Source organism: Henckelia pumila, chromosome 2, assembly GCF_033568475.1.
Source record: "Henckelia pumila isolate YLH828 chromosome 2, ASM3356847v2, whole genome shotgun sequence".
NCBI lineage: Eukaryota > Viridiplantae > Streptophyta > Magnoliopsida > Lamiales > Gesneriaceae > Henckelia > Henckelia pumila.
This window is the reverse complement of record NC_133121.1, coordinates 110,530,927-110,603,015: the sequence shown is the minus strand read 5'-3', so window position 1 is coordinate 110,603,015 and position 72,089 is coordinate 110,530,927. Positions and strand designations below refer to the sequence as shown.

Genomic DNA, 72,089 nt, shown 5'->3' with positions numbered 1-72,089 from the left:
TCCTGCCCTCCCTGTTGCCAAGTACACATACAAAACAAAGCAATAGCCGGATAAACCGGTGAGAATGATAATCCCAGTAAAAGCAACATATCAAGTAATACAACAATAAACATGCTTTCAAGATAACAACACAATCAATAACAACGTAATGAAATGCATGTCTTTAAACCGAGATATCAAATCTGATAAACGAAGGATTGCTGCTGTGCTTTTGGGATCCCGAGGATGAGATCATGGGATGACTCACCGACTCTTCCGATCGAGGTGGTGCCACATATCTCACTCCTCTAGACTTTGAGCAACCATAATGAGTATGCTAGCACTAGGCGATACGACTACGACCTAGGCCACTCAATCATAGTTCCCAAACGTCCAAACAAAAAGGGCGGTTCTGCCCGCTGAATCAACGTAGGCTCAAGATGAATGCATAACAGAAACATAAAACATAAGTCACATAGTCAAAAGTAAAATCAATCAACAAGACACAAGTTCCTCATGCTAGAACAAGTGTAGATGCAATATGTGATTTGAAAGAGAAACTCGAGAACCAACTGTCCCGAGTATGCTATCCAGCTACGATGACTGCTTTTACCTTTCAATGTCGTAGATTTAACTCCGGACAAGCTACAACAAAAGATTGTATCAACAACTATACAACCTAAACAACAAACAACGGTTCAAGGAAAACTCTTTACCGTTCTTTGTCCAACTCTCGACGAACAATGCTGCTAACACAGGGCTCGACAAACTCCAACGAATCTGTACGAATACAAGAGTTGATTAACAACCATGATCACTCACAAGCCAAAGCTTCAATCAATACAAAAATGGTTCGAAATCTCCAAAACTCAAACCGACGGCATAACGGCTATAAACTGAACAAACCGGAAATGCAGATAGCAGTTCAATACCGATATAACCTCATATCAATACCCAAAACAACAATAACAAAGCAAACCCATCAATTTCAAAATCCACATTTTCGAAAATGGCTTTCAAAAATCATAACAAATCCGAACGTCGCTCTAATTCAAAATCGACAGATAATAAACGATCAGAACTCTATCAAGAATAACATACTCGAATCTAGAACGATTCTAACAACATCCAAAAACTAGAATGTATCCGATCATAGAAAAACTTACGATATAACGGAGCTCTTGCTGCAGTGATCGCTAATCTGCCTTCAGAAATAATTTCCACCGGACGGATCGATCGGAAATCAAAATCACAAAGCTTGGAAGATGTTTTGGGCGCCTACAATGGAGGGTCTCGGTTTGGAAGGGATGAAGGGAGTGAAGAATGACTAAGTCAATCATTTCCATGATTAGATAATATATATAATCCAATATTTGCATTTTAGTCCCTGAAAAATTCATTTTTTGCAAAAAGGACCCTGATCAAAATCAAGTCGGCTCGTGAACTCTGTAATCTCCGATTAACTCAAATAAACTCATTTAAGATAAAAACGGGGCGTTACAATTCTCCCCCACTAAGAAGAGATTTCGTCCTCGAAATCAACGAGAACCACAACTCATAAGATAGAATAAAGAACTAACGACAGTAAGAAGAACTCACGTCATCCGAATAACTTCGGAAATCGCTGTTTCATGTCAGATTCTGTCTCCCAAGTCGCTTCCTCGACTCCGTGACGGCTCCACTGCACTTTCACCAACGGGATCGACTTGGTTCTGAGTTGTTTCTCCTTCCGATCAAGGATCTGAATCGGTCGCTCAAAGTAGCTCAGAGTCTCGTCTAACTCGGCTTCGTCAGGTTGAAGAATATGAGAAGGATCTGGATGATACTTCCGCAGCATAGAGACGTGAAAAATGTCGTGAATACCAGATAAAGACGGAGGAAGTGCAAGTCTGTAGGCAAGATCACCTATCTTCTCGAGAATCTCGTACGGCCCGATGAATCTCGGAGATAACTTCCCTCTCTTACCGAATCTGACAGTGCCTCTGAAAGGTGAAATCTTCAGAAAGACTCGGTCTCCCTGATCAAAACTCAGAGGTCTACGCCTGACATTCGCATACTTCACCTGTCTATCTTGAGCTGACTTCATTCTGGTCTGAATGATCTTAACCTGCTCTGCCATATCTCTAAGCATCTCCGGTCCCAAATCTGGTGGCTCGGACAATTCATCCCAAAACAACGGAGATCGGCACATTCTACCATACAAATCCTCAAAAGGCGCCATACCAATACTCGCTTGGAAGCTGTTGTTGTAAGAAAACTCGACTAGAGGCAAAGAATCCTGCCAACTAGTGTCAAAGTCTAGCACTACCGCTCGCAGCATATCCTCTAACGTCTGGATAGTCCGCTCTGACTGTCCATCAGTCTGAGGATTATAATATGTACTCAGATGCAATCGAGTACCAAGTGCCCCCTGAAGACTGTGCCAGAAGTGAGAAGTGAATCTAGGATCTCTGTCTGAAACGATCGACTTCGGCACACCATGCAATCTCACAACATTGCTAACATACAACTCAGTCATCTGATCATGACGATACGTCATCCTGTACGGAATAAAACACGCAGACTTCGTCAATCGGTCGATCACTACCCAAATGGCATCGCATCCTCGAATGGATCGTGGTAGCTTCGTGACGAAATCCATGGAAATGTGATCCCACTTCCATTCAGGAACAGATAGACTGTGCAACAAACCTCCTGGTCGCTTCCGTTCTGCTTTTACTTGCTGACAGTTCAAACACCGAGATACAAACCTCGCAACGTCGCTCTTCATTCTCTTCCACCAGAACTGGTTCTTCAGGTCATTGTACATCTTACGACCTCCAGAATGAATACTAAACCGACTGCAATGAGCCTCTCGGAGAATACATTGCCTCAACTCCGAAATATCAGGCACAACAATACGGTTATTCACAAACAGTACATCATCTCTAACCTGGAATTCAGACTGATGCCCAGATCTGAATTTCTCTACTGAAACCTGAATGCTCGGCTCAGACTTCTGTGCTTCTCTGATTGCAACAAACAACTCCGGTTCGGCTTGAATAGCAAACACTCTGATAGTCTCCCTATCTGTTTCAAACTCTAAACCAGAAGTGCAACAATCATCGATCAACTGAGAAACACCAATAGTAGAAAGAGACAAAGAACAAAGCTTTCGGCTCAAGGAATCTGCAACTGCATTCGACTTTTCCGGATAATACTTGATTTCACAGTCGAAATCCTTCAACAGGTCTAACCATCTTCTCTGTCTCATATTCAGCTCTGCCTGTGAAAACAAGTACTTAAGGCTCTTATGGTCAAAAAAGATCTCGAAAGACTTACCATACAGATAGTGATGCCAGATCTTCAAAGCAAAGACGATCGCAGCTAGATCAAGATCATGAACCGGATAACGAGTCTCGTGCGGTTTCAGCTGCCTCGATGCATGCGCCACCACATGCTTATGCTGCATGAAAACACAACCCAAGCCTCGGTTAGACGCATCACAATAGACTGTGAAACCTCCAGTACCCTTCGGAATAGAAAGAATCGGAGCACTGTTCAATCTCCTCTTCAGATCAACAAAGCTAGCCTCACAATCTGCAGTCCAGAAAAAAGGTGCATTCTTCTGAGTCAGCTGGGTAATAGGCTTGGCAATAGACGAGAAACCCTCGATTAATCGGCGATAATAACCAGCTAAACCCATGAAGCTTCGGATCTCAGGTACTGATGTTGGTCTAGGCCAATTCATAACTGCTTCAATCTTACTAGGATCGACAGAAATCCCATCTCCAGAAATGATATGACCGAGAAAGAAAACTCGATCCAACCAGAATTCACACTTAGACAACTTGGCAAACAACTGCTCAACTCGCAAAATCTGCAGTATGGTCCTCAAGTGCTCTGCATGGTCAGTACGGTTCTTCGAGTAGATAAGAATATCATCGATAAAGATAATGACGAACTCATCTAAATAACGCTGAAAGATACGGTTCATCAAACCCATAAAAACCGCTGGAGCATTAGTCAAACCGAACGACATGACTATAAACTCAAAGTGACCATACCTCATTTTGAATGCGGTCTTAGGAACATCTTCCTCTCGCAGTCTCAACTGGTGATAGCCTGACCTCAGATCAATCTTCGAATAGACAGAAGAACCCTGCAGCTGATCAAAAAGGTCATTTATTCGGGGTAAAGGATACATGTTCTTAACTGTAGCCTGATTCAACTGACGGTAGTCGATACAAAGCCGCATAGAACCATCCTTCTTCCGAACAAACAGAACAGGAGCACCCCAAGGCGATACACTAGGTCTGATGTATCCCTTGGCAATCAAATCTTCAAGTTGCTCCTTAAACTCTCTCAGTTCAATAGGTGCCATACGATAAGGAGCTTTGGAAATAGGTTGAGTACCTGGCACCAAATCGATGCTGAATTCGATCTCTCGAATGGGTGGCAATCCAGGAACATCTTCCGAAAACACATCAGCAAAATCTCTAACCACTGGTAAGTCAACCAAAGCTGGGCTAGATTTCAGTACATCAACTACATAAACCAAAAATCCTTCTGCACCTCTCTGTAACAAACGAGTCATAGATAACAATGAAATCAAAGGAATTCTAGATCGAGAACCCTTATCAAAGAATTTTCACTCGTCTGCCATTTCAGGTCTGAACCTGACAACCTTCAGAAAACAATCAACTGTTGCCTTGTACTTGGTCAAAGCATCTATACCAACAATACAATCAAAATCTGACAATCCAGGCACAATACAGTCGAATTCTAACAAATTCCCCTCAAAATAAAGTTCACAGTTCCTGACTAGTCTGACAGAAACAATTCCTCCACCCAACGGTGAAGTAACAGCTACTAAAGTAGGCAACAACTCAGTAGGCAAGGCATGCAATAACACAAATTTCTTAGAGATAAAGGAATGGGAAGCACCTGTATCTATCAAAACATGAGCAGAATAACCGAAAATCAAACAGTTACCTGCTATAACATCATCAGGTATTGCCTGAGCCTGATCCTCTGTCAAAGCAAAGACTCGTGCCTGCTGTCTCGGAGGCTGTTCGCACTAGAGTTACCTCCCTTCTGTTATGCTGCTGAGGCTGGAAAGAGTGCACTGCAGAAGACTGCCTCTCGGGTTGAGCTGCCAGTCGAGATGAACTTCCGCTCTGAGCTCTATCTCTGTTACGCTGAGGGCACACCTTAGAGAAGTGTCCTGGTTGCTGACAGGTGTTACAATTACCAAAGACTCCCACACACTGATCCGATGAGTGTCTTCCCCCATACTTGCTGCAGTACATGGCTGAAGATCCAGAACTCTGTCCTGAACCGAATTGCTTGGAACCACTGGAACTAGAAGAACTGTTCCCCTGCCTCTTGAACTGTTTACCTTTTGCTTTGTACTGATCCTTTCTGTTTCCCCCACTGTTTCCACCTTCATACCTTTTCTGCTAGTTCTGATGCTGAGGTGGCTGATTCTGATACTGAGATGGTGGGTTCTGATACTGCCTCTGTTGCTGAGGTGCTACCTGGTTACCTCTTTGCCTCCACAAGCCTGCTTCTGCTCCCTTTGCGTGATTCATGGCATCCGCAAAGTTGTTAGGCCTGTTGGTATTTACCAACGTGAAGACGTCGGGGTTCAAACCATTGATGAACTGATCTGCCTTAGCTTCTTCATCTCCGACAATTAGCGGTGCAAAACGCAACAGACTATCAAACTTAGCCACATACTCTTCAATGTTCAGATTCCCTTGCCTCAGGTTGGCAAACTCTGCTCCCTTATCTTTGCGATACGAGATAGGGAAAAACCGCTTATAAAATTCAGATTTAAAAAGAGTCCAAGTAACTTCCGTACCTCTACTCTCCATTGCTTTCTTTGTCATGATCCACCAGCTCTTAGCAACCCCACATAGCTGATGAATGACTAACCTGATTCTGCGATCATTTGTGTAATCAATGGAATCGAACAGCTGATCGATATCATCCAACCAACTCTCACAGTCGACTGTATTTTCTGAACCCATCAATAACGGCGGATTGAACGACTGAAACCTCTTCAGCAAGGTTTCCATAGGCGTTGCTAAAGCATCCAACTGATCAAATTCAGTGCTAGCTTGCTCAGTCGCAGGGATAACTGGCGGTGTGTTTCTGTTTATCACTCGACGAGGATCCATCTGAATAACAAAGGTTAGGGCACAAGATATCTCAATCGCTACAACCGATGCCCCTTTACAACCGCTCAGAAAAATCGGATATCTGTCGATAACATAAGCAGTTATATCTCAAGTAGATCATGCTTTATAAAAAGTAAATCACATAACCATGTAATTCAAATAATTCTCAACAATAAAGCATTCTCGCATGGAATTAAGTATACAATTAAATAATTCAACACATGCGAGGAGCCAATACACGCAGACTCGATCTACCCGCTCACTCTAGTTCAACCAAGAATCTTATCTCTCTGATACCACTTAATGTGAGACCTCGTTTCTAATCAACTAATATCGGACAACAATCGATAAGTAAACAAGAAACCAAGATTAGAAGCAACCAATTATATATATATTTTTTTTAAAGCTCGCGCGCCCGCGCTGACATCAGCGCGCCCGCGCCTAAACTTCGCTAAAACCAACGCACCCGCGCCGATGCTGCGCAAAAACCAGCACGCCCGCTCTCTAAGTAAGAGCGCCCGTGCCCTTACCTCGCAAAGAGGCCGCGCGCCCGCGCCGTCCTCTCGCCCAGAAAAGTTAAGGCACCGAAATAAACTCAACAAAACCTAAACACTTGCATTAAAAGTATTTGACATGCCAATAACAATACAAGTAAGGTTTAGGGAAGAGAAACATTCAATTCGGTAGTACATACATCGTTTCTTTCTTACAAAATAAATACGAGAAGTTCGAATAACTAAACAAGTTCGCAAAACATAACTAGGTTGACATGCTGATTCGACTTCTAACGAGTCTCACTTCTATTCCTTGCTCTTGTCGCTAACCAGGTCTATGCTGACTTGATCCTGCCCTCCCTGTTGCCAAGTACACATACAAAACAAAGGAACAGCCGGATAAACCAGTGAGAATAATAATCCCAGTAAAAGCAACATATCAAGTAATACAACAATAAACATGCTTTCAAGATAAATACACAATCAATAACAATGTAATGAAATGCATGCCTTTAAACCGGGATATCAAATCTGATAAACGAAGGATTGCTGCTGTGCTTTTGGGATCCCGAGGATGAGATCATGGGACGACTCACCGACTCTCCCGATCGAGGTGGTGCCACATATCTCACTCCTCTAGACTTTGAATAACTATAATGAGTATGCTAGCACTAGGCGATACGACTACGACCTAGGCCACTCAATCATAGTTCCCAAACGTCCAAACAAAAAGGGCGGTTCTGCCCGCTGAATCAACGTAGGCTCAAGATGAATGCATAACAGAAACATAAAACATAAGCCACATAGTCAAAAGTAAAATCAATCAACAAGACACAAGTTCCTCATGCTAGAACAAGTGTAGATGCAATATGTGATTTGAAAGGGAAACTCGAGAACCAACTGTCCCGAGTATGCTATCCCGCTACGATGACTGCTTTTACCTTTCAATGTCGTAGATCCAACTTCGGACAAGCTACAACAAAAGATTGTATCAACAACTATACAACCTAAACAACAAACAACGGTTCAAGAAAAACTCTTTACCATTCTTCGTCCAACTCTCGACGAACAATGCTGCTAACACAGGGCTCGACAAACTCCAACGAATCTGTACGAATACAAGAGTTGATCAACAACCATGATCACTCACAAGCCAAAGCTTCAATCAATACAAAAATGGTTCGAAATCTCCAAAACTCAAACCGACGGCATAACGATTATAAACTGAACAAACCGAAAATGCAGACAGCAGTTCAATACCGATATAACCTCATATCAATGCCCAAAACAACAATAACAAAGCAAACCCATCAATCTCAAAATCCACATTTTCAAAAATGGCTTCCAAAAATCATAACAAATCCGAACGTCGCTCTAATTCAAAACCGACAGATAATAAAAGATCAAAACTCTGTCAAGAATAACATACTCGAATCTAGAATGATTCTAACAACATCCAAAAACTAGAATGTATCCGATCGTAGAAAAACTTACGATATAACGGAACTCTCGCTGCAGTGATCGCTAATCTGCCTTCAGAAATAATTTCCAACGGACGGATCGATCGGAAATCAAAATCACAAAGCTTGGAAGATGTTTTGGGCGCCTACAATGGAGGGTCTCGGTTTGGAAGGGATGAAGGGAGTGAAGAATGACTAATTCAATAATTTCCATGAGTAGATAATATATAAAATCCAATATTTGTATTTTAGTCCCTGAAAAATCCAATTTTTGCAAAAAGGACCCTGATCAAAATCAAGTCGGCTCGTGAACTCTGTAATCTCCGATTAACTCAAATAAACTCATTTAAGATAAAAACGGGGCGTTACAAACACCTTCCTTCCAATACTTGCGAGTGTGGGGGTGTTTGGCCAAGGTAGCAATACCCATTCCAAAGAAAGTAAAGATAGGACCAAAAATTATTGATTGCATTTTCATTAGATATGCACAAAATAGTAGCTCTTATCGTTTCCTTGTGCATGAATCTCAAATACCTGATATTCACAAGAATGCGATAATGGAATCAAGAAATGCTTCGTTCTTCGAACATTTATTTCCTTGCAAATCTAAGGAATAATCAAGTTCATCCAAAATATCACATGAAACAATGGAAAAATAACAAGGGGTAGACCATGAGGTTGAACCTAGATGTAGTAAGAGAGCTAGGACAGAGAAATCCTTTGTTCTGGATTTCATAACTTTCATGATGGAAAGTGAACATCAAATCTTCAAAGAAGCATTTAATTCATCTGATGGACCTCAATGGAAAGAAGCTATTAATTCCGAAATGGAATCCTTTTTACATAACCATACATGAGAATTAGTGGATCTTTCTTCGGGAAGAAAAGCACTAGGTTGTAAATAGATTTTTAAACGGAAAATGAAATCTGATGGAACGATAGATAAGTATAAATCCAGATTGGTATTCAAGGGTTACCGTCAACGAGAAGGGCTTGATTACTTTGATACTTATTCTCCGGTAACGAGAATAACCTCAATCCGAGTGATACTTGCGATTGCCGCCTTGCGGAATCTTGAAGTACACCAAATGGTTGTAAAGACGACCTTTCTAAACGGAGATTTAGAAGAAGAGATTTATGTGGAACAACATGAAGGGTTTTCTGCACTTGGGCAAGAAAACAAAGTTTGTAAATTGGTGAAGTCTTTGTATGGCTTGAAGCTAGCACCAAAGAAATGACACAAAAAATTCGATAAAGCCATGTTGAAAAGTGGATTTATAATCAATGAATGTGATAAATGTGTGTACGTTAAAGACACTGAAAAATGGTTATGTCATTTTATGTCTTTACGTAGATGACATGCTTATCATTGGTAGCAATGATAAGATGATTAAATCCACTAAGAAATTGTTGAACTCAAGATTCGACATGAAGATTTGGGTTTAGCGATGTGATCCTTGGAATTAAAATTCATAGAATTTCCGAAGGGCTAGTTCTAAATCAGTCACATTATGTGGACAAAATCCTTGAGAAATTCAATAAGGATGATTTTGCATTGGCTAGAACTCCGATAGATATGAGTCAACATCTATCAAAGAATCAAGGTGAGAGTATTTCTCAATTAGAATACTCTCGAGTCATTGGAAGTCTGATGCACTTGATGAGTTGTACGAGACCAGACATTGCTTATACAGTAAGCAAATTAAGCAGATTCACGAGCTGAACACTAGAAAGTGATTATTAGATTGCTAAGTTACTTGAGGTACACTCGTGACTATGGGCTGCACTATACCAGATATTTCGCTGTTATAGAAGGATATAGTGATGCAAACTGGATATATGATATGAAAGACACTAAATCTACAAGTGGATTTGTTTTCACTTTAGGAGGTGCAACAATTGCGTGAAAATCTTTTAAAGAAACCGCAATAGCCAGATCCACGATGGAATATGAGTTTATAGCCCTTGACAAATGTGCCGAAGAGGCCGAATGGATGCGTAAATTCTTAGAAGATGTTCCAGGATGGGTGAAACCTGTTTCGGCTATATGTATACATTGTGATAGTCAATCTGTGATTGGAAGGTCACAAAGTAACATGTACAATGGTAAGTCTAGACACATACATCGTAGACACAATACCATTAGAAAACTACTCTCAACTGGAGTTATCTCTATTGACTATGTAACGTCAAAGGATAATATAGCGGATCCGTTAACCAAAGGGTTAAACAGAGAGTTAGGAGCGAAATCATCGAGGGGAATGGGCTTGAAGCCTAAAGAATAAATTGGTGCAAAGGAAAACTCAACCTATGCTGACTGGAGATCCCAAGAACTAGGTTTAACGAGACAACCTAATTGCACTAATTTGGTAGATCACTGTGGGGGTTATCCCTTGTCCATTCCTATGATGTAACAGTGAATGTTGAGGATAAGCATAAGGCTTTTAATGATTTCGAAGAGAATCAATAAAGAATCACCTATGTGAGAGAGAAGTGGGGCCGCTTCAAAGAAATTGCAAGGCTCAATTCTAAACCCTCTCGCGGAACCAAGCGGATGTTCATGGCCAAAACGAACACAATCATGAGAACTGAATAGTATCAGGAGAGTCCCGTGTGAAGTTTATCTTAATTAACACAAATTGCAGAACAGTTCAAGGACATCATGTCTACTGGTCAGCTAGTAAAGCAAATATATTTCACAAGGGAAGGTTCAAAGGGTAACACCTAGATATCCTATGCAGGATTCAACTGTAGAGCTTTATCACCAAGATTTGTATCAATTTTTCATTCATGCGGGGGATTGTTGAAAATTTTAATTAAAAATGTTTGAATGAAAAATTATGGCTCATGAATGTGGGAGTGTCTTTTGGCTCTCCACATTCTTGAGTTAATTGAAGACTTTTGGCTCTCCATATTCTTGAGTTTATTGCAAGATTAATTGAGTCAATTAAACTTGTATGACTCTTGGTATGCTTTTTGAAGCTTATAAATAGTGTGTCTACCTCCTCAATCCACACAATTTTGAAAAACAATTTCTGCACACAATTTTTGACAACTCTCAAGAATTCCCTTGCATTTCATGTTGATAAGCTTTTCGTTTGGCCTCCGTTGAGTTTTGGTGATAAATTAAAGGTACGATTTTAGTTCGTCGGTGTAGTATCTTTGTGCTTAAGTTACTGCAGGTTTGTCCGTTGTATCTTGGGAAATAGACGCCCATTTTTATCCTCGAAGCACATACCAGAGGGGGCGAATCTGTTTTAAGGAAACTATATTTCATACAGACCTCGGTTTGTTTTACTTGTTCATGTCGTATAATATGCATGATTGATATATTATCTACTGTATTTCGCATATTGCATGTTCGTTGCTCCAGCACTTGTTGCAACAAGCACTGTGACAAGACATTATCTTATGTATTTTGCATACTGCCTACTCCCTGTTCTAACATATGTTGCGACAAGCACTGTGACAAGGCACAACTAGACTAGTTCTCTGTTTCGTTTAGTGCTCAATCTGCCTTCTACATGTTTTGATGCTTTTTGCGACAAGAACTGAGACAAGCTTCATTTGAGTTCGCATTGGTTAATGGTTTGTCTGCTTACTAGTTGTTCATCGTGTGCTACACTGTTGTGTTCTTCATAATTTGTTGTGACAAGTAGCTAGATTTGTTTACTGTTTCTGCCTGCTCCTTGTTCTACAGCTTGTTACGACAAGTTATGAGACAAGACTCATGCAGTTTACGTTTTTCGTCTTGTGATCAATCAGATTTATTTGATATTGCATCTTGTTTATTATTCAGTCATTAATGTAGTCATAGTCTGGATTTTAGCATTTTGGCTAACAATCTTAAAACAGGGTTGGTATACTCTAACAATATGTTATGATACGATGCTAATGGCTACAAAATCGGTGAACACTCACGTTTCTCAAGTGGAAGCTCTGCTCCATCCGGCTTGCACTAATCGACAAAACAAAGCTGGGAAGACGCCATGGATGGTATTCAGAGAGGAACACATGGAGATGAAAGTGGCCGGAGAGAAATGGTTGAAAGACAGTTCGAGTTCCTACACGATCGTGCCCACACTGATCACCACAGTAACATTTGCTGCAGCAATCACGTACAGTGCCAGGGGGAACCAATGACACCAGCAAAGGCTTTCCTGTTTTCTCTAAAGAAGTCGGGTTCTTCATCTTTGCCGTATCGGATATAATATCGATGTGCTTCTCGGTCACCTCGCTGGTCACCTCGCTTCTAATTTTCTTGGTGATATCGACCACAAAGCATACCTACGAAGCCTTTCTGATATTTTTTTATCCATATCTGATGAATGGGGGTATTGGATCCCTTCTGGTTTCAATAGCCACCATGATGGTCGTGTTGGTCCCAGGTGCGGCATTACGAGATAAAAACTATGGAAATTGAAGAATAAATAGACACCAAGATTTACGTGGAAAACCTCCAAATAATTATTAGGGTAAAAACCACGGGCAAGATCAAAAGATTTCACTATAATATTTGGAGAATTACAACCTCTCTCTGTATTTCCAAAGAGATACTCACTCTCTTATACAGGAGAAAACATATCTCACAAATATATATAATAATAATAATTAAGGAAAGAGGAGAACTCAAGAATCAGAGAAATGAACTTGAGATAGGATACATCTTCTGAAGGAGGGGAGTTCTATTTATAGAGCCCCCTCCGCGCACAAACGTCAGAAGGAAAATTCACAATTGAATTTTCCTTCAATATTTATCGCACACATGTCTTCAATATTTGCTTTTGAATTGCCACCTACTGCCTTATTAATTATGTAGGCTCATGTGTTTCCGACATTTCTCCCACTTGGAGATTTGATTGAGAATCAAACACATCTCTACACATCCTTTCAATCTTTTCATTCCCGCTGCTTACGTTTCTGCTAGGCCACTTGAGGATATACACCATTCAAACTTTTCTGTACTCACTGGCTTGGTCAGAAAATCAGCTATGTTATCCTTTGTATGGATCTTCTGCATATCCACACTTCCTTCCTCTACTACTTCTCGTACAAAGTGAAATTGAACTCCAATGTGTTTAGTCCTGGAATGAAAGGCTAGATTCCTTGCAATGTGCAAGGCACTCTGACTGTCACAAAACAGAGGAATATTTTCTTGTTTGTGCCCAAGCTCCTCCAATAACCTTTTAATCCATATTGCCTCCTTGCAAGCTAGAGTAGCTGCCATGTATTCTGCTTCTGTTGTAGATAATGCCACAACTGTTTGCAGTTTTGAAACTCAGCTGACTGCACCTCCTGCAATTGTAAACACATAACCAGTAGTAAATTTTTTTTTATCTGGATCACCTGCGTAATCTGAATCCACATAGCCCCTGAGTGTAAAATCTGATCCTCCAAAACATAATGCAGCTTCCGAGGTACCCTTAATGTATCTAAGGATCCTCTTAACCATGCTTCAATGCTCTTGTCCAGGATTCACCATATACCGACTGACTGCTCCCACTGCTTGTGCAATGTTTGGTCTTGTACAGATCATAGCGAACATTAAACTTCCCACTGCTGATGCATACGGTACTCGAAACATATCCATCCTCTCTGCTTCACTGCTAGGACACATCTCAGAAGATAACTTGAAGTTAATAGGAAGAGGGGTTGAAACTGGCTTACTATCTTGTATGTTGAAGCGTTGCAAGACTTTCTTCAAATAATTTTTTTGGAAAAGCCAAATCTTCTTGTTGCTTCTGTCTCGATGAACTTGCATCCCTATAATCTTGTTTGCTGGTCCCAAGTCCTTCATATCAAATTCCCTAGCCAACTGTGCCTTCAATTCTTGGACCCGATCTTTGTTGGGGCATGCTACCAACATGTCGTCCACATACAACAGCAAAATGATATAATCATCATCATCAGACCTCCTGAAATACGTACAAGGATCTGCACTGAGTCTGTTGTACCCAAGGCTCATGATATAGGAATCAAATCTCTTGTACCAACACCTCGGCGCCTGTTTGAGACCGTACAGAGATTTGTTCAACCTGCAAACCAAGTTCTCTTTGCATTTTTCTGCAAAACCTTCTGGCTGGAGCATATAGATTTTTTCTTCAAGATCGCCATGAAGAAATGCCGTTTTCACATCTAACTATTCTAGATGTAGGTCAAACACCGCACACAATGCCAATACTACCCTGACTGTTGAAAGTCGAACCACAGGAGAAAATATTTCATTGAAGTCAATACCTTCTTTCTGAGCGTACCCTTTGACAACCAATCTTGCACGATACCGCTCCACTTGGTTATTGCCATCATACTTGATCTTATAGACCCATCTGTTACCGATAGCTTTCCTCCCTCGTGGTAGTGTAACAAGATCCCAAGTTTTGTTCATGTCCAATGCTTTCAATTCTTCATGCATCGCTGTCATCCACAGGGATACATCCGAGCTTTGAGTAGCCTCATGGAAACTCGAAGGCTCGCCATACTCTGTTAATAGACAATATGCAATGTTGCTTTCAGTGACATAATCTGAAAGCCAACCTGGTGGTCTTCTCTCTCGAGTTGACTGCCTCACTTTGGAAACTTCTGACTCAACTGGTTCTTGTACCTCGTACTCTGGTACTGCTTCACAAGAAACTTGATCTTCGTCTGTCTTATTTTCTACCTGAATGATAGTAGTTTCTGAATTCAGTGTGTCTTTGTCTCCCTTCACTTTATCTTCCTTGAAGATAACATCTCTGCTAATGATAAGCTTGTGGACAGTAGGATCCCACAAGCGAAACCCCTTTACTCCATCAGCATAGCCCAAGAAGATGCATTTTCTGGATTTGGAATCCAACTTTGATCTTTCTTGTTCATTGTACATAACGTACACCGGACTTCCAAATGTATGTAACCGAGAATAATCAGTTGGCTTGCCAGTCCACACCTCCATCGGAGTCTTCAAATCAATCGCCACTGAAGGAGAACGATTGATTATGTAAGAAGCGGTTTTGACTGCTTCTACCCAAAATGGCTTTGGTAGACCCGCAGTACTCAACATGGCCCTTGTTCTGTCCAACAAAGTTTTGTTCATCCGCTCCGCCACTCCATTTTGCTGAGGTGTGTAAGCCGTCGTGAACTATCTTTTGATGCCCTCATGTTGACAAATGCATCAAATTCATCACTGGTATATTCTCTTCCATTGTCAGTCCTCAAACACTTGATTTTCTTATCAGAATCAAGTTCAACTCGTGCTTTGAAAACTTTGAAGACTTCGAAAACATCTGACTTCTTCTTGATTGGATACACCCAACATCTCCTAGAGAAATCATCAATAAACGAGACAAAGTATCTCGCTCCTCCTAGGGATACCATCGGTGCTTGCCAAACATCAGAATGAATCAGCTCCAATATGCCTTTGCTTTTGGCAGTAGATGTGCCAAACTTTAATCTGTGTTGTTTACTGGTAACACAATGCTCACAAAAGGGTAGAGTCACTTTTGTAAGCCCCGGCAACAGCTTCCGTTCTGAGAGAATATTCATTCCTCGTTCTGACATATGCCCAAGCTTTCTATGCCACAACACTGTTGATTCTTCTCCCGAACCAATTGATGCAACAGCTAGTTCCGCCTCTTTGTGTGTTTCCCCCAACAATACATACAGATTTGCAGCAACCTTTTTCGCCTTCATAACCACAAGCGCGCCTTTCATAATCTTCATGATCCCTTTCTCAACACAGGTTTTGCACCCAATATCATCCAGTTGCCCCAAAGACAAAAGATTTTTGGTCAGGCCCTTCACATGTCGTACCTCCTGTATGGTGTGAATAGTACCATCAAATATTTTGATTTTAATGATACCGACCCCAGCAATTTCCAAGGCATGATCATTTCCCATTAATACAGATCCTCCTGAGACTGGTTCATACTGATCGAACCATTCTATCCTTGACGTCATGTGCCACGTCGCTCCTGAATTCATAATCCATGCATCACAAAATTTGTGTCTGCCTTCCGCAACCGTTGCTGCTTCGCTGAATAATATTTCACCACTGCCTGAAGTATTGGCCACATTTCCTTGAGATCCCTTATCGATGCTCTTCGTACACTTTCTCTTGAAGTGCCCTTTACCGCCACATTTAAAGCAGTAAATATTCTTCTTCTTACTTCTGATCTTGAGTTTTTCATCTCCCGTGTATTTCTATTTTATGCCCCATAGAGGTGAGCCGGGAAAATAGAGTATTTAGTGTGTTGATATGGTCGGTCATCGATGAGGATTCTGCCATCCGAAGAGTATAAAGCTTTCTCTTTAGGAAAATTTTGTTGTGTAGTGACTTGACCTCATACAGTTTTACCAGAGTATCCCAAATAACTTTTGCGCTTTTTATTTCAGAGATACTTGACAAAACTTCATCCGCTATAGCCAAGTGTAAATTGGCAACAGCATTGTGATTCATCTCGTTCCACTTTTGATCGTCCGTGACATCCGCCGATCTATCTCCAATAGCTGCCAAGCAACGCTCCTTTGTTAGAATTGCTTACACCTTCAATTTCCACAGCAAAAAATTGCTCCCATTGAACTTTTCTATCTCGTATTTTGTCGTCATCTTGACTACAATAATCCTGCCTTATAAAATCTCAAAAAATCTTTTCTGATGTGGAAGATCAGTCACAGCTGCAACCACAGAGCATACTCAGAATTTTAAAAAATTTTATGTCAAGGCTCTGATACCACTTGTTGGTCCCAGGTGCGGCATTACGAGATAGAAACTATGGAAATTGAAGAATAAATAGACACCAAGATTTACGTGGAAAATCCCCAAATAATTATTAGGGTAAAAACCACGGGCAAGATCAAAAGATTCCACTATAATATTTGGAGAATTACAACATCTCTCTGTGTTTCCAAAGAGACACTCACTCTTTTATACAGGAAAAAACATATCTCACAAATATATATAATAATAATTAAGGAAAGAGGAGAACTCAAGAATCAGAAAAATGAACTTGAGATGGGATACATCTTCTAAAAGCCCCCTCAGCCTTCAATATTTATCGAACACATGTCTTCAATATTTGCTTTTGAATTGGCACCTACTGCCTTATTAATTATGTAGGCTCATGTGTTTCCGACAAATCGCTTTTGCCGCGGCCACTTATCTCGTGTTTCGGAGACACAGCACACGGGTTCCAATTCTCGCCGCTTGTTTCGCAGCTTACCCAGTCCTATTATGTTCAGTGTCGCGCCGTCAACTTCTCCTCTTTATGAAGTACCGACATTTTCAGTGACCATCCATCAATACCTTTCAACACATTTGGGCCTTTAAAAGTCCTCTGTATTATAAGTGATTGGTTTTCGTAATTTTAGTTGTGTTTTGCAGGAGAGAATTATTCTTCTTGTAAAAAAAATGCAACAATTAAATGTCCAAAATAAATAAATAACAAGATGGCTCGATTTTCTTATGCATTCTACTGATGCAAAGCTGGATTGATGATGATGTTTTTTGGAGTCCAAATCGATCACACAAAAAATGAATTAAATGATATTTTATTAAATATTTGTAATTAATAAAATCCCGATCCTATTTGGGGCTAGGATGATGGTTTGAATCCAATCCAACACGTTTCAAAAAAATAAAAATCCAATGGATAAGAAACATGCATTTTAGTTGAAAACTGTCACCGAGAAACTATGACATACCAAAAACAGAGAAGTTTATATTCAGTTGACGAGGGGAGTTCATGAAAAAGTGTGCATGGAATCCGAATCTTGTAATAATATCTAATTTCTCTGTATCGATTGAGCTGTGGATATCATCTGAGCCACGATTGTTGCATATTGAACAGCCGTATGTTGCGATGTGTACTGGTCTGAGAGACCAAACTCCGAAAAATTTGGTTCAATATGCACGAAATGGCCTGGTAGGGAGCTTTTCGATAGAGCTTCCTGCCACAGATAAAAGAATTCACCCATTATTTGATGTGATTTTTCCCATGATGAAATGGGTAGATACTCCATCTGCAAAAAATGAGAGCAAACCCCTTCAGTTTGCAGTTCGCTGAACAAGAAACAATCATTCTTCAACGTGTAAAAATATATCTGGCGAATTTTAAATAATAGAAATATGATGAATAGAGAATAAACACAACACATAAATTTCGTCGTACGACCATATGATAACCTACACGAACGAAATACAAGACATTAATGCCAAGAGAATGAAAACTCCGATTAATCTCTTTTAGTTTAGAGTACAAGCATTTCTTTGTAGAGGTAAAAATGTCTTGACCCAATATGGAAGGAAGGCATCAATATCACAAGCATCATAAAATAACTTTAAAATGTAGTGTGATCTCTGATTCTAAGCTATACTCCTTGGTTTCAAACAAAATAAAATTTTGATAAGTTTTGCAAGGCAATGAATGCATCAGCTTAAAGTAATGGAAGTGAAGGTTCACGGTGACTCCAGTGGTATATTTCATGTTGATACATCAAGCATTGGCATACTGCACGAATTTTTCAAGGGTACCACACTGGTTAAATATATCACACAAAGTTAGGGAGGAGCTAGTAGTATTGGTGCATCTAAATCAAAAAAGTTTGGCAATGGCCATGACCATGAAACCAACTAAGCCTTGTTCACTCCGCTGGATTTGTCCCAGGATTACCCACTATTCCCACCAACACTGTTAAGCAGCCATAGATATAAAAGATATGCATGAATCGGGAGAAAAAATATCAGTGTTGTATGCTTATTCGACATAAATATTTGGAAGTACTAAAACATGTTATCTAAATGCAGGTCAAGATACAACCAAATGAAATTCCCCAAACCGAAAAAATAACCAACAGAATTTCAATTTACTCAGACTTTAGAAGAGAATGGTAGGATTGAGATCCACTAAGTTTTCAATGAGTCAATGTTATGAAGTGCAAGTGTGCAACAAATTAGTACATCCTTCATTCAGTAGTAGCAGTTGCTGTATGAATTGTTCAACAAAATCAAGCATGCAGCAGTCAGGCAATAATGAATCTCAAATATTCAGTCACCCAGAGGTACAGAAACTAGCAAAGAAATTTTCAGAGAGAGAAGTACTTTCCATGTCTACTGTCTAGCAGCAGTCACAGAATATTAAATAGCAAATATTCAGTCAATAAAAGGTACAAAAAACTCGTGACTCAATCTTCAAAGTGATAAGTACTTGCCAGGTTTAAGTACACTGATGTAAGGATCAGCCAAACTATGGAGGCCAAAAACCATAATTTCAATCTTTATATGTAAAGGACATGGAATGAGTTTCAAACTGGTTATTGCCACACCAGCATATGGAGATTCGGCTCTTACAGTTCATACTTATGAAATACATGTAAACAAAGGGAAAATATGAATATACAAAGTTGCCATAATTAAACTACCAGTTTCTTACCATTAAGTACTTGAAAGTAATAGGAATATAAGCATTGCACAATTATCTGAACAAGGTGTACTATTGATTTTGAAAGTTATAGAATATAAATTCATAAATGATCCAAGTACCTCCATAACAATGCCCCTCAAACCTTCAGAGTGCGCTAGAACTACTTTCCCGACACGCAACCTGAAGTCCCCAAGTTGATATTGGTTCCCCTGAGATGAATGAATTTTCCAGTGAAATTTTGATATCAAGCACCAGAAATTCAAATTTTAGGCTTTCCAAACATTAAATCAAAAAACGAAAAAGAAAAAAAAAACTTGAAACAAAAACAAAATTCATTATCGTACATATAAAATAAAAATAAAATAAAAAAAGATCCCTCGAACCTCAAAATTAAGGGCAACTCGCATTTTATAAGATTGAAGCTTCTCCATAATCGCCTGAATGTTCGATTCTGCCTCTACCACAAGCCGCTGCCCTCTAATTACTAAGTAATATTTACTCGGCAGCTCCGCAAGGGAAATTCCAAGAAAATCACGTGGGAATTCGTTCGTAATCGACTGGTCTGACAAATCAATCAAGACACGGAAACACAAAAAGATCGAAGCTTTAAAAACTAATTAAAAAAAAAGAGATTAAACTGCTCAAAGAAAACAAGCGTTGATCCAAAAATTCTCATAAAAATCATTCCTTTCAGTTTATTCCGTTATCAGAACTCGCCAGCCAAATCCCGATGTCCTACCTCTGACCATGGCCCGGTAGAAACTGAGTGTGGCTTTCCAACGACCTTCTTTAACTCCATTCAAGCTTTCAGCGCACTGTGACAGATCAGAGTGGATTTGGGTGTTGACCGATGTGCCGGCGTTTGGTTGCCAGTGCAAAATCCTGCACAAAACAACAAACCAAATTCACGCCGAAGGAAACATGCGAGAATCAAAAAGGGGATTAGGGTTTCCCCTCCAATTACCATTTGATCGGCATTATGGTTAGCTTTTGCACGGCGAAATTGAATCAGAGTCTTGCTGTAATGGGAAACGCATTTTGCAAAAAAAAAAAAAAAAAAAGATAATAAATTATGGATTATCTCGTAATGTGTCTTCCGATTAATTAATTTTTAAAAATTTTAAATAAATAAAAAAAATTTCAAACCGATGATAAGGTAAAAAAAATCATGGTTTTACACACATATATGGGACCACATAGTTTTGTTTTGTTTTTTTTTTGTTGTGATATGAGAATTCGCGGACGCTATTTTTTTTGTGCATTGGATAAATTCTCGAATTAACGTAATAGCTTGCAAATTACGTTAGATAGATAAACTACACTAAATAAGTTTTATGTGACTGATTAGTTCAAGAAGTTGTTGATAGTGAAATGTTATTTGCATTATAAAAAATGTACTATAAAAAAATCATTTAGTTTTAAAAATTTATAAGCTACAAAATCTTGTTACAGATATTATACAATAAAAAAAAATAAAAATTATTATTCAGCAAAGATAGATTTTAGAATGAAAAGTGTTAAAATAATTTATCTTTTATAAACAATATACATTTTTTTTTAAAAAAAACACAGCTTATATATTATTAATCAACTTTATTTGATAAAAAAAATTTTGTGAGAAATAAATTTCCAGAACTTGTAAACCCTCTGGTTGACCCAACATTTGAAATGCAGGCCAACAATTCTATAGTTTCTAAAAAAAGGCCCAAGAAATTTCCAATTACAAGGCCACTAAAAAGGCAATGTTCATCTTCCTATTTTAGAGCCCGTTTGCTTTAAAAAGTTATTTTAAAAAATAAGTGTTTTTTTAAATTGACTTTTAAAAGCATTTTTTTAAGTTAAAACTGTATTAATTTTGTGTTTGGATGAATAGATTGGAAGTATTTTTTTAAATTGGGTTATAAAAAAGCATTTGAAAAGCTACAAATATTAGCTTTTGAAAAAGCACTTATTTTAACTTAATTAAGGGAGTGTTTGCAATCAGTAAAAAAGTGATTGTTAGATTTTGGCTTAAAAAATCATTTTTGTGTGTTTCTTAAACCTAGATTATGTGTTAGCTTATGCTTAACTTAATTGAAATCCAAAAGCTAGTCATGTGGTGATTATGATTTTTCAAAAGTGATTCTAATAAAAAGGTTATTGTTAAAATCATTCTAATCACTTATTTATCAAACACTACCAAACTTTGATTTTTAGATTTTCACATTTGTTTTCAAACACTACCAACTTTTGATTTTTCTTAACTTTTTTTATAATCTATAAATTAATCACTTCTACAAAAGCACAATCTATTGCAAGCACTCCCTAAATGCTTTTAAAATCACTTCATATTTACCCAAACGCAATAGTTACAATAAAAGCACTTTTTTAAAAAGAAAAGCACTTTTTCTCATTGGCTTCTTAAACCAAACGGCCCTTATTTTCAAATCAAATTTATTGTTCACCTAAAACCAAACGTTTGCATAATCATTTTCGTTCCCTCAATTTTCTGATTAAGGTAAACCTAACCCTCTTCGATTTCTTTTCTTCAGATCCAAAATTGTAAGTAGGAATTCAGATTTCCTATGTTATCGATCAGTTGCGTTTTTAAACTGATGTGATTTTTGTCTTCTGCCTTTAAATTGTTTATCAGAATCCGCTACCGAACTACGCTTTGATTTGTCTTTCAGAGAGTCATCCACAGAAGTTTCAGTCTCCGAAATTATGAATTCAAGAAGGTCTCTTTCAGTTGTTTTTTTCCCCGATTTCCGTTATTTAGCTGCGTATTTACTTAAGCTTGTCTAATTCTTCCAAATTGTTGAAGTTTGTGGAAAATAGTACTGATATATGAGTTGATGTTTTCAAAACGGAAGAGGCTTGCATGTGGTTTTGATTAAGTTTTGTTTGATTTAAATGGTTGACTGTTGACACTGTAGGATGTGAAGTATTAAGCATTCACAGAAACTAATCTCTTTGTAATTGAGAGGATTGTAGGATATCAAAATTGTTGGATCTCGGATCTTTATCGTAATTTAATTTTGACGTTCAAAATTTTCTTGGACACTCGTATGGTTTAAATAAATGTACGTAGGGTGTTTAAAGATTTATACCTATCAATCTTAAAAGATTGACGATGGCTCCAACTATTTCGAAACAATTTCGAAAATAGCTCTTGTTGTAAATTCCTACGAACAATCAACTAGAGTTTCACCTTTCTTCAATCTCCGAATCAGGTCCACGACCGAATTTCCTGTTCCTCTTCTAAATTGCACTTAAAAGAAGAAGAAATTTTTCCGTTGAAAAATTAACAAAGAAGAAGACTGGAGAAGAGAGCTTCGAGCTGCGAAGAAAACCATTTTTTCTGTGAGCCTCACATAAATTATTTCCCCTCAATCAATTTAAGTAATTGATTGAGGGGCAGACAACTCATTCAATTCAATTCATTTTTTTTAATTATAATAATATATATATATATATATATATATATTATTATATACATAAAATCCCACAATCATAAATATATATTATATATATCTATATATATATATATCGTATATATATATTTATGCATTTATATATATATTGAGTGAGTCCTTAAATTCGAGTCCAACTCGAAAAAATTAATTAAACTTTTTTAATTAATTTTGCTCTCAAAATTTCTATAAGCCTTTATAAACCATTTATAAAGCTTATCTATCGATCCAGTCAAATTTGTTTATCATAAATTCAACTATTTGAATTTATTATCTCAACGGGAACAGGAAAACCAGTACTTGTGTAACCCTCAATAGTTCAGGGATACAGCTAGCTGTGGGTCCAGACTTACCCTTATTAGCCTCATTCTATGCATCAACTCCTTGATCATAAAATGTCAAAACTCATGATTTTTTATTTAACCCATCGAATCATGGTAAGAGCGTTAAGTAGCACCGCCCCATGATTCCCTAGGTATCACTGCTAGTGCCTGCAAGAACCAGTTGATTATGGTTAACGTACAGTACAGTCCCTTCATCTCATATATCCCGATCGAAACTGCAATCATTGGTTCATCGAGGGTTGCATGTGAATTTCGATAACGATGTGATGTCTTTGAGAATACATAGTGGCATCGCATGTGTAACTTGGTAAACATTTTACTCTACTACACATCTTACACTCTGGTCAGAGATTCCATGCACTATTATCTCACTTGATCACATAGGATATTCACACCCGTAGGTGAGCAGTAAATTTCCGACTACAATGCACTGGCTCCTACATGTGTCGCAACTATACCCAACCTCGCCACCTGATGACCCTCATGGAGTCGGTAAACGAGTCAAAGTAAAGTCCTAGCATGCAGAGCCTCGGTGTTGTTCCGGGTCATAAGGACTAATGGTGTACAACCATAACCACGAACTTATCCACTCGATGAATGATAACCACTTGGGAAGTTCGAGGGAGGGTAGTTCAGTGAACTTATTGTATGAGCACCAATCTGTATGATTGAACATCTCTATGTCCATACCAATGAAACGTGGTACACATCATCACAGATTCTATTCTCGAGCTCGAGCGATCCTTATACTTATTTTAGACGGCTCAATCGACTAGGAACTTGATTTAGAATATACAGTAATTAATAATATGTGTTTCATGATTGTCATCACATGTACAACCTCATATCTTACTATAGTATATTCAAGGTCTTTATCTATGCAGCTTGCATGGGTATACAGATAAGAAAATGCCAGATAAAAGATTAATTGTATTAAAATAAAGATTGTTATTACACTTGAGTCAATAAAATCTCTGACCAGCATTTGGCTTGCAGGGCATCTACTCTAACAATCTCCCACTTGTCCTAAAGCCAACTACTCATTAGTTTTAATCTCATTGTTTCGCGATGCTTCTCAAACAATGGTCCTGGCAAGGGCTTTGTTAGTGGATCAGCAACATTATCTGTAGAGGCAACTCTCTCGATTGATATGTCTCCTCTTCCCACAATCTCCCGAATGATGTGGAATTTCCTCAGTATGTGTTTGGATCGCTTATGAGACCTTGGTTCCTTTGCCTGAGCAATGGCACCAGTGTTGTCACAGTACACCGGGACTGGATCAACTCCATTTGGAATAACGCCCAACTCTTGGATAAAATTCCTCATCCAAACTGCCTCTTTGGCTGCAGCAGATGCTGCTATGTATTCGGCCTCAATGGTGGAATCCACAACTGTATCTTGCTTGGAACTCTTCCAAAAGACAGCAACACCATTAAGCATGAATACAAAACCAGAATTCGATTTCGAATCATCCACGTCACATTGGAAGCTAGAATCAATATAGCCTTTCAATTTTAATTCTCCACCCCCATAAACCATGAACAAATTCTTAGTCCTTCTCAAGTACTTACGAATATCTTTCACGGCTTTCCAATGCAATGGACCAGGGTTAGCCTGATATCTGCTTGCAACACTCAGAGCATATGCTATATCAGGACGTGTTGATATCATACCATACATGATACTACCAATTGCTGACGCGTAGGGAACACGTGTCATCATCTCTATCTCTTCATCAGTCTTAGGGCACATTGATTTAGATAGAGTAACACCATGACACATTGGTAAGTATCCTCTCTTGGACTCTTTCATAGAGAATCTTTTAAGTATGGTATCAATATACGTGACTTGGGTGAGCCCCCAACATCTTCTTTGATCTATCTCCATAGATTTGTATTCCCAATACATAAGATGCTTCACTCATGTCTTTCATGGAGAATTTACTTGCTAACCATACTTTAGTTGATTGCAATAATCCTATATCATTCCCAATGAGGAGGATATCATCAACATAAATTACTAAGAATGTCACTGCATTCCCACTAACTTTCTTGTACACACATGGTTCCTCGGAATTTTTAACAAAACCAAACTCTTTGATAGTGTTATCAAATCTGATATTCCAACTCCTAGATGCCTGCTCGAGACCGTATATCGATCTCTGAAGTTTGCATACCTTATGCTCACTTCCCACTGATGTGAAACCCTCAGGTTGAGACATATAGATCTCTTCTTTAATGTCTCCATTGAGGAATGCTGTTTTCACATCCATCTGCCATATTTCATAGTCATACCATGCAGCTATGGCTAGCAATATTCTAATTGACTTGAACATAACGACTGGTGAAAAGGTTTCCTCATAGTCAACTCATTGTCTTTGAGTATAGCCTTTTGCCACTAGTCTTGCTTTGAAGGTCAATACCTTCCCATCCGCCCCAAGTTTTCTCTTGTAAATCCATTTGCATCCTATGGGAACAATTCCCTCAGGTGGATCTACTAAAGTCCATACTTGGTTCGAATACATGGAGTCCATTTTGGACTGCATAGCTTCAAGCCATTTAGATGATTCAGCATCAGATATTGCTTCTTTGAAGTTTCGTGGATCACATCCATCACTAGGCTCATCATGGCCTTGTTCATGAAGAAGCGTATATCTTGCAGGAGGTCTAATTATTATTTCAGACCTTCTAGGTATGTGTGATTCAACTACTGGCTGTTGGAGATTGGGTTGAACTTCTACAGTCATGGGTGTATCTCGAATTTACTCGAGTTCTATCATTTTGCCTTTTCTATCTAATAGAAACTCCTTCTCCAAGAAGGTGGCATTTCCAGAAACAAACACATTTGCTTCTTTTGGATGATAGAAATAATATCCAACAGAGTTCTTTGGATATCCCACGAAGTAGCACAAAATGGATCTACTATCCAATTTGTCTCCCACTATCTGCTTCACATAAGCAGGACATCCCCATATTCTCAAATAAGAATATTTGGGAACCTTTCTCATCCATATCTCATATGGTGTTTTATCCACTACCTTTGTATGGACATTATTCAACAACATTGCCGCAGTTTTAAGCGCAAAGCCCCAAAACGATCTAGGCAATTCAGTGAATCCCATCATAGATCGAACCATGTCCAACAAAGTTCGATTTCGACGTTCAGAAACACCATTCAATTGTGGCGTTCCTGGTGGAGTCAACTGTGAGAGAATCCCATTCTCTTTAAGATAGTTCAAAAATTCAGTACTCAAGTATTCTTCACCTCGATCAGATCTGAGTGTTTTAATATTTTTTCTCAATTGTTTCTCTACTTCAGATCTGAATTCTTTAAACTTTTCAAATGCTTCAGACTTGTATTTCATCAAATACACATACCCATACCTCGAAAAATCATCAGTAAAGGCAATGAAGTAGGACTGCCCATATTTAGTGCTAACATTTAGCGGGCCACATACGTCTGTGTGGATCAAATCCAAAAGACCATGTGCAGGATTTTGACTATCTTGTTTTTTTTTGTTTGTTGTTATTGTTTGGACATTGTTTAATGGAATATCTTTTAATTTTAAGTTATAGAGGTCGTTTTGTAATTCACCAGTTCCAATCAAACATTCATTCTTATATATATTGCAAACACATTTTGCAAAAACACAAGAATAACCATCTCTATCAAGCATAGAAATAGAAATAATATTTTTAACCAAATCAGAAACATACAAAACATCTCTCAAAAGCAACTTAAAATCATTGTTTAATATTAAAATAATATCTCCTTTGGCCTTGGTAGCTACCCTTGCTCCATTTCCAAGTCTTAGAAAGGTCTCACCTTCTCTAAGTTTTTTGCTTCTTGTCATCACCTGCAAATCATTGCATAGATGAGAACCACATCCGGTATCCAATACCCAAGAAGAAGAATTCATTGAGATATTAATTTCAATATAAAACATACCATGGCCAGAACGCTTCTGGACAAGATATTCAGTGCAATTACGCCTCCAATGTCCAGGCTTGTTGTAGTGGAAACAGACTTGTTCTGATTTATTTGGCCTTTTGGGCCCTTGAGCAGGTTTCTTGTATGGCTGCTTATTAGGCTTTCTCTTAATTGTAGAGGCAGAACGCTTCTTTCCCTTGTTTTGGGATCCCTTTTTCGTCCCAGACGACGATCCCACAAATAGAACAGACTTTTCTTTCTTGATTGTGGCCTCATAATTAACAAGTATATTGACCAACTCTTCAAGGGTGGCCTCTATCTTGTTCATATTAAAATTAACCACAAATCCGTCGAACGAGGAAGGTAAAGACAACAAGAGAATATCAGTCGAGAGCTCATGAGGCATAACCACATCGAGTCCCACTAATTTCTCAACTAACCCAATCATCCTAACATCATGCTCATGGACCGAAGCCCCTTTTCGCAAGCGTGTAGTCATGAGTTCTTTCACAGTTGCGTGTCTTTCTGATCGAGTTTGAACACCGTATAACTCTTTCAGATGAAAGTGAATGTCAGCAGCATTCGCAGCATCCTCAAACCGTCTTTGCAGTTCATTCGACATAGAAGCCAAGATGTAGCTCTTAGCTTGGAGATCATGGTCCCACCATTTCTCAAGCTTGGCTAAATCAGTCGCACTGATGTTAGAAGCTGCTTCCTTCGGTGGCTTCTTTTCAAGCACATACGCAATCCTCTCAGAGTTTAGAACAATCTTTAGATTTCTTAGCCAGTCTTGATAATTAGGTCCGGTTAGCTTGTTTTGTTCGAGAATAGCAGAAAATGGATTGCGTGTCGACATCTTAAACATACTGAAATTGAAAATAGATAATCGTTACTAATTATTTTAAAATAATTATAAGATATAAAATATGGACTTTAATTTTATAAATTTTCTCCCACTATTTTGACATTTTCACTACCCTCTAATGAAAACTGGAAATCGTATTTCCTTAGTGAGCACGTAGAGTCCAATCTAGACAACTATGATCCCGAATAATATCAGCCAATCATAATTTCTAAAAGGTAGAACCCAATTGCATCCCCATGCAACCTCTACGTGTTTCCTCTCACTCTTGATAAGGACCCAATAATATGACGTCGTTTATCTTCGAGTGTCAAGCCGACCCATCAATGTTAAATCGTAGTGGACGGTCGCCATGAGTTTTCTCAATAATATGAGCCGAAGTCATGGGAGTTCCACCCAATTCACATCACCTATGTCAGTGGAAGTCACAGCTTTCCGGCGTCCAGGTCTCCCCAATAATATGAGCCAGACACTGACCGCGGGTAGCATTCATCATGCAACCACCGTTGATGGAAGACAAGAATAAATTAAACTATTTTAATTTTTACTTTTATGGCTTGATATAAATTTTGAATCATATTCAAAATGAGGAATTTTAATTTTGAAACTGTCTCATCATTTTATTTAAAATCGCGTGCCATGAGTTTGTATGTTTGCCGGATTCATGCAACTATATTATCGAATAATATACATACATGCATATTACTATATATCGCATATATCATAATATGACAATTAAATAAGAATGATCGATTGCCAATACTATTTGATCCATGCGAGCCAAGCATGGATCAAGGTCCAAATCCTAGGTAAATGCATGGATGCAAATGCAACTTATTACATAAGCTTCCAATATTTTACATGTCGTCATCTTGATCATCGGGTCCACCATCTTCCAATCTTGATCTCCCACTATTACAAATATTTACATTTGAATAGTCATGGCACATAAGTGATACATATCAAGGGGTGGGAACGAGTCATAAACCAGGCTCACTTTAATTTTATCAAATAAAATTATACAAGTTGAGACATGAAAAATATCCTAACATACACCTAGCACATTGGTCATGGCTCTCGATCATCCTTCATGCATATAATATCACATGTTATATAATTCATCAATTTCATGTATCTTGTAATTTTATCACTAACCGCCATAATTATTCAATGAATTAACAAATTAAATAAACTTCTTTATTTAATTTCTAATTAATTCAGTAATAATTGATTTTCTTGTAAAACTTCTTTTACTATAAATAATTAAAACCACATTCTAATTATTTATTTCATAAAAAAATATTTTATAAAATCGCATCGAATCCGAAACTCTTTTCGAAAAATATGTATATGTGTAAGGCTGCCCAAAATATTTTCAGACTCACCCCTACACCTACTGACCGAACACTGCCCGAATAATTCGGAGAGTCAACAATTGGGCAATTGCCCAATTGCTTACTATTATTATTTTATTATATATATGTATATATCTATATATGTTTATATATACATATCGTAATGCATATATATACAAATATCTATATATAATAATATATAATATATATATATATATATGTATATATATATCGTAATAAATATATACATATATCTATACATATATATGATAATAATAATATATATCCATATATATATTATTATAATATATATCTATATACGTACATATATATATACCGTAATATATATATACATACATATATCTATATATTTTATAATATATATCTATATACGTACATATATATATATATCGTAATGTATATATACATACATATATCTATATATATATTTTTAAATTCTATAAAAATAAATTTTATGGTGTAGCGATTTTGAAATATTTTCTTATGCGGTTAGAAATTAAAAATACTCAACATGAAATAAACCATACGATGTAGAGAACCTGGCTCTGATACCACTGTTGGATCTCGGATCTCTATCGTGCCCAAGGCGCAGCGAAAGTTTAAAAAAAAAATTTTACATTCAAAATATGCTTGGACACTCGTATGGTTTGAATATATCATTCATAGGAAGTTAAGAGATATTTATATCTATCAATCTTAAAAGATTGACGATGGCTCCAACTATTTCGAAACAATTTCGAAAATAAATCTTGTTGTAAATCCCTACGAACAATCAACTGGAGTTTCACTTTTCTTCAATCTCCGAATCAGGTCCACGACCAGATTTTCTGTTCCTCTTCTAAATTGCACTTAAAAAAAGAAGAAATTTTTTCGTTGAAAAATTAATAAAGAAGAAGACTGGAGAAGAGAGCTTCGATCTGCGAAGAAAACCATTTCTTATGAGAGCCTCACATGAATTATTTCCCCTCAATCAATTTAAGTAATTGATTGAGGGGAATTGAATGAGTTGTCGGCAGACAACTCAATTCATTTTTTTTAAAATTATAATAATATATATATATATATATATATTATAAACATAAGGTTCCACAATCATAAATATATATTATATATATCCATATATATATATCGTATATATATATATATATATATATATATATATATATATATATATATGCATTTATATATATATATATTGAGTGAGTCCTTAAATCCGAGTCCAACTCGAAAACATTAATTAAACTCTTTTAATTAATTTTGCTCTCAAAATTTCTATAAGCCTTTATAAACCATTTATAAAGCTTATCTATCGATCCAGTCAAATTTGTTTATCATAAATTCAACTCTTTGAATTTATTATCTCAACGGGAACAGGGAAACCAGTACTTGTGTAACCCTCAATGGTTCAGGGATACAGCTAGTTGTGGGTCCAGGCTTACCCTTATTAACCTCATTCTATGCATCAACTCCTTGATCATAAAATGTCAGAACTCATTTCTGATTTAACCCATCGAATCATGGTAAGAGCGTTAAGTAGCACCGCCCCATAATTTCCTAGGTATCACTGATAGTGCCTGCAAGAACCAGTCGATTATGATTAACGTACAGTACAATCCCTTCATCTCATATATCCCGATCGAAACTGCAACCATTGGTTCATCGAGGATTGCATGTGAATTTCGATAACGATGTGATGTCTTTGAGAATACATAGTGGCATCGCATGTGTAACTTGATAAACATTTTACTCTACTACACATCTTACACTCTGGCCAGAGATTTCATGCACTATTATCTCACTTGATCACTTAGGATATCTACACCCGTAGGTGAGCGGTGAATCCCCGAATACAATGCACTGGCTCCTACATGTGTCGCAATATACCCAACCTCGCCACCTGATGACCCTCATGAAGTCGGTAAACGAGTCAAAGTAAAGTCCTAGCATGCAGAGCCTCGGTGTTGTTCCGGGTCGTAAGGACTAATGGTGTACAACCATAACCACGGACTTATCCACTCGATGAATGATAACCACTTGGGAAGTCCGAGGGAGGGTAGTTCAGTGAACTCATCGTATGAGCACCAATCTGTATGATTGAACATCTCTATGTCCATACCAATAAAACGTGGTACACATCATCACAGATTCTAGTCTCGAGCTCGAACGATCTTTATCCTTATTTTGGACGGCTCAATCGACTAGAAACTTGATTTAGAATATACAGTAATTAATAATATGTGTTTCATGATTGCCATCACATGTACAACCTCATATCTTACTATAGTATATTCAAGGTCTTTATCTATGCAGCTTGCATGGGTATACAGATAAAGAAAATGTCAAATAAAAGATTAATTATATTAAAATAAAGATTGTTATTACACTTGAGTCAATAAAATCTCTGACCAACATTTGGCTTGCAGGACAGCTACTCTAACAAAAATAAGCTATTTAGAAAAGGATTGGTTCACCTTAGCATATTTTTACAAGATTTTGTTTAGTATATTTGAAAATACCAAAGATTCCCCCAATGTTATTATCCCAAATCCCAATTATAGTTTTCCAAAATGCAATGACGCAGATTCCAAAATGCATACATAATATTTTTTGCATTATTTTGATCTTTTTTGTAATTATGATGAAAGAAATTTCTAATATAGGTAGGCTCCATTATCTTATTTTATCCAAATAGAATAACATTTTTTTTTTTAAAACAATAGATTTTGCATTTATGAGCTCTTAAGAGTTAAGACAACTCATAAGATATGAGAACTTCCTATTTAAGACGAGGTTTTACTTTAAAACCGAAAAATGAAAATAGAAAAAGAAGGAAAATAAAAAAAAGAACTTTAGCCAAATACCTGCAAATTCAATAGTATTTTCTTTTCCGAGTATGGAGAGTGAACTTGCTGTTGCAAATGAGGTTGGTATCGGTGTCGCTTTCCAATTGATGTCTATAAAATGCTTGATGAAATTGCATAAAATGGTGCTTCTAAGCTGCCTAAACATTTAAAATCCCTTCATTAAAATGATTATTAGCAGTGCTACAGTTAGTAGTTCCACAATTTCTTATCCACATCAGAATCAGGGAAGGAACGACAGATGAATTGACCAAATAGGTACAAAAACACTTGTTTTATGCTATTATTTTAGAAAAAGCTCACAGCATAATTAGCATTTTAGGTGGCCATTCCCTCTAGGAACATGCAGCTGTTGCTTAATGCTTACTGATATGCTTTGGACTGTGGTAATTTGTATACAGTTGTCAGTACATATGAATTATGATTAAACATAGCAACTACATTTGTGCCAACAGTGTGTACACTATTACACACTTGAATATTGATATAAGCAGTGTAGAAATGTAAACTACTTAATTGAGTTCCCCGCTTTATTAAATAAAGAATAGCTTGTAGAACATCCTAGTTCCTAACTACCACCAGTATGGTATCCATCAAGGTCTAGTGTTTGCTAACAGTTTGTCTCACAGTGCTTGCTTGATTTCCAAGTCTGTTGTACATTGCCGATTATCTTTCATCAGTTGCCCTCCTCAATGATGCCGGCTAATTGTTCTTTTCGTGGACGTGGAAATCCGCTTGCTTCTGAATTTAAACCAATAGATTCACGTGTTATCAAATTATAATTGCCTAGATGATTTTAAGCATCATTTGAAGTGGGAAATTTATCTTCCTTTCATTTTTATATTCGGCTGTTAGAAAAGTTGGGTTTTCCTGTTCAACCTGCTTCGGTGATATCCTCATTTTATAACTTGGAAACAAAAAATATTGTTTTAGGGATCGCAGTACCAGAGCTGCTCTGTTTGATGGTATTGAGGAAGGTGGTATAAGGTCTTCATCATCTTACTCTCATGAAATTGATGAGCAAGAGAATTATAGAGCAATTGATGGACTGCAAGATCGAGTGGCTATACTGAAAAGGGTAAGTTGATTCTTTGTTGTACTTTCATTTGTTTCTTTGATTTGCATGTCTTCTACTTTGAGTCGACATCACTCAAGATTTTGGCAAGCGGTAATTTCAGAAGTAATGCGTTCATGGATGTGAACTTAAGGCTTGTTACTCCTCTTACAATGATAAGATGACTAGAAGGCACTTGTATATGTTTGCATGGAAGTTTAACTATTATAGATAAGAGTAGTTGCACCCGCTAATCTGTAATATTGTTTCAGGGGCATCTTGAGTGACTGTATTTCCAAAAACTTGTAGTTATGCAGCCCAAGTAAATTTTCTTGGATGCCAGTGCCTGCAAAAGTTTTTTTGCGGTGTGTTGCTTTGGGTGTCTGATTCATACAGCTCCCATGTGTATCCTCTCAATCTCGCGTTTTCTCTTATCCTCCACATGGAAGCTCGATTATTGAAGAGAATAATTTCAAAAAAAAAAAACATTTGAAATAGAAAGCCTGGAATCATCTAATCGAATTGTTGTCATCGAGATAGAGAATGAAATAAAAGGAATCGTTTTGCATCCGATATCTTTGAAACATTTCATATAAACAGCCACAGTTATCTTGGATAAAAAGGTTATAATATGTATGAAGTCATTATTTCTTCGGAATCTGCATTCTTTCATGTGTTTCTTCCAGTGTTTTAAAAGTCGTAGCGTTGGCCTGTAGCGTTTTTGTGTTGTCATAGACTCATAGCGTAGCGTAAATAGCGCAGCGCATAGCGTGCATAACAATTAATTAATTAAAAATATACTTATATAAGTAAGAATGATACTTAAATTAATAAATAGTGACATGATCAGCTATTCGTAGACATTACACCACGTTTAAGCCTAACAATCTGCCCAATATTCAAACAAATATTCAACCAATAATTCCAACAAAATCTACCCAGAAATTAAACCCAACGTTGTACCTGAACGGCTGAAAACTTCTTTGAATTTTGTTGCTTAGATTTTCGAACAAAAACCACTCACCTCAAAAAAAACCCCAAAACCAGCACAAAATCGCACCTGCTGCGGCTGCAATCTGCCTTGAAATTGGATCTAGGGTTCATCTTCACCTCTTAAATCAACTCTGGAAAGTTTCGATTCCCAGCGATAAGTTTCTTCGGCCTTCGCTTGAGGAAATCTGATTTCTGAATCGCCTTGGACATGGGGAACGAGCAGAGCAAGACTCGCCTTACAACTGGACGTGAGAAACGGCCCGTGGGTTCTATCTTTTACGTCTAATATTTTTGCCCAAATAGCGTGGGCTTTTTGCGCCATAGTCCAATAGCGCACGCTATTTGCGCTAAGGCGCTCCAGGCTGGCAAATAGCGTGCGCTATTTGAGCTTTCCGCTAAAGCTCAGCCTTGAAATCATGCTACAGCGCGCTTTCAAAAACACTGGTTTCTTCTATGTTTGATGGTACTAAAGTTGATCCTCATGCATTATATGTATTAACTGTGAATTGCATAAACAGCTGTAAGGTGATATCAACGAAGAAGTCGAGACTCATAACCGTATGCTCGACAGAATGGTGTGTATGCGACCTATCCCAACAACTCGATATTGCGAACATCTTTTATTCGCTCCTGATTCGAACTTTTGTTTTAGGGCAACGACATGGATACGTCTAGAGGAGTTCTATCTGGGACCATGGATAAATTTAAGATGGTATTTTACCTCTACCTTTTCAACTTCACCTCCCCCTGTTTTTCGCTGAAATTTAAATCGTTGCATGTGAATTAATGTTCCACTCCGCTTAGGTGTTTGAGAAGAAATCAAACCGGAGTATGTTCACGCTCGTGGCATCTTTTGTGGTCATTTTCCTCCTCATATATTATCTTACGAGGTGAATGATTTTCATTTGTGATGGCTAAGGAGGGAGGATCTGCAAACTTGTGGATTGTTCAATTTGTTGAACTATCGAAACAGTTGGTATTAAGTATTAACATGTTTCTGAAATATGTAATGTAATTACATGTGGTGGGTTTTGTATAAAATGTTCTCTTGCAACACAATTATTTTTGCCGGTATGGGGTGTGCCGATGGGTGGGTGGACTTTCCATTGGATAGGGCTTGGCCGTAGCCATACAGGCAGACACAAGTCACACAACAAATATTGGGCCGATCCTGAGTGCATTGAGCCGAATTAAAATATGGGCTGAGTTTGTGATCGATAGTGCAAATTTGGGCTTACTGACTAACTCCTTGATTATTGATGGGCTTTTCCAATTTTTAAATGGGTTACTGACAAATAGGCTCAGGTTGTATTTAATGCCTGACCAATCGATGACAAATTTATATTTGTATTATATAAATATACCAACGAAGAATTTCACGATGTTTTTACTGGTAGTTGTATATTTTGTAAATTATTTATACTGAATAATTTAATCTTTTAATTGTATTAGGATAAAAGGTCGTTTAAATGTACTAGCTCTAGCTCTCATTTTCAGTCTTTAAAAAATATTTAGCTGCGGATGGAATTGTGATGACAGATGCGATTGCCCTTTGTCAATTATTACGATGATGAAATTTGTGCTGAATTTTATGTATCTGATTGTCTGATTAATATATTTTGTGCGGGATGATTATCTCTGTCTCTATCTGGACACCTTGAGTTCAGTCTGAAGTCCACGTGTTCCACATGCCAACTTTTTTTAATTTTTCCCCTTTTAAAAAATAATTTAAATGCCAACTTGATTGAGCCAAAATGATTATATATGGGTGAGATTAAGTTAGTGTTTGGAAGAGTTTTTTAGAAATACTTCTCAACTTTTCTGTTAACAAAAATTTTAAATTGTTTGAAATTTTGTTAACGAAAAGCTAAGAATTGCTTCCTAAAAGCTCTTCCAAACACTACCTTAATCTAATAAAACTCGGTTCCATGGTCAGATGGGTAAACCTATCCATGTCCATATTCATGTATTCTCGTTTATTTAATTATAATTTCCATTTCTCAAAATATATATATATATATATATATGATTATGATTATTATGATATATATATATATATTCACACATATTAGGAAGTCATTAAAAAACAACATTTATATATTAAAAAAATGTATATCTATTTAATTATTTAAAAATGTCTGCATATTTTTCGAGAGTGGGTTAATAATATATATATATATATATATGTATATGTATAATTTATATAACCAAGAAAAAATATTACTAAATGGATAAATTGATTATTATATCTGAAATAATCGAAAATAAAATAATGTTTATGAGGTAAAGGATGAAAAAAAATTCTTTAAAAAAGTGTTTATAATCTTATATGGGTTGGATACATATTGTAGTGCTTTTATGTGTTGGATAAATATTGTAATTAAGATTGTTTGATAGCTTATAAATTATTTTTTTAAAAAAATATATTATTTTAAAATTTTATTTCTATAAAATATTTTGCATATTTTTGTAAATATCAATCATCTCCCACCTGTTAAATATTAAATATTATTTTAAAAAATTTAAATAATATACATTTTTTAAATTAAATTATAAAATAGTTTTTTTTAAATATAAATTTATTCTAAAATTATTTTTATATATGTTAAAAATAACTATTTTACATGATCGTCGTGTCATTATATTTATTTAAATAATTCTAACAATAAAAAATATCTTATAATATCGAATATATTAACATTTTTGAGTTATTTAAAAAATTTATCCGATATGAAAATGGAGATGAGAACGGATATCGAATTCAAGGACGAAAGTGAAGAAGACATGTAGATTGTTATCCCTGTTCGAAAGGGGAAAAAATTGAAATTAAGATTTGAAATTGGATAAGAATAATATCTAAATTTGGAGGCGTGTGTATCTGTCTTCTACAAGTGAGGACATTGGGTCCCATCTTTCCAGCGAATCAGCGAGCTTGGGAATCTGGTTCCCCCAGTACACCTGAATTTTATTTTATTTTATTTTTTTCAAAAAACTCAGGTAATCAAGAGTAATAATAATATTGGGTTGAAAATAATAAATTGGCAAATTCTAAAAATCCCCGCCTAGGCGTGGGCAGCTACCTGCCGCCTCGACTAATGCTAGAGCGCCGCCCGATTAATTAGCCGCCTAGGTGGCGCCTCAGCCGCCTAAGTGGCCTGGGCACCGCCTAGGCGCCTGCTTCCTAGGCGGCGCCTCAGGCGCCTAAGCCACCTACTACCTAGTCGGTTTATCCATTAATAAAAATTAAAAAAATTAATTTTTTAATTAATAAAAAAAAAACTTAAAAGTATCTATTTTAATTTTTTGAAATAATTTTACACAAAAACTGAAAAAACATAAAATATAAAAATTATTTTTCATAGTGGAACTCATAAATATTCCAAAATTTTAATTTTTTTAGGCTAAAAAAAAACCGCCTAGGCCCCGCCTAGTCGGCTAGGCGCTAGGCGGTGGGTCGCCGCCCGACTATCGCCTAGCGCTTTTTAGAACATTGAATATAATTGTAACACCCGGTATTTTTAATTACATAAATCCGCCTGCATAATTAGGATATTTAATTATTTAAATTTATGATTTATGGGTTAAATAATTATGTGAATTATTTATGCATGATTTAAGTTATTTTTTTAAGCATTTAACCCATAATTAGTGATTTTTATGATTTTTAGTATTTTTATTATTTAATCGCGTAGACGGGACCGTGGACGGACGAGATGACAACTTTCTAGCCAAATTATTTTATGAGTCCTTTTAGAGCCTTAAAATATTATTTTGAGTTTTATTATCTCAAAATTTTAAGTATTTAATTTTATTTAATTTTAGGGGTCATTTTTATCCAAAATTAGTCAAAATATTGACTTTTTAGTATTTTTAAAATTCCCCTAAATTATTATTTCGAGATTTATTTTATGTTATCAGATTTCTAAATTTTAATTAAGAGTTTAAGTTGTATATTAATTATTTAAAACATTTTTATTTAATTATTTAACCTATATTCTAATTAACCAAAAATTTAAACCTAATCTACCAAACCAAACTAGCCGATCATTTGTTTCCTCCTATCAGCCGTCATTCACCCCCATCACCTTCTTCTTCGACCTACCAACCTCCAAGGAGACTCCATAGCCATTTTTCGAAGGTTCCAAGCAAGCCAAGGCATCCCGTCGTCGCCCCGTCGTCCCGGAAACGTCCTACGCGTGTGCTAATCGTCTTCTAAGGTATTAAGGCATGTTTTTCTCCACTTTTCAAACCTATATCAGTATATGTATGCGTGTGGGTGTGTAACATCAGAATCGATATATTTGACAACAAGCTTTTCGATTTTTCCTCCTAAATTGCTCTTGGTTTGGACTTTGGTGTTTGCATGCTCACGTTTTCATGTCCATGGCTAGGTGGGCTGCTGGTCCACGGTTAGAGGGGTCCCTTGAGGTCCCTTGGGTCGAGTCAGGTCGGGGCTGGAGGCTAAGGAAGAAAGGAAACGAAGCCTTTCCTTTCTGAAGCTTCTGTCGAGCAGTTTAGGGTTCTGGGGAAGAAGGCTGAGATCTTTTTCCTCAGGCCACTATTTAGGATAAGGTTGGTTGGGTTAGAACCCCATTTGAGTTTTCTAAGTTTTTGCAGAAGGTTGCATGGGCTTTCGTGGTCGGAGCTTCGAGGACGAAGGGTTTTCCCGCAGCTGCTCGGGTCTGCGCGACAGTGCAGAAGGGCCGGGTTGCAGGGCTTCGTTCTCACTCCATAGTCGACGGTTTGGGCTGATTCTTGGCTTGTTAGAAAGGTCTAGATGTGGGCTAGGTCCTAGGGGTGGTTCTCCGGCCGGTGGGTGGCCGGAGCATGGCGGCCGCCGGCGTTCTTTGCAACTGCTCGTGGCCGCAGCAGTGCAGGGAAGAGGGTGATCGAGTTGGGGCTTTGGGGGGCTGATCCGGGTCGGGTCAAGGGCCTGGGTCGGGTCTAAGAAGTAGTGGGTCAAGTCGGGTGGGTTCGGGTCCGGGTTTGGTGGGCCGGGCTCGAGTCTTTTTATTTTTAAAATATTTTATGAAATAATGGGTTTTTGAGTCAATTTAATTGAAATAAAATTATTTGGACTCCCAAATAATTTTATTTGGACTTTTAAAATTTTAATTAAGTTAGTCCATTAATTTTATGGGCTTTTGGGCCCATAAAATTTAATGGGCCAGTCTTTGGGTTTTTGGGCCCATTGGGCCAGTTTAAGTGTTATTGGGCTTAGTGTAATTTTAATGGGCTTAATTATTTTAATTGGGCTTAGATTAATTAATTAGGCTTAAAGTTTAAGTTATTGGGCTTAAGTATGTTAATGGGCCAGATTTAAGTTAATGGGCTTGAGTGTAGGGCCAGCAGTCCAGAACCATCCATGAGAAAATTGCATGTGTCCTGATTATATATTTAATTATTTTTATGCATTTAAGTTATTTTAATATTTATATGTTAGTAAGAAAAATTAAATTAAATATATATGAAGGACACACAATTTATTTAAGTACACGCATTCATGAAATCAATTTTTATGCTATGATTTAATTTCTATGGTTGAGCAAATAAAATATTTTAGGTGGAAATTGAAGTAGTGTGGCCATTTATGTATGGGCAGTTTCTGCCATTTATGTATGGGCAGTTCTCTGCCATTTATGTATGGGTGGTTCGCCACCAGCCTCGTACGATGGTTTCCTAGACTGATCAGTCGCACTATGGGTCACACTTACGGATAGGACCATTCGATGTTCAGAAAATAAATGCTCAACAACTTATGTATGTATGATATTATGTATGTTATGTATGTTTACTTATGTAATTTATGTTATGAAATTTTTAAGCATGCTCATTCATGTATATGTATGTATTAGTAATAAATTGATTTAAATTATTTTAAACCCTTGTTAGTATGCATGTTGGGCCTCTAGGCTCACTACACTGATATGGTGCAGGTGAGTACGTAGAGGAGCAGGTTACTCCTACCGGTGGTGAGGATGTATGAGCAGTGCGGCAGTAGCCCCGTGACCGTGACAGCTTCTGAGTCACCGTGCATGATGTCATGTGAAACATTTTATTATATTTTTAGTGGTTGAGATTTATGGGAATATTTTATTAAATGTTTTAGTGCATGCACACATTTTAACTATTTTATTTATGCAGTATATTTTTAACTCTAGGGTTGACTCAGATGTTTATTTAATTTAAAGAATGCATTTTATTTAAGTTTTTAAATTGTTTATTTATTCAGTCATGAATTTATTTTAAGTATTTTATGCGGTGCATATATGTATGGGCATATATGTACATAATTTTATTTAGTAGTATAAAAAAAAAAAAAATTTCCGCATATTTATTTATTAGAGAGTTAGGGGCGTTTCAGTTGGTATCAGAGCACGGTCCTTGGAGGGGTCACTACTGCTATGCAAGCTCAGAAATCCACGCTACCGGTCTGTAAGTTTTAAATGTTTATAGTATGATTTAAATTCTAGAATTTAAGTTAGCCTTAATTTTTAAACACTTAGTTATGCAAGGCGATTTATGTAAATAAATATGTGGTGGTGCAGAATGCCTCCCAGACAGGTGAATCGACGTGGGAGACCTCCACATCCGCCTCCACCTCCACCGCCACCTCAGCAGCACCCCATGACAGCACTGGAGCAGGCCAGTGCCACGATGATGGCGGGTATTACTGCCTTGCTGGAGCAGCAGGCTGCCCGTCCCAGACTGTCCCACGAGGAGGACGTCGCAGAGAGGTTCCAGAAGAAGGGGCCTAAGGAGTTTTTGGGGACCACCGATCCTTTGGTGGCTGAGGGATGGATTCGCTCTCTTGAGTCCATCTTCGACTATATGGGGATCACAGACACCGACAGGGTGAGCTGTGCGACATACATGATGCGAGGCGATGCAGCCCTTTGGTGGGAGGGTGCAGTCAGAGGAGTCCATCTACCTACACTGACGTGGGCTGAGTTCAGGCGTATCTTCTACGCCAAGTATTTCACTGAGGATGTGCGCAGTCGCATGATCCGGGAGTTCATGAGTCTCCGTCAGGGGGACAGATCTGTGGTGGAGTACGTGAGCCAGTATGAGAGGAGCTGTCATTTTGTGCCCATGATTGCTGATAGTCCGCAGGAGAAGCTGCGACAGTTTGTTGAGGGCTTGAGGGCTGAGATCAGGCATGACGTACGTATGGCAGACGTCTTTACATATGAGTCTGCAGTCAGCAGGGCCTTGCGTTCCGAGGAGGGACGGAGGGAGATACAGAGAGAGCAGCAGGGTAAGAGGCAGTTTGTGCAGACAGGGTATCAGCGACCATCTTCGCAGCCACCTGCGAAGAAACAGTCTACAGGGCCATCTAAGGGCCCGAATCAGCAGAGGCCTCAGGGGAAGCCACAGCAGCAGACTAGGGGCGGGGCCCCTACTCCAGGGAGATATCCAGTGTGTCCGAAGTGCCAGAAGATGCATTCCGGGCAGTGTCTATTGGGAGCAGGAGTCTGCTATCGTTGCAAGGAGCCAGGGCATCAGATTGCCAACTGCCCGCAGAGGCAGAATGTCAGTGGGCGAGTTTATGTGATGCAGGCTGAGGAGGCAGACCCAGATACCTCCTTGATCACCGGTATACCTAACCCCTAGAACTTTTTCAACTCTTTGCTTTTGTTTATTGCGATTATGTCTGAATGCCTGTTACTTGAGTTTAACTATCAGCATGCTAGGATAAGAATTTTGGTTCTTTGTGCTTAGAATTAAGGATTTGTAGTGTTTTAACCTTGGGAGCGTAGTGGTATGAATTGTTGGGAATCTTCTGCTGCAGGGAGAATTCTAGTTGGAGGCAACTCCACGTTTGCGTTGCTAGATTCAGGAGCCACGCATTCGTTTATCTCCCGGGATTTTATCAGACGGATAGGCATTACACCAGAGGTTGTAGACAGTGGTTACGATGTTACCATGCCATCCGGACAGATTATCACTACCACTAGTGTCATCAGGGATCTGGCATTGGAGTTGCAGGGACACTCCATTCGAGCAGATCTAGTGGTTCTTCCATTGACTGGGTTCGACTTGATTTTGGGTATGGACTGGCTATCAGTTAATGGAGCTTCGATTGATTTCCGACGTAGGACAGTATCAGTGAAGCCAGCAGGAGGTGAGATGTTTATTTTCTTTGCATCTCAGTCTAGCAGTTTTCCTCAGATGATATCACTTGTCCGTGCGAGGAAACTGTTGCGCAGTGGATGTCAGGGTTTTCTGGCTAGTGTGGTCACTACCTCAGATGTTTCTAGCAGATCGTTATCAGATATAGAGGTGGTACGTGACTATCCAGATGTTTTTCCTGACGATGTTGCAGGAGTTCCACCAGTGAGGGAGGTGGAGTTCAGTATTGAGTTGTTGCCGGATACTGTGCCTATCTCTAAGGCACCGTATCGACTTGCTCCTACAAAGATGAGAGAGTTGAAGGAGCAGATTCATGAGTTGTTGGAGAAGGGCTTTGTTCGCCCTAGCTTTTCTCCATGGGGAGCTCCAGTGTTGTTTGTGAAGAAGAAGGACGGCAGCATGAGATTGTGCATTGACTACCGAGAGCTCAACAGAGTCACAGTGAAGAATAAGTATCCACTACCGAGGATAGAGGATTTATTCGATCAGTTGCAGGGAGCTTCGGTATTCTCCAAGATCGATCTGCGATCTGGTTACCATCAGCTGAGAGTCAGAGATTCAGACGTGTCTAAGACTGCCTTTAGGACACGGTATGGACACTATGAGTTTTTGGTGATGCCCTTTGGGTTGACCAATGCTCCAGCAGTTTTTATGGATCTCATGCATCGTGTCTTCCAGCCGTATCTAGATCAGTTTGTCATTGTATTCATTGATGACATATTGATCTACTCGAGGAGCACTGAGGAGCATACACAGCATTTGCATACAGCCTTGCAGACTTTGAGGGAGCATCGACTGTTTGCAAAGTTCAGTAAGTGTGAGTTTTGGTTGGAGCAGGTGGCGTTTCTAGGCCACATTATTTCTAGGGATGGGATTGCAGTGGATCAGTCCAAGGTGCAGGCAGTGAGGGATTGGGGGATTCCAAAGAATGCTTCGGAGATTCGTAGCTTCTTGGGTTTAGCAGGATACTATAGGAAGTTCATCAAGGGTTTTTTCTCTATTGCAGTACCCTTGACTTCCTTGACCAAGAAGAACGCGAAGTATAGTTGGAGTCCAGATTGTCAGAGGAGTTTTGATCAGCTGAAGGATGCACTTACTTCAGCACCTGTGTTAGCTATGACAGTGCCACATGAGGAGTTAATGGTATACACCGACGCGTCCAAGCTTGGTTTGGGCGCAGTACTTATGCAGAGTGGCAGAGTTATCGCATATGCGTCGCGACAGTTGAAGATTCATGAGCAGAACTATCCGACGCATGATTTGGAGCTTGCAGCAGTGGTATTTGCGTTGAAAATCTGGAGGCACTATCTTTACGGCGAGAAGTGCAAGATTTTCACCGACCACAAGAGCCTCAAGTACTTCTTCACCCAGAAGGAGTTGAACATGAGGCAGCGCAGATGGCTTGAGCTTGTTAAAGACTATGACTGTGACATTAGCTACCATCCGGGTAAGGCTAATGTAGTGGCAGATGCTTTGAGTCGGAAGTCGTCAGTGGTATCATGTTTGACTGTACAGTTACCACTACAGACCGAGATTCAGAGATTTGGTTTGGAGTGCTATCCGAGTGGCCATGCACCGAGCTTGTCAGTGTTGGCGGTGCAGCCAGTTCTGCGAGATCGGATTAGAGAGGGACAGTCTACTGATGAGGAGCTACAGCGATGGCGACAGAGAGATGAGGCTAGAGGAAATCTCTTGTATACAGTGGAGGATGGCATCGTTCAGTACCGTGGGAGGATGTGGGTACCGAACGTTGATCAGTTGAGAGCCGAGATTTTAGCAGAGGCTCATGCATCTCCGTACTCCATTCACCCCGGAAGTACGAAGATGTACCGAGACTTACAGTTATTGTATTGGTGGCCTGGGATGAAGAGTGACATCGGGAGAGTGGTGTCAGAGTGCTTGACTTGTCAGCAAGTCAAAGCAGAGCATCAGCGTCCAGCAGGACTTCTTAGACCTCTCCCCATTCCGGAATGGAAGTGGGAGAATATTACGATGGACTTTGTAGTTGGCTTACCGAGGAGTACCAGAGGGTGTACAGCGATTTGGGTGATTGTGGATAGACTCACCAAGTCAGCTCATTTCTTGCCGGTAAGGACTAATTACACCTTGACACAGTATGCAGAGCTTTACATCAGAGAGATTGTTAGACTGCATGGCATACCAGTGTCTATCGTGTCAGACAGAGATCCGAGGTTCACCTCAGCGTTTTGGAAGAGTCTGCACACAGCTTTGGGGACTAGACTTTTGTTCAGTACAGCTTTTCATCCCCAGACAGATGGTCAGTCCGAGAGAGTGATCCAGGTTCTCGAGGATCTTCTGAGAGCTTGTGTTATCGATTTTCGAGGATCTTGGGAGACTAGACTGCCTTTAGTGGAGTTTACCTATAACAACAGCTTTCAGTCGTCTATAGGTATGGCTCCATATGCAGCACTTTATGGGAGGAGATGCAGATCTCCGGTGCATTGGGATGAGGTTGGTGAGAGGATTTTGTTGGGTCCGGAGATTGTGCAGCAGACAGCTGACATTGTGACGCAGATTCGAGACAGGATGAGGACAGCGCAGAGTCGGCAGAAGAGTTATGCCGATGCCAGACGACGCGATTTGGAGTTCGCAGTAGGTGATCACGTATTCTTGAAGGTGTCACCTATGAAGGGAGTAACGCGTTTTGGGCGGAGAGGCAAGCTTAATCCGAGATACATAGGGCCATTCGAGGTCTTGGAGCGAGTTGGCACGTTGGCCTATCGTTTAGCTCTACCTCCAGGGCTAGCGGCAGTGCACAACGTTTTCCATGTATCCATGCTTCGGAGATATGTCTCCAATCCGTCGCATGTATTGGATTTCGAGCCCTTACAGTTGCCACCAGATCTAGTTTACGAGGAGAGACCAGTGCGGATCTTGGCTAGAGAGGAGCGGAGACTTAGGACGCGGGTCATACCGATGGTCAGAGTCCAGTGGCTGAATCACTCGGAGGAGGAAGCTACTTGGGAGACCGAGGAGGATATGAGGACTCGCTACCCGGAGATGTTCGGGTAAGTACTTTAATTTCGAGGACGAAATTCAATTTAAGGGGGGGAGAATTGTAACACCCGGTATTTTTAATTACATAAATCCGCCTGCATAATTAGGATATTTAATTATTTAAATTTATGATTTATGGGTTAAATAATTATGTGAATTATTTATGCATGATTTTAGTTATTTTTTTAAGCATTTAACCCATAATTAGTGATTTTTATGATTTTTAGTATTTTTATTATTTAATCGCGTAGACGGGACCGTGGACGGACGAGATGACAACTTTCTAGCCAAATTATTTTATGAGTTTTTTTAGAGCCTTAAAATATTATTTTGAGTTTTATTATCTCAAAATTTTAAGTATTTAATTTTATTTAATTTTAGGGGTCATTTTTATCCAAAATTAGTCAAAATATTGACTTTTTAGTATTTTTAAAATTCCCCTAAATTATTATTTCGAGATTTATTTTATGTTATCAGATTTCTAAATTTTAATTAAGAGTTTAAGTTGTATATTAATTATTTAAAACCTTTTTATTTAATTATTTAACCTATATTCTAATTAACCAAAAATTTAAACCTAATCTACCAAACCAAACTAGCCGATCATTTGTTTCCTCCTATCAGCCGTCATTCACCCCCATCACCTTCTTCTTCGACCTACCAACCTCCAAGGAGACTCCATAGCCATTTTTCGAAGGTTCCAAGCAAGCCAAGGCATCCCGTCGTCGCCCCGTCGTCCCGGAAACGTCCTACGCGTGTGCTAATCGTCTTCTACGGTATTAAGGCATGTTTTTCTCCACTTTTCAAACCTATATCAGTATATGTATGCGTGTGGGTGTGTAACATCAGAATCGATATATTTGACAACAAGCTTTTCGATTTTTCCTCCTAAATTGCTCTTGGTTTGGACTTTGGTGTTTGCATGCTCACGTTTTCATGTCCATGGCTAGGTGGGCTGCTGGTCCACGGTTAGAGGGGTCCCTTGAGGTCCCTTGGGTCGAGTCAGGTCGGGGCTGGAGGCTAAGGAAGAAAGGAAACGAAGCCTTTCCTTTCTGAAGCTTCTGTCGAGCAGTTTAGGGTTCTGGGGAAGAAGGCTGAGATCTTTTTCCTCAGGCCACTATTTAGGGTAAGGTCGGTTGGGTTAGAACCTCATTTGAGTTTTCTAAGTTTTTGCAGAAGGTTGCATGGGCTTTCGTGGTCGGAGCTTCGAGGACGAAGGGTTTTCCCGCAGCTGCTCGGGTCTGCGCGACAGTGCAGAAGGGCCGGGTTGCAGGGCTTCGTTCTCACTCCATAGTCGACGGTTTGGGCTGATTCTTGGCTTGTTAGAAAGGTCTAGATGTGGGCTAGGTCCTAGGGGTGGTTCTCCGGCCGGTGGGTGGCCGGAGCATGGCGGCCGCCGGCGTTCTTTGCAACTGCTCGTGGCCGCAGCAGTGCAGGGAAGAGGGTGATCGAGTTGGGGCTTTGGGGGGCTGATCCGGGTCGGGTCAAGGGCCTGGGTCGGGTCTAGGAAGTAGTGGGTCAAGTCGGGTGGGTTCGGGTCCGGGTTTGGTGGGCCGGGCTCGAGTCTTTTTATTTTTAAAATATTTTATGAAATAATGGGTTTTTGAGTCAATTTAATTGAAATAAAATTATTTGGACTCCCAAATAATTTTATTTGGACTTTTAAAATTTTAATTAAGTTAGTCCATTAATTTTATGGGCTTTTGGGCCCATAAAAGTTAATGGGCCAGTCTTTGGGTTTTTGGGCCCATTGGGCCAGTTTAAGTGTTATTGGGCTTAGTGTAATTTTAATGGGCTTAATTATTTTAATTGGGCTTAGATTAATTAATTAGGCTTAAAGTTTAAGTTATTGGGCTTAAGTATGTTAATGGGCCAGATTTAAGTTAATGGGCTTGAGTGTAGGGCCAGCAGTCCAGAACCATCTATGAGAAAATTGCATGTGTCCTGATTATATATTTAATTATTTTTATGCATTTAAGTTATTTTAATATTTATATGTTAGTAAGAAAAATTAAATTAAATATATATGAAGGACACACAATTTATTTAAGTACATGCATTCATGAAATCAATTTTTATGCTATGATTTAATTTCTATGGTTGAGCAAATAAAATATTTTAGGTGGAAATTGAAGTAGTGTGGCCATTTATGTATGGGCAGTTTCTGCCATTTATGTATGGGCAGTTCTCTGCCATTTATGTATGGGTGGTTCGCCACCAGCCTCGTACGATGGTTTCCTAGACTGATCAGTCGCACTATGGGTCACACTTACGGATAGGACCATTCGATGTTCAGAAAATAAATGCTCAACAACTTATGTATGTATGATATTATGTATGTTATGTATGTTTACTTATGTAATTTATGTTATGAAATTTTTAAGCATGCTCATTCATGTATATGTATGTATTAGTAATAAATTGATTTAAATTATTTTAAACCCTTGTTAGTATGCATGTTGGGCGTCTAGGCTCACTACACTGATATGGTGCAGGTGAGTACGTAGAGGAGCAGGTTACTCCTACCGGTGGTGAGGATGTATGAGCAGTGCGGCAGTAGCCCCGTGACCGTGACAGCTTCTGAGTCACCGTGCATGATGTCATGTGAAACATTTTATTATATTTTTAGTGGTTGAGATTTATGGGAATATTTTATTAAATGTTTTAGTGCATGCACACATTTTAACTATTTTATTTATGCAGTATATTTTTAACTCTAGGGTTGACTCAGATGTTTATTTAATTTAAAGAATGCATTTTATTTAAGTTTTTAAATTGTTTATTTATTCAGTCATGAATTTATTTTAAGTATTTTATGCGGTGCATATATGTATGGGCATATATGTACATAATTTTATTTAGTAGTATAAAAAAAAAAAAAAAAATTCCGCATATTTATTTATTAGAGAGTTAGGGGCGTTTCAATAATATCTCAAATTAATGTGTCGTTTAATAGAAATTGATATATGAGCAATGTTACATGTACAACCAAATTTGTACATCAATTTTTACACCACAAAAAAATCAATACAAAATTTTAATTTATCAAATCTCACAATACATTGAATGCAAAATCTCACGATATCATATCAAAATCTCACGAGATAATAGCAAAATATCACGATATAATTATTGTAAATATCGTTGTAAGATATATTGGTTGTACCTCTAGAATTATTTTTGATATATAATGTTCAATCTTCTATGTGCAACTATTAGAGTTGGTCACGGGCCGGGTTGGGTCCGAAAAAGGGTCGGGTTAATCATCGATTTTGAGTCCGGGTCGATCGTTTTATTTTTTAAAAAAAATATTTTGTAATAAATTTTTAAAGAATTAATAAAAAAATGAATTAAAAAAAGTATTGCACAATTGAACTTATAAACTCTATCAAATAATTAATTATTTCAATAACAAATCTATTATATTTATTCAATAAAAAATATATTACATTAAGACCCGACGGACAACGGATTTCACACTCTTAAATCATAATCGAACCACCTAATGATTGGTCCAATCCTATTCCTGGGGCATGCCCATTGACCCGATTAAAAAATGGGTCGGTTCGATTCGGGTCCGAGTTAAACCCGATCTTTGGCCAATTCCAACAACTATCCCTCTAAATCCCTTAGCCAGTTCTTGCATAAATTGTCTCAATTGTGTTTGAACTTATGGATGAAATATGTGAAAATTTAATCAATGATTATGAGTTTAACTTTTTCTATGTCAATATTTTTTTGGATGAGTTTGACGTAAAAAAAAATTGTTCAATACGATTTACTTAACTAAAATAATTTGCATAATATCATGTTAACTCATTGATTTACTTAGTACACATCGTCATAAAAATAAATAAATAAATAAAATGAATTCAATATAACTAGAGTTTTTTTTTTTTGAAAAATAACTAGCTAGAGTCTTTCTAATATCATTCTTTTGTCCATTTTTCCACATTTTTAGTGAAATACATTTGAAAATGTATTCCTCGTTTAATTTCAGTCAAAAGTATGATAATTTTTTGTCTTTAGAATATTATAAAATCTTCTTATATTCCAGAGCTCGAAAATGAAGATTGTAGCCGCGGAAGCTGAGTGATAATCCTTAATTGACAATTTTATAACTATAAGGAATGCAAAAATAGGATAGTAGATTAGCATTAATTGTTTTAAAAAAATCAAGAGGGATTTTTCACATTCAGAAGACAATTATTCAGCCTCCATTAACACGCGACTATGCTACTTTTGGGAAAATTGGGGTTTTAATTTCACTTATTTTAAATTTTAGTTTTGTAAGTCGTCGAATTTTGGTTTTTATTTGTTAACTTGTGATATTTTTTTTACCCTTTGTTTGCTGGAACACACGCGACTCTGCTACTTTTGGGAAACTTGGGGTTTTAATTTCACTTATTTTGAATTTTAGTTTAAGTCGCAACTTGTTAAATTTTGGCTTTTATTCATTAACTTGGGATTCTTTTTCACTTTTTGTTTGTTGGAATTCACTAAATCTATCGAATATTATTTGTTTAATATTAATTCTATTTCTTAGACACCGTTTGATACATGAAATGATAGTTGGATGAAACACAAATTTTTACTCATCCCATGTTTTTCTCATTTTTTTGTTAATCCAATGATACATGGCCCGGTATAACATTAGATGTAGGTTTGATGACAAATACCTCTTAACCCATGGTATTAGTGGGGAATGAGTGTCATATAATTGAAATTGTGTGAAATTGACAATGATAATTAAGATAATAAACACAATAATCCTACAAAATAAAAAACAGACAAAACAACATATTATTTATATCTATGTTTTGCTTATCCACATCTCATCATGTTTTATTAATCTATCGTACATCTCATCCATGATACCAAACGGTATCTTAAGGGATAGTTTGGTACATAGGATAGGATAAATATATGATATATAATATAATGATAAATTAAGGATAAGTAAAATGGTAGGATACTATATTGAATGTTTGGTATGATTTTAATAAGAGTGATTAAATTTATATATTCGATTTTATTGACAAAATTAACCCTATCATAATGTGGAGAAGAATGAGGCGTGTTTAGAGTTTAGATGTTTTTATATGTGGAGGGTAATCATGTCTTTTTGTAGTATTTTTTTAGTTATATTAAATTTATCACACCAAATCAAAGGAATACATAGTCCCATTGTCAAAATATTTATCAAGGGCACATTGAATTATCATGTGCTTTTTAAAAATGACCATGCATGGGATGGAGGAAGATAATTTATTAATTACTCACTTATCATATGTACCAAACTATGCCTTAAAGTTTATGTTACACACATTAAAATTCATCTAAACAAATTATTAAAAAAAAGTCAGAACAATACGTAATATTTCAAAATGAGAAACAAAAAGCAATTTATTTTCTTATTAGATTTTAATACATATAATATAAGTTGTATTATTTTTAATTGAGTCACAGAAGAGCATCGATGTCAAATAAAAAATATTTATTAAATTTAATCATCTCATGATCTCTGGCAAAAAAAAGAAGAAGACCATATTAGTATATGAAAATAAAATTTTGCTAGATTAAAATTTTTGGATCCCTGTTCTTGATTTTTTTTTGTGGGTTGATTAATTGACATCATTAATGTTGGGAAATCGTCGACCGATCCGCCGTCGTTCTTGTCGGGTGTTTTTCTAAATCAAGTTTGAACCGGAAAAATTTCTCAAGCAAAAACAATTTACTGGGCAACGAATTTTCAGTATAAAAGTTCTTTTAATTTTTCCCAAAGTTCCTTAGCAGATTTTAGTTTACCAACTTTTCTTAACACCGAGTCAGATAAGTTCAAGATAATAGACGAATAAGCAAACTCATCTATTTCAGCTTTTTTCTCAGCCTTTTCATCAGCAGAATATGACAAATTTATTGCTTTGAAAACTTTTTGTTGAATACGGGCTGAAGAGGGAGGCGCACTCAGCTTCTTTAAAAGCAGAAAGGGACGCGCTCAAATAATAGGGCAGGGAAGGGGAATAAATATAAGGCTTCCAATTGGGCTTGGGAAAATAAAGCTGGTTGGGCCAAAGCCCAACAATCTCCATCTTTTAGCCCAGCACCGGTTTAATAGTTCGAGTGAGGCCGAGAGCAAGGGCGAGAGAGTGAGGTGGCCGGCTTTGTGTTGCTGCCCTCTCTCGCCCACGTCTCTGTGTGATGCTTCTTTGTGAGGCTGCTGCCGGGAGTTTGAGCATGGGTCGGGTTGAAAGCTAAGCGTGAGTTTGGGTTGGGATGAGCCTTTGTGGCCTTCGTCGTGGATTGCCGGTGGTTTGGAGAGTAGTAGCATCTGAGCCCCTGAATCCCTTTGGTTTGCTCACGTTTTATGGTTGGTTTGGTTTCCCTGTTTTGTTTGGTATTTTTGCAGGTGAAATCCGAACAAATCGGCGGCGGATCGATCGATGATTTCCCAACAATTAATTGATTGATTTAATTTAATTTAATTAAAATAAAATAACGACTTGGTAGCTGCATCAGGCTGTCTGTACTTAGGTGAAATTTAATAAACTATTGATTGCACATAAATTCCCAATCTGAAGCTGTTTGCACTAAATTTACTCGTTGCATATTTTATCAAGGACAACTGTGTGAATCTATTCTATTGGACTTTTATATTTTAATTTTCTTAGGTTAAGATGATAATTTGATATATTTATAGGTAATAAATAATAAATATACAATATTCTTATTTCCTAAAATTATTGAGACATCATTTGCAAGTTGTGGTAATAAGTGATGAATTTTTGAACCACGTGGCTTCCACAAAAGTGATGAATTATGTGTGTCTTTACTCATGAAAAAGTCGTGAGCCAAAAAAATTCATCAATTTGGACATTCAATTCAGCAAGTTTCGCATGAAACTCGCAAGTTTGGCTTTAAGACGTGATTCATCAACATATATATATATATATGCTACACAACACCATTCTCACTCGACAATTCTTCAACTTATTTATGATATGCACGTGTTTCATTAATACCCAATAATCGAGCAAAAACTAGGAAATAATTGCAAGAACCCCATCTTTGTAAAAATTAAATGAAGAATAAATTGCATAGTTCCTACAAAATTATATTGACATGATAGATGGTTGCAAACTAATCAACGACTTCCACGTCAACTCCGCAGCTCTTCTACTCTAGTGTCGAGGTGCTGTGCAACGGATATCAACTGTTTTGATCTTTCGATTAATTTAACTTGATATATGTTTCGTTGAATAAATTGTAAAAAAAAAAATGAACGTAAACGACAATCGTCCAGTTTGTACGCAGAGACCCAATGACCCCTAAATCTTGTCTAAACATAATTGTAAGTTTGTACTTGGATTGATGAATTTGATTTAAGAGAACGATTTGATTTGAAATGGATTTTATCTAACATCTTTATCACGGATGTATTTGAAATCCACTCAACTTTTGTTCATCAAAACAAGTCAATAAATTTGAGATCGATCGTCTCAAATCTATCTATTCCAACACATTGCTGAAATCTTTTCTTTGCTCAAACTTATTGTTAGTGTCAACTTCCAATTAGCTGATGATTAAATATATCACACCAAAAGTTGTGTTCCATATAAATTATAATGAGAAGTGGAAACTTGGTAGCTGGAAAACGTATATAACCTTTTACTGGGACAATTTAATACTAACAAATACAATCTTAGCCTTTAGGATATTTCTCCACCAATCTAAGATCTCGCGGATGAGATAAAAAAGACCAATCTAAGATCTGGGAAAGTTTATGCCCTTGGGGTGACATGACAGAGTATGATTGGTTAAAATTAGTGGGCCCAAAAACGTGGGCCCACTAATTTTAACCAATCATACTCTGTCATGTTACTTCAAGGACAGTGCCCTTGAGGTAGCATAGACTTTCTCCTAAGATTTTGCGGCTAATGGGGCCATATCTTATATCTATATATTTATATATTCATTTTTTTCGCATAAAATTTACTTGAAAATTCCTTTTCTTTTTATTATTCTGACATGAAATTTTCAAAATATCTTCGTTTAATCTCATAGTTTTTTCAATATTTTGAGACCGGCAAGTTCTATTGATCATACCTATTATCTTGTTCAACAACATGTGGATGTAACGAGTGTAAATTAACATCATCAACTTAAAGTATATATTAATATTCCGAGTTTTGGACGAATTCTTGATGTTAAGATCTAACTATAATGAACTTTTTGGAAAAAAAAAAATATAAAGTATATTTTATGGGCAAAAAGACCGAAAAAAATAAAAATACACAATTTTATTTAGAAGAGACGGCCAGACGGGTAATAAACAAATTCCAGAGCTTATTAATATTTCAATATAATCATATAGCCAAGCATATTTTTATATATAATATTAAAATATATATTTGTAAAATCAAATTTCGCCTTGAAATACGAAATTTTTGTCTCCCTCCAATAGCCTGTATTTGTATTTTATTTCCGGAATGTGTTATGAATGAAAATCAACCAAAAATCGTTTCTATCTTAATATCTTTTTAGAGAAAATATTACGACTCAATGCTCATATATATATATATATATATATATATATATATATATATATATATTAAAAAATAATAAAAATATAACGTTTTCTTAAAAAAATATTCACAAAAAAAAATATATATATATATATATCTTATAAATTAAATGTTATTTTTGTAAATAAAATAATATCAAATGACACAAAGTTAGCTTTTAATGGCTAGAAAAGTTAGAGGAAACCGTATAAAATGACTATTTTGCCTAATAATTTTGGTTTTATTGAAAATTAAGTTAAGAGATAATGATAATTTCAAATCAAGTTTCATCAATTAATTGAAAGTTTGTTAATTAGATGGTCTCTACTTTAATAATATAGTAAGATATACTCCCTCTGTCCCATATATGTTGTCTTGTTTTAGTTTTTACACGAATTAAGAAAAATTTATTGGAAAAATAAATTTTATATAAACTTCCTATTTTATCCCTATTTAATGTATTAAAAAATGATTGCATAATTTTTAAGGTGTAGTTAATAGGGGTATATTAGTAAAGAAGTGTAAAAAAGTATTACGAAATATGGTGTATGAGATTATATATTTGGGACAAACAAAAAAGGAAACGTAGACAATATAATTGAGACGTATGGAGTATATGAGAATTTTTATATTTAATATATGGGTTAATTGCCAATCACTCCCTAAAACACTTTATAACTTATTTATAAATCCCTACATAAATAAAACTTACTTTCAACTCCCTGGAGAGAGAAACTTTTGTTTCTAAATACCAATTTTACCCTTATCTCTTAAAAAAAATAAAATAAAATAAAATAAATAAATAAATAAATAAATGGATAATAAAAACAAAACTAATCCAAATAGTATATATATATAAAAATTCAAATTAAAATCAAAGAACATAAACCATATCATATACATGCTTATGTTGATACAGGAGCAAGTATGTGTTTAGGAAGCAAGCATATACTTCCAAATCATTATTGGAAGAAATATGATAAAGGATTAAAAGTTCGAATAGGAGATGGATCAATAATCATGCTTAATACAGTAGCAGAAAAATTAAAAATAGAAATAGAAAAACAAAATTTGTAATACCCATTATATATCAAATAGAATCAGGAATGGACATTATAATAGGAAATAACTTTTTAAGAGAATATCTTTCATTTACACAATTTGAAGATCACATAACTTTAAACAAAGGATCATCAATGATTTACATTTCCAAAATACGAACAGCATTTCGCGTAGGAAATGAAGGATTTACAAAGAATTTTCATAAATGAAATACAAATCCAATAGAACTAAAAATAGAAAATATTTTAACGATTAATCCTGAAAAAGAAATCATGAGGAAATTTCATGATATATGTTCTGAAAATCCTCAGGACAAAATTAAGAAAAGAAAACAATTCATTGCTTCAATAAAACTCAAAGACCCTAATATCACAATCCGTGAAGCACCAAGAAGATGTAACATGGATGATGCAAAAATATTTGAAAAAGAAGTTCAAGAATTATTAAAACTTAAGATAATCATCCCTAGTAAAAGTCCACACTCTTCACCAGCCTTTTATGTCAGTAAAAAAGATACTGATAAGAAAATAATGGTAATTGATTATCGAAAGATGAATAAAGCAACAATTATGGATGTATATTATATCCTAAATAAGAATGATTTACTATCTTATATAGGATAAATGAAATATTTTTCCAGTTTAGATTGTAAATCAGGATTCTGACAAATTCAACTAGAACCACAAACACAATTACTTACAGCATTCAGTTGTCCAAAAGGACAGTATCAATGGACTGTATTACCTTTCGGACTTAAACAAACACCAGGTATCTTTCAAAGATATATGGATGAATCTTTTAAATCATATATAGATTTTTGTTGCGTTTATATAGATGACATATTAATTTATTCAAAAACACTAGATCAACATTACAAAGATCTCATGACAGTTTTAGATATTTGTCATAAAGATGGAATTATACTTTCTGAAAAGAAAGCACAATTATTTAAAACAAAAATAAATTATTTAGGATTACAAATAGAAGATGGAAAATATTGTTTACAACCGCATATACTTAAGAAAATTCATGATTTTCCTAGTGAAATCAAGGATAAAGATCAATTAAAAAGATTTTTAGGATTATTAACTTATTCTAGAAATTACATTAAGAAACTTGCAGAAATCAGAAAACCTCTTCAGGTAAAACTTAAACAGGACTATAAGTGAAAATGGTCGAAAGAAGATACTAATTACATAGACACTATTAAAAAGAAAATAATTAGTAATCTTCCTGAATTATATTTTCCTTCAAATAAAAATATAATAATAATTGAAACAGACGCTTCAGATGAATACTGGGGAGCATGTTTAAAAGCTTATACTGGAGAAAAAAATTTAGAAGAACTTACTAAAACAGCTACTAGAAATAATGAAAAATTATGTAACTATACATCAGGAACTTTTCAAGGTGCACAATTAAATTATCATTCGAATGAAAAAGAATTATTAGCTTTAATATTCACAATTAGAACTTATGAAATTTATCTTATTTCTAAACTGTTTTTAGTAAGAACAGATAATATGAATTTAACATATTTCAAAACAAGGAAAATATCAAGAAATACAGGGAGAAATGCGGCAAGGCTAATTAGATATCAATTGGAATTGAACCATTATCAGTTCGAGATCCAACATGTCAAAGGAACGGATAATTCATTACCCGACGCATTAACCAGAGAACTTCATCCAAACTATACTATCCGTAATAACGAAATAATAAAGGAGATCCTAAGTGATCCAGAAAATGACTGTGAGTCATCCGAACATGCCTCAGAAAGCATGGAGAATATAAATTGATGAAATGATATTTATATTCAGAAACATGAATTATTTTATGACTTTCAGTCATCCGAACATGCCTCAGAAAGCATGGGGAATATAAATTGATGAAATGAGATTTATATTCAGAAACATAAATTACTCTTTGAGTAAAATAATCAATTTAAGATTGATTCAATTCTTGCAAAAGAATTTATAAATGCAATGATACGCATAATAAAACTATCCGAATTACTCACGAAAAGAGTTATTTTACTAACCATTATATATATAAATATGTTTTCTTGTGCAGAGTATAATCAAGATGGAGCAACTAAGTCAATTAAAAGAACAATTGATTGAATTGCAGGAAGAAATTCAAATTCTTCAACTAAAAGAAAGGAATTTGAGTAGAAAAATTCAAAGGACAGAAGAAAAGATGATAACTTCTTCATCATCATCCTCACCAAGAACACCAATCAAAATGGCAACTCCATTTGACAAAATAATGGAGATAAAAGAGAAACAGTCAGTGGTCACAGCCAACACTGACAAAGAAAAAGAAAAAAAAAAGAACCGGTGGACACAGCCAGCACCGAGAAAAATAAAAAAGAAGAAAGGACGTTTAAAAGTGCCCTTGAAAAGAAAGAAAGAAAGATGGTCAATCTGCGACCACAAAAACCAATTTTTGAGAAAACAAATTTTTCAGAAAAACTCAAGACTGAATTCTTTGAAACACTAAACTATTTAAGAATAGTCAAACCATCTGCAGAATCTTGGCTACAAACTTGTGACACACAGAGCATATCAAGAGCAAGAACACTGCAAGGTGCTCCAGCGCATGAAGTCGCAAGATTCTTTTCAAATGGATTATTAAGTGGATTGGAAGTCAATCCCAACAATCAAGAAATAGAACTATTTCCATATCAGTTGAGAAATAGTATCATCCAGTTCAAGAAAGCATTCTTTAAGGACGATCCAGTATTAACATTGAGTATTCACTCAACCCTTCCAGATTGAGATGATAACAAATTTTATCAACCAATGGTATATATTCAATATCGAAAACAAAAAGACAAGTTCTTATTCGAAGGATCAAATGAAGAGAAACCAGTAATGGATATCTCAACACTTCCTGAGATAAGAATAAAGACATTGATTGATATGATCTCAAAGACAGGAAAGATTGATGGAAACTCAAAGGTTAAAATAAATTTTGCAACCAGTAAAATTTTATTAACCACTGGACACAAGGATACAATCCAAAAGAAAGAACAAGCCATGTTAGCTCAATTCGAAGCTCCAATCTATGAAGCAAGAGTTGACATAACCCGAGAAACCCAACAAATGTTATGTCAAAAACTAAGAACAATGATATCCACTCACAAATGTGGACATTGCCAACCCATTCAGATAGAAGAAGCAACTGTCAAAGAAGACAAACCAATAAAGAAATGGTCCGAATGCACCAGTGATTCAGAGAGTGACACAATGTAAAAACAAATGAAATCGTGGACCACACCACATGTTAAAGGCATCCACTCAGATGTAAAATGAGCTGTTTCCATTATGTAGTATCGGGTGGTCCCCCTCTTTTCTTTTATTTTTAATTATGTATGCGTTTTTCTACGCCTATAAATGGAGATGTTTTGTGTTGTAAAATGGTAAGTGAAGTTTGAGTATCTCTCTCTTCTTAAAGTTTCTTACAATCTGGTTCATACAAGACGTATGAAAACTATCAGAAACTAAGAAACATAAAATCAAAAACAAAATAAGCCTTATGACTAATAACTAAACAAGCAGAGCGTAAGGAGGATAAGGTTGGAAACCAATCATTGAATATTCATGGTTAAGAGTAAACCTGGAGATCCATAGAGCAAGTACCAGTTGATCAAGTGATCGTTAAGGGAAAGCAAGGATTTGGCCTCTGCTCAAAACCAAGATTCATTCAAACAAGGTAACCTTCCTAAACCTCCTGCAGCCCTTAATTCAAAGAAATAGTCAAAATACATTAATCATGTCATCATCCTTTATAAGAAATGGAAGATTAATAATAAAAAACTGGTTCGAAATAGAAGATGATCATGAATATGATACATTTCGTGAATATCGTTTAAATACTTCTGATTTAACCATATTTGAATCAATTTATCAACTAAAATTTGTATTAATAATCCATGAATGGAACCAAACTAATATGAAAACATTTATCTATTATAAATGAATCAGATCTGAAAATCCATGAATCAGATCTGTAAATCCATGAATAAGAAAATTCATAAGAATTTGAAGAATTCCGCAACCTGGTATCAGAGCTTAAATAAAGCAAATTATTAATGCCTGGATTAACTTTAGATATTGAGATTAAAAATTTATTTGATAAAATAATCTTACTAAAAGATTTACGTCAAATAGATCAATTATGAAATAAAATAAAATATCTCCAAACCTTTTATTTCAAAAATCATAAAAAAGAACATTTTTCAAGCAACTGGAAAATGATAATTCAAATTTCTGAAAATGATGAAATTGAAGACATAACAATATGTTATGAATAAGAACAAACTTTGTTATCGAAATCCGATCAACAAAAACAAAATAATAAAAGTAACAAATTTTACTAAATGGAAAATGTATGAAAATACAAAAATGAATATCTTTAATTTATATTCTCAAAATATAAATTTTGATATAGAAAATTGTGAAAATAATTTGAAACATCTTAAAAATTGTCAATCTTCAATTGATAGTTTCGAAGATTTTCAGAATTTATTAGAACAGATAGATTCGACAAAAAGGCTTTTAATAGCCTTAAGAAAATTAAGAAGTTCTATCATCTGTTAAAATGACAGAAGTAACAATTTCAAATCAAAACAACCTGGTCGATGAATCTGAAGAATTTGAAGAAAACCAAGAGTATAATTTGAATATTATATTCAATCAAAGCAAGTTTGCTGAAATACAGAAAACAGGGTTTTCTAATTCAAAAACAAATCTAATAGACCAACCAGGAATACTAAGTAAGATTTCAAATTTTATTAATCCCAGGAAAAATTTAATTTATTTCTTGATTCGTACAAAAGAACGATCTTGTAAAATAAATAACGAATCAAGGTCTAATACTCTGAAGTTATTAACAACTCAAGATATTAATACCATCATGGCAAAAGCCAGTGAAAAAGAATGATCTGAACTGAAATATGTTCATATAGGAGGAATTGAAATAATAATATCAGCTCACTACCGAGAAGGAATAGATACACCAATTGAAATAACAGTTCGTGACAAAAGAATACGTAATTTCGAGGATTCTATCCTTGGAAAAATTGAAGGAAATTTATGTACAAAAAGATGAAATTTTGTATTTATCCACAATACAATATATCTCTTTTTGATAAAAACATAAATGACGTTTTAACATTAGGTTATTACTTTTATAAAAATAATCTTATGTTAACAAGAAACCATCCGATCAATATAAACTATGTTGTCGGTTTAGCAATAAGTAATAATTCTCAAACAGGAATAATTTCAACAAAATCAACTATTTCTGTTGAAAGAATGTTTGAAAATATTACAAGAATTGAACACCCTCGAAAAACATTTATTGAAGAAATAAATCCCTATAAAAGATGGAGTTCAGATGACCTCCAAATCACAAAATAGTCTGTACCAAGAAGATCATTATCATTTGCTAGAAATGATGAAGATATTCTTGATAAGATTGGAACCATGAATCAAAATATTCTTAAAATTAAACAAGCTATTGTTAACGAGTCAACCTCATCGCAATGACATCCTTAATAAAATTAGAAAAAGATATAGGAGATTTAGAAAATAATATTAATAAGATCAATCTATCAATACAAGAATTAGAGAAAAATTTCAAAGAATATATTGATTTAGCAACGACTAGATTAATAATTGAACAAAAAAGATATAGTAATGAAATATTAAACTATCTTAAGGAAGTTCTTCCAATAGATAAAGAAAAAAGAAAAATGGAAGAAGAACCACCATTCAAAATTAAATCATGGTATAGAAATCCCCTTAGTTATGACAAACATAAGTATGGAGATGTTTAGTGAAACCGACTCATTTGATTTTGAACAAATAGGAGTAAATACAGAAGAATTATATCATTCAGAATTATATCATTCACATCAGGACTCAGAACAATACAGAGATATGGATATTTCAGAATCAGAATCTGAAGATGATTCTAGACCACGATTAAATCTACGAACGAATGTAGAAGGTAGTGGTGGAAGAGATGATGAAGAATTTAAATATAACAGAGACCAATACTCTGGATCTTATAAAGATGTTAGAGATATTCTTAGAGAATCAAAAACATCAGGATTTGTGAAACAAAATATCTTAGATTTAGGATGTTCAACAGCCAAAGAAAGAAAATCAAAGATAGATCATTGGACAAATGAACTATCAGTACAAATTCAATTAACACCATTATTAGACAAAAGTGAGAATATTCAAGTTTTAACTCATGGGATGATAAAAATGACACTGGTAGGAGCAGTAAGAACTTGGGCTGAAAACCTAGTAATTACTAATCTACCACAAGGAATGACAGGACATCGATATTTCGAACTATTTGTTGATGCCTTGTACCAAGAATTTTTAAGAGTTTCTAATAATGATGCTAATTTGGTAGCTAAGAATATAGAACAAAATAGAGCAATCTTTATATTAGATAATATTAAATTATGCAATTTATGTTACTTAGAAGAATTTATTTGTGATTATGAAACAAACTATTATCAATTAATAGATGCTGATAAAAAGGAACATTATAAACTAAGTATCTTTAATAAGATACCTAATATACCTATACACAGTAAAGATGAATTCTTAACTAGTCCTTATGCTAAAACTTTAGGAGGAGCTATTAAATTCATCAAAGACATAATAACAAAGAAATGTCATGAAGTAACACTAAATAAAAGAATCTCTAAATCCTACAAACAAAACAATAAACTTTGTTGTGACAAAATGGAATTCACAGTAAAAGAATACGGTTGCAAAACAAACATGTCACACAAATATTTAAAACGACAGAAACAGAATAAATTTAATAAACCTTATAAATATTTGAATAAGAAATTTATTCCCTATAAGAAAAATAAATTTAAAAAGAATTTCTTCAGAAAACCTTATAAAAGAAAATTTTATAAAAAGTTTGATAACAAAAAACCACCTTGCCCAAAGGGTAAAGGAAAGAATTGCACATGTTGGTTGTGCAACGAAGAAGGATATTATGCGAATGAATGTCCAAAACGAAACAAAAAGAAAAATAAAATTAAACTTCTTGAAGAAATATATACTATTAGATTCTATCCCGTATAAACAATTGAATTTTCATCCGATGATGAAAATATTTATTATCTTGATGAATCAAGTGAATCAGATTTTGAATTCGATTCCACATTTGATAATTCAAGAAATAATAATGATTAAAATAACGACAAGGGCATTTTCGGAAAGACAAATATAGGGAGTAAATTGAAAGTTATGTTTGATTTAGGGAGTTATCTACAAGTTACCCTTAATATATACTCAACTACTAATTTTAATTCATTTTTTTATCACATCCCAAAAAGATAAGGATGCTATATCATTACATTTTACTTCAAATATTGGTTAATATATTACCTTTATTTTATTATATATATATATATTTGAAAATATATATAATTTTTTCAAATTCATTTTTTATAATATTTTTTTCAAATTCTATATTACTCCACTAGTTATTAGAAAATATATTATCTAATATCATTAACCTAAAGTATATTAAACATATTAGACATCGTTTGGTTTGAGTGATAGGATAAGTAATATATAGATAAATAATATAATGTAATTAAAAATAAATATATAATAATAATTAATATATTATTTGATTTGATAGATTGATTATATCTTATTTGATTTGATTGATATAAAATTAAAAATTAATAAATGGATAAATAATATGAGGAGAATAATGCGAGATTGGATGAGATAAATTATAAATGGATTAATAATACACCAAACCAAACAATATCTAGTATTATTTTTTTTCAAAACATAACTCCCTAAATATATAGTATAATATAAGAGTGTGGATCTTTTAAAACGGTTTCATGAATATTTAAAAGTGAGAGTTTTGCTATGCTGCCCACCAACCGTGCCAATCTTTGTGCCCATCATGTGCAATAGTTGAGTGTTTTATACATGGTGGGCACAAATCTTGGCACGATTGATGAACAGCATAGCAAAACTGTTAAAAGTGATACGATCTACTTATATATAGAATAAAATGCAAGATTTTTAATATAAAAAATAATATTTTACATAAATCGACTTTAAACATAAATTCATAAAATTAATTCTTTTGATGATTTCACGAATTTTTTGTGATAAATATAAATCAGTGAATTATTGTAATTGAAATAATAAATGTGAAACTTTTACAAAGGGTGGGAAGAAGGGCGACTGTCAAATCTACGTATTCTCTCTCTTGTGGCGAGATTCGATTAAATCGCCGATCTTTCCCCAACTCTTTCAATCTCTGTCTTCTCTTTCTTTCAATCCAAAATGTTCCCAGCTTTTCCAGGTGCGTTAACAGATACACACACTGTGAAATTAATGTGCAATACATATAAATATATGTATGTATATATTATAAGAGTGATGTATACGTTTTCCTATTGTGTGTACAAGTATTCATCATCCCCACGAGATTCTTGAAAGTGGACTGATTACATAGTTGTCTTTAAAATAAAAAATCTGAGCTTTTTTCGAGCTCCGAGGTTCTTGGGTTCCCTGATATCTTCATCATCCCGAGCCTTGATTCTTGGGAGTTTCGATATGTTTTTATTTTTATTTTTTGTTGTTTTGGTTGCCTGCCTGTGTGAAAAAGAGTGAGATTTTATTTTATTTATTTCATGAATTTTTGTCCTTCAATTTCAGATCTTTATGCTCTTCTTTGGTTCGATTTATTGTTTTGTTTGATGGGTTTCAGCTACTTTGTTCCTTTTTCTTCTTTTTTTTTTTAAAGAATTTTTTTTAATGTTATCTGTATAATCCCCTCTGCAACTGCGATCTTTTGGTGTACGGTTCCAACATTTGAATTCCCCATTTCGTCCTTGTTTTCTGCTTTTTCAGAATTTTATATCACAACCCATAGGTTACTTCAAATGGTTAAAAATCCCTTTTTCTTTATGACTACTGCACAAATTGCTTCAAGAAATGGCTGTGGCAAAAATATTAAACTGGATTTTTTTTAGCATTTTCTTGGCTGGGTTATGATTAAGCTCAATGGTTTCTGGGACCTTTTCTGAAATTCCGAGCTTAACATTTGGATGGGTTTTTTTAGTACACACTGTAAAAAGGTTCCTTTTATGGCAATGGGATCTGCTTTTTCACATCTCATCATGCCTCTTAAAAGAATTAATTGAACTAATAATCGATATTCTAATCCATATTTAGAACGATCATCATGGCTATTATTATAGTGATTATTGCATAACAGTTCTTAGGGTATAATGAAGTGGTCAACTGTGGTGATATCTGGAATTTACAAGTTTGTTTCTTGATTCTTTTCTGAAAAGAAGAACCCATCATAGAGAATATGTGTGTGATGATATCAAAGTTCAGATCTTGTCTCTTTTGCTCAAATTTGTCTATAAAAAATTCGAAACCTTACATGTTTGTCTGTGCTTTTTGCTAACATAAGCAAGTTCGGGTAAGAATATATATATGATGATGGGGTTTCCTAAAAATGCCATTATTAAAATTCAATATTATAGGATTCTCAAACAACTCGAGTATGATTCCCACTTGGGCTTTCTAAAATCTTCTGGGTTCAAATAACAGTGTTGCTTAGTGTTTCTCCATTCTTTGACACTAGTTGTTTATTGCTTTCTTGTGCAGCATTGTTTTTGCTTTGATTGGATCAAAAAAATGGAGGGGGATACATTCTCAGGCTTTGGTAATATGCCACAGTTAGACGGCAAGATCTTGCAGACTTTTCAAAAGAGCTTTGTTCAAGTTCAGAACATATTAGATCAGAATAGGCTACTAATCAATGAGATTAATCAGAATCACGAGTCCAAGATACCTGACAATTTGAGCAGAAATGTGGGATTGATTAAAGAACTGAACAATAATATCAGAAGGGTGGTAGATCTTTACGCCGACCTTTCGAGTTCGTTCACGAAATCCATGGACGCCTCGTCCGAAGGAGACTCGAGTGGCGTTTTGAAATCTGGTGGACACAAAAGGCTTAGGCCTGCTTGATGAAACAAAAGGAGCGGAGGGATAAGGGGCCTCTGCTGTTCTTGATTCTTTGCAGCGTGAATGGAGAGACAAAAAGGAAAAAATGTCAATTATGTAAGTTGAATTTTCTCTAGTTTTTTTTTTAATTGTAGCCAACAATTGTTACTCCTCCTACATTGTAATTGTTGCAACTATCATCTAATTCAATCGAGATATTTGTAATTTTCTTGTCACTTTCTCTGATCTCTTCATCTGTTGTTCACTTGTTTCTTCTAATTCCTGCTTCAAAAGTGGTGGTAAATCTCACGAAACGCCAAAATTGTGGGCTTTTTTTGGCCATTCATTGATGCAACTTTACACATTCTCTCTCGGTCTGATCTTTCAACATAATTTCTTCTCGAGATGCTGCCAACTTTATTGATACCTTTCGGCCTTTCCAACTTAGTGTTTTTTGTTCAGAACTGCCCTGTGGCGTGGCGGATTTTGATTGGTTAAAATCAGTGGACCTCACATGGGACCAACCGATTTTAACCAATCATGAGATTACACGTCGCCCGCAGGAAGTGGCATGAACAAAACCCATGCAAAGAAGGAAGTGGCATAAAGTTTTCACTCCGTTTAGTTCGTACAAGTTTCGTTCTAATTTTAAATATATATAAAAAAATTTCATCATTGTGTAAATTTGTTCATCATTTGGTTGGAGGAATCATAGTTGAAGCCTTTTTTAATGTGGGGGAAATGAACAAATGCGACAAAAAAACCCTCTGAACACAATTCAAAGAAAGCAGCTTTGTACTTTGGAGTATCTTTTCAGCTTGCAGTAGGAACAGAATCTCGAACATGATCTATTGCTAATATATGGGCATGGACAGTGTCTAAAAAAATGTTAGATTTACTCTTTGAACAGCGTCAGAAAGGTAACATCGACGGAATCCTTGGATGTGGGCGAATTTGACACCTTTTCATTATTTTTTCAATCTCCAATTACAATTTTGAAAATAAATACAAAAATTTAAATCAGGATACAAGTTGGAATGATCTGTTGGTATCTTTTATTTTCTGCAACACCCATGTTGCACGGCGTAGATTTTGTATCACCATATTGGTGACCCAAGTGAAATATCCCCGGTTATTACCAAACCCTGATTGTCAAAGCTTAGATGCGGAGTGGTTTTTAGATTGGTGGGTCAGATAAGGTCAGAGAAAAGGGGGGCCTTCCCTCTTCAAGGAGTTCTTACCTTCTCAAACAGAGAGTCCTTCCCGTCTAGAGGGCCCTTCCCGAGCCCGAGGACTCTTCCCGGGCTAGAAGGTACTCCCTTTCCTGAGAGCCCAAAAACCCGAGTTTTGGCCGGATCAGCACATGGGCCCCGCGACATGAGCACCATCTAGAAAGTCAGAGAATAATGATGTATAGACATGGACATTACCCATAAATTACGGGAGATATCATATCACATTTAGTACCGTCAGAAATCAATTGTCATTCAATCATTAGGTTATCTCCAGAATTCTTAGAAATACTAGGCTCCCCGGCCTGGTCACGGTACGCTCTTTATGCCTTTACGCTTTTGATGTTTTCATACTCATGCTCATATTTACACTTTCAGTTTCTCTGAATCGGAGTCACCACACCGAAAAACCCTCCGGTGTTCCACCGACGAATTCCCTTGTTTTCTTGTGTGACATCATTAAAATAACCTGGCTCTCATCCATACAGCTCTCGGGATTCCATTTTATGATAATCTCCTCATTGAGACGTTTGTGGGATATTGAGTTATAAGGCGGGGATATGGAATTCAATCAAAAACATCCGGGAGAGAGAATTTCTCTCTTTCTCTCGTTGGAAAAGGAAGGAACGCAACTTTGAGATTTCTTGTCTCCTTTGATCGAGTCTTGCTGCTTCTCTTAGCATTTTGGATCGATTTTATTGCTGATTTATCGTGATATAACTGCTTAATTCACGTTTCTTCTTCCTCTAATTTTTCCATTTGTTTTCGTAAATGGGGTGCTTGGGGATGATTAAGCGTGAGCTGTGGACTGTGGCTGCTTGGGTTGAGTTGGGATTTGGTTTGTACTGCGTTAGAAGATGATTATGATTCGTTCTTCTGTTGGTTTTCGAGCTACATAGCTGTGAGTGTTCGATTTGCAGAAGTTTGAAATCTTCGCTGGTTTTCTGGGCTCGATTCCTTTCTTGAGCGTGGGTTGTGGGGGTGATTTGGAGGAGTTCTTAACTGGGTTTTATGCTGGAAACTTGCTTTGATATCTGCTGCTTCAGTTTTTTCTCGGTGGCAACTAAGGCTCACGTAGGAGTACAGGGCAAGCTCTTATTGATTAAGGCGCTTGCTTGGTTGACTAAGGGGTGGTCGCTTGTTTTCTGCCCACCAAGTGCTTGTTTCTTTGCCTCTTTTAGCACTCCAAATCATTTCTTGCTGCTGATTTCATGAGTTGGTGGTTTCTTGAGGTAATTGGCTTGATTCTCTACTATATTATAGTGCGTGGGTGATTGTGTGAGCAAATTTCTGTTTGTGCATTGCTTGGCACTCGGTCTTGGTGTTTTGTTGCTTGGCTTCGAGATTTGGGTAAGGTGGCTGCTGGTGCTCGGTTTTGACATTGTTTTGGAGTGTTTTTGGGTGGTTTGAAGTGATTTTTGGTATTAGTTTGGTTGCCTCTTGCTCCTGGACGTGACTTAACTTTCTGCACACTGGGTGTTTGATTATTTGCTCGCATCGGTTTCCATTTGCTTACTGAGGTACTTGGATGATCCTCTATTTCTTTGTGTGCCCTTTCTTTCTACTCGTATGATGTCTCTTGCGTTGATCGAAGTTGGATTGGTGGTTGTTATGGGGTTATGCTGTTCATGGTTACATTTCTTGATACCACGAGTTCTAGCTCTATTAATCGACATCACCTTAGATTGGGCGTGCATTCTAGCAGTAAGCCCGTCAAAATTTATTTCTAAAGCATTCAATCTAGCAGTAAGCTTCGTCAGAATATATTTTACGGGCGTGCATTCTAGCAGTAAGCCCTGTGATAATTGTATTTTTGTGCATTAGTTTGTGATATTTTTGTGTTTATTTTGTGTACATTTATATTGTTTTATTACGTGTTTTATTGCATGTGTGTGCATTTCATCCTTCGGATTTTATTTGTAAGAAAAATGAAAATTAAAGAAATTTTGAAAGCAAGATTAGAAGAAAAGAAAAACAAAGATGAAGAAGAGCTACAACTCTATCCAACAGCTTGTTCAAAAAAAAAAAAAAAAACTCTATCCAACAACTCTAAGAAAGTAAAGCTATAAACTAGCGCTATAGCGCTTAAAAGTTTGTGGACAATTAGCGCTATAGCGCTAGATTGAGAAACAAAAAGCGCTATTGCACAAGCTAATCTTTAGTCTTTATATTGTTCAAGAGACATAGAAGTCGTTAGAAGAATCATTGTGCCGTTTACCGAATTTAATAGTTGAACTTAAATACAGATATTGAAGTTGATATTGAATACGAATTTCTTCTTGACAATCGAGAGAGGTTGAAAGTTGAAACGATTACTACCACTCTAATTTTTTTTATTAATTTAATTTTTATATCTATAACGTATAAAAAGAATAATTATATATAAATATGTTTAAACTCAAAATAAATTTTCATAAAATATTCCACTTAAAAATTTTCATAATATTGCATGCAATTAAATATTTTTAAAATAAACATAAATTAATGCATAAAACATTTAAATCAAAACCCCTTAAAATCCTCCACATAAAATTCATAAACTAATAAATAAATAATAAAACTTGTGCGAAAAATGTATTAATATTCAAAATCATTCACAACATAGACTTGAGCATAGGTCACGGGTTAGCTGGCTGCAGGGAGGCTCATACACAAAACAATGTTCTTTTTAAAAGAGTTATGATTTCAACTTAAAATAAAATTCAGAAATTTTAGAAAAACTCACACACAACTTCCGAATAATATTAATGAGAGAAAAATGGTCTAGAGGTTTTGATTTCACCTGGTTTTGACAACAACTACTTCTAATTAAATTATTTTCATGAATTTCATTCAATTAATAGCCAAGAACACTTATTTATATTATTTTTCTCTCCCGAGCAACAAATAATGTGTATCAACTAAGATTCAGTTTCAATATCCCTATTAAAAATCTAGTCTTAGTGATATGTGTAAAACGATGTTCTTCCTAAAGCTCCGTTAACGTTATACACTCTCCCGAGCTATATAAACAATTAACAGTGTAATTTCTAATGATCATATTCAAAATCCCCTCTCCCGAGCAATGATTTCAAATAAGTATAACAATTCAATTAGTGATCAAGTAATTGAAAAAACAATCAAAGCTAGAAAAACAATTAATTTAGGAGAATTCAATCCAATAAAATTAACAATTCGTAAAAGCGTCTCAATCAGGCTACACCAAACCCCTAGACTATAAAAATTTAGTTCATGATCAAAAATAGATAAACACAATTGATGTTTATGAAACTAAACATCAATTCCAATTAAGAAAGATAAAAATAGAAGAACAAATCCGTAGTCGCTCTTCCGTGTTCGGTTGATCGATCTTCGTGTTCTTCCTTTGATGTAGTGCAGATTTCTCCTCCAATCTTTTCTCTCAAATCTCAAGTGTAAGCTCTCCAAATTCTTTGATGTATTGTGGCGGCTCCCCCCTTTTGATTGTGTCCTTGAAGTCCCTTTTATATGTCCTCGAAGCCCGCCGAATAAAGCCCGAAAAAGTCTCAAAATTTCCTTCCCGAAAAATTACAAAATCCGACTTTCGGACGGCGCGGGCGCGCAGTAGAGTGGTGAGGGCGCGCCTGAGCCTCGTCTTTGGCTTCCGTTTTTCACGTTCAGGAGGCGCGGGCGCGCCCTCCTCTCGCATGTCCAATTCTATAACGCGCGATAATTTTCAAAAAATCATATCTCGCAAACTAACCGTCGGATTGAGCTGAAATTTTTACAAAAACTTCAAAACATCCTAAACTTTAATATGAACGGTGAAGATTGGATTTTGATGCTTCAATAATCCCCAGTAATTTTCTAAAGTTGATACTCCATAATGCATCCTTCCGCTTCTTCTTGCTACTTTCGCGCCAATTCTTGCAACTCACAAAAACAACAACAAATATTCATAATACCCACTCGATACATCACAAAATTCAATTCAAATCATATATAAATTAAGTGCATAAATTGCACTTATCACCTGCACCATTTAAGTCTAGTAAGCCTAGAGTCTCAACAAGTTCTATCTCATAATAACATGCCAAAAATCCATGCAACATAAAATACATGCAACATACATAATATATATATATATATATATGTATATGCATGTTCTTAACATTTCTATTTCATGATCATATAATAACACATATTATACTTAATCTTAACATACATATTCATCATGCATAATAGTTAGGGCATATCATAACATAAAAATTTACTGAAGGTTATATCCATGCTGTGTGACGTGTCATGTCGATTGATCAATCTAGAAACCAACGTGCGTGCCGGTGGGATCTCCACCTCTTGGCCCCTTCACCAGGCTGATCCCGAATCGTTGGCAAAATCATAATCATAGTCGTATGGAAAGGCAATCGGGCCCCAGTATCCCAACCCTCAGTCCCGTGTCGTATGGAAAGGTCTCGGGGCCTAGGCATCCCATCTCCAATCCCGTGGATTGTCACACCCACTTCAACTTCTTTAAAATATTTTTCTTATGCCCAACATCATACATATAACATCATTCATCATGCACAATCATAAAAATTTCTTCATGATCATATTTTCATAAAATTTCGTTCGTAAATATATATTTAATTATTTAATCATATAAACATAAAGATAATACTTTCATACTTAAAATATTCATGCAATAATTAAATATATATTTACGGATCATGCATATTTTTCATGGATTGATTCAGGCTGCTAACTCCTTATACTTAAGCCCAATAACTTCTAAATTGGTTCAAAAATCAAGCCCAAACCCATTTATCGCGTAGTTTGGCCCAATGGGCCCAAACACCCCAAAATAGGCCCAATAACTTTCACGAGCCCTAACTCCATAAAATTATTGGACTTACTTAAATAATTATCTAAGCCCAAAATATTATCCCAAGTATCCCATTTAAATTTCTTAATTCAACTTATGCCTAAATTAACACTTAATATAATAATAAAACCTAAAATAAAAATACCCAAGCCCAACTAATACAACCCGAACCCGGACCCAAATAACATGACCCGCACTATTTTAGACCCGACCCGAACCCAATATCCAAGCCTAGCCCGCCTAAAACCCAAACAACCCGACAACCCCCTCCCCATGACTTCGATCGTGAGTAGCAATTGTTGCGGACCTTTGGCCGCCATGCTTCGGCTACCACCGGCCGAAACACCACCACCAGCACCTAGCCCACTTCCAAACGCATCCATCAAGCTAAGACTCAACCCAAATCATGACTTGAGCAGCTCACATGAAGGCTTGCACTCAGACCCTTTCCTAGCTTGCACGTCAGTATGAGCCGCTGCCGTATTTTTGACCGTACGGCCTGCTTCGACCACCAATGACCATGAAACCACTTCTTAATCTTAGCCAACATCTAGAGGGTTCCAATGAAACCGATCTTCCGTCAAACCATAGCCTGAGAAAGGAGAACGAGCCTTTATTCCACAGAACTTTTGCACTGCGCGGCTGGTGCATCAGAAATGATATGCCACGGTTCCAGCCTATTACACCTTAAAACTCTGACCCAGCTCAATCCTAAGGACTCTTAGACACCCCTTAACCATGAGCCAACAAACCTTGAACGTTGCAATCAAGAAAAACGTGAGGAAAAACTTGAAGAGGTAAGAAAACGAATCTGCTCAACATAATAATGCATATT

The 72,089-nt window shown here is 36.2% G+C and overlaps 3 protein-coding genes and 1 long non-coding RNA gene across 5 annotated transcripts; 3 read left to right on the top strand and 1 right to left on the bottom strand.

The window, feature by feature from the left end:
- Positions 1-17,603: 17,603 nt before the first annotated feature.
- Positions 17,604-20,571, bottom strand: LOC140883497 (mediator of RNA polymerase II transcription subunit 20a-like). Its single transcript, XM_073289992.1, has 5 exons — positions 20,455-20,571; positions 20,230-20,372; positions 19,874-20,052; positions 19,610-19,699; positions 17,604-18,090 (listed from the first exon to the last, which is right to left on the bottom strand). The coding sequence occupies exons 1-5, from the start codon at positions 20,466-20,468 to the stop codon at positions 17,854-17,856; spliced, it is 663 nt and encodes a 220-aa protein (XP_073146093.1). The 5' UTR covers positions 20,469-20,571; the 3' UTR covers positions 17,604-17,853.
- Positions 20,572-22,122: 1,551 nt separating this feature from the next.
- On the top strand, positions 22,123-35,734 carry LOC140883975 (bet1-like SNARE 1-1). The gene is given in 5 exon segments (XM_073290610.1): positions 22,123-22,207; positions 33,249-33,393; positions 34,881-34,937; positions 35,015-35,074; positions 35,167-35,734. Coding segments are annotated over 5 exon segments (366 nt in total). The 5' UTR covers positions 22,123-22,193; the 3' UTR covers positions 35,257-35,734.
- A 27,647-nt stretch (positions 35,735-63,381) lies between these two features.
- On the top strand, positions 63,382-65,444 carry LOC140883356 (protein ELF4-LIKE 4-like). Of its 2 annotated transcripts, none has more exons than XM_073289790.1 (2): positions 63,382-63,518; positions 64,838-65,444. In XM_073289790.1, the coding sequence occupies exon 2, from the start codon at positions 64,868-64,870 to the stop codon at positions 65,201-65,203; it is 336 nt and encodes a 111-aa protein (XP_073145891.1). In that variant the 5' UTR covers positions 63,382-63,518; positions 64,838-64,867; the 3' UTR covers positions 65,204-65,444. The 2 variants fall into 2 exon arrangements, with proteins under 2 accessions (XP_073145891.1, XP_073145892.1); XM_073289791.1 differs by lacking the exon at positions 63,382-63,518 and adding an exon at positions 63,565-63,825.
- Positions 65,445-66,013: 569 nt separating this feature from the next.
- Positions 66,014-68,256, top strand: LOC140883761 (uncharacterized). Its single transcript, XR_012150452.1, has 2 exons — positions 66,014-66,725; positions 66,900-68,256. It is a non-coding gene; the product is annotated as an uncharacterized lncRNA (long non-coding RNA).
- Positions 68,257-72,089: the final 3,833 nt, after the last annotated feature.

Bases quoted from the DNA above. Each gene is read 5' to 3' on its own strand.
- LOC140883356 (XM_073289790.1), top strand. From the start codon at position 64,868: ATGGAGGGGGATACATTCTCAGGCTTTGGTAATATGCCACAGTTAGAC.
- LOC140883497 (XM_073289992.1), bottom strand. The intron at 20,053-20,229 runs GTAGGACATCGG...TTGATTTGTCAG, and splicing joins CTACCGGGCCATGGTCAGAG to ACCAGTCGATTACGAACGAA. The intron at 18,091-19,609 runs GTACTTGGATCA...CATTTTTTGCAG, and splicing joins TGAGGGGCATTGTTATGGAG to ATGGAGTATCTACCCATTTC.